This window comes from Lycium barbarum, chromosome 1, assembly GCF_019175385.1.
Source record: "Lycium barbarum isolate Lr01 chromosome 1, ASM1917538v2, whole genome shotgun sequence".
Classification (NCBI taxonomy): Eukaryota; Viridiplantae; Streptophyta; class Magnoliopsida; order Solanales; family Solanaceae; genus Lycium; species Lycium barbarum.
Window position 1 is genome coordinate 166,413,697 of NC_083337.1, and position 72,089 is coordinate 166,485,785.

Here is a 72,089-nt window from a genome sequence, read left to right on the forward strand (position 1 = left end):
TTGTGTGATCTTTTTAGAGGATAACACAGGAGTATCTGGATAGAGCTTGGGCCTTCAAACTCCAAAGCATCCTTCACTCAAAACTGATTACGGGAATCGTGAATTTTAACTGTTTCCAGTTGATTGTGGAACCGTAATTAATAAAGCAAGTAACAACATGCTAAATGGATTTTCAATTATTGTGAACTGATTCCGCTTCCAAGATATCCAGTTGAGCAACAAAATGTATTTGCTGTATTGTTTCAGGTTTGGACAATAGAAGAAAAAGATACTGATCAATGATCTTGTTCTATCAAGAATTTGACTAATCAAAGGGAAATAATGGGACAAATTTTCGTTTTATTCTAATAGAAAGCATCTCCTTCTATAAAAACTGAGGAACATATCACTTGTACTGTTGTATAAGTGATGTGACGGTACACTTGACATTCAAAATTGTCAAAGGAGATTGTGTTTTCTCAGTTTTTCCCTCAATCCTTGGCCCTTTTTACATTGGAGTATACACCTCAACCCCAGAAAACAATGAATGATGGAGGAGCAGCTTAACTGGAGTGACTTGGATCAGTGAAGATATAAATGATCCAGTGTTGCTTAGGATTGAGGAGGCGTAATAGTTATTGTCATTTATTCAGTTGTCCAGGGCATTTGTCGATGAGGTTGGTAACCGTGAAAGCTGGTTATGAATTTAAGCATTAATCGGCTTCGGCTTTTGCCTGGGCCTGTTTTTGCTGCTCAGAGTATCTGTTTATAAGTTCAAGAAACTTGGTTGCTCTTTGTCTGCCTCTTTCGGTGCCATTTTGTACTAAATTTAGCAGTTGTCCCATTACTCCTAAGCTCCTGAACCTCCACTAGATGATGCTTGTACCCAGAGCAGAGGTGTACCAAAACTGCAGTTGCATCTTCTTTGTTCCTGGCAGACCCATTTGTGATCACATTTACCAAAACAGGAACTGCCCCTGCAGCTCCAATGGCTGTCTTCCTTTCTGGATGACTAGACAATATCGCTAAAATGGCAACGCTCCATCGATCATACCACCTTGAGGTTCCGTAAGCAGCTCCATTAGAGTAAACACAACTCCATCCCTGAATGCCTTGCCCTTGTTCCCTTTATATATGCACAGATGGAAAAGTGAGGTAGCTGCGCCTTTCTTCCCTCTCTGGGTGCCATCACTTAATAATGTCACAAGTGGAGGAATTGCTCCATAAGTACCAAGTATAACCTTATTTTCATCTATAATTGAAAGGCTAAATAGCACAGCCGCTGCATTTTCACGTGCTTCCGGGCTCGTAAGCACATGGACAATACCGGCACTGCCCCTGATGTTACAATGCTCTGTTTGTTATCCTCACAAGTAGACAGGTTAAGTAGTGCTGTAACAGCATGCTCTTGGATCCTAGAATCGGATGAGGAAAGAAGGTCGACGAGAAGAGAAATAGCACCTGCTTCAGCTATTGCAACACGATAACCAGCATTGCGCTTAGCAAGTAAGCGGATTTCACCTGTGGCAGAGAGAAGATCTTCAGGGCTGCCAGGTGTGAGATTTCTCACGAGTTTTTGTGTCTCCAATCCCTCAGCAGGCGTGCACACGGATGTTGACTTATTGGGTAAACTACCTGGTCGTTTGGGTGGTTCAACCCCATTCACTTCACACCACTGTGCTATGAGGCTTCGCAACACATACAGTGGCGTATGTAGCATAGCAAGTGGCGGTTCAATTGAACCCCTAACTTTCGTTGTGGAGCATAAGGTTATGTGTAAAAAATTATTTAAATTGTAATAAATAGTAGATATGAAGTCATAACTTTAAGAATATAATGGGTTCAATACTAAAATCTTAAGATTGAACCCCTAGCATTTAAAGTCTGAATCCGTCTCTGAACACATAGTTTGGTGTGACTGCATTGCTTGTGAGGACTTCTTGTGTCTTGGGACAAGTGCTATGCCCTGCTTCCAGCCATTTCTCAATATAAGAACGCTCATAAGTCTGCAGTGGAGCAAACCATCTATATTGTTAGCAAACTACGAGATGGAAATGATAACTAATGTTCAAATTTAACCTGCCAACACGAAACTACATCTTGCATGAACATGAGACCTATAAGGCATGTGCATCCTCAATAATTCAGTGGATATATAAAGAATTAGCATAGATGCGACATAAATCATGTATCAATATTTTGGCAGAATTGCTAAACAATAATCTCATAAATCAGCAGGGACCATAGCAATAAAATGAATACGAATCGCCTGTCTGTCTATAATTTTTCTGCTTATGAATCAGTCTACTTTAAAAATAAAAACAATGAAATCCTTTCTACCTTTTTCCTCCTTCCTCTATTTGAAAGAGATATGAAAGATTTCAAAGCACTTCATGGAAAAAGAGTAAAAATGTGCTTGGATCTAAAAGCTGGTAAAAAATTTTATAAAAGGGAAAAATGTTCAATCTGCCTCCACGTAATATTGGGTGTAGGAACCACTAGTGTTGGAGTTATTACTTAATATACATAGAGACGGATCCAAGATTTAAGCTTTATGTGTTCAGCTTTATGATTCTTAGATTTGAATCCCTTCTATGTTTGAACTTAAGGAAGCTTCAGACTTTATTTGTTGTAATTATAATGAATTCGTATACATCAAGTTATGTTCAGCGCCGAAAGTACTAGGTTCAGATGAACCCATAGCTAAATAGCTGCATCTGCCGCTGAATACACGTTCTAGTCTCGCTAGTAGACAGGTTGTTTATTCCGTGATCATTTAGGCTATATTTACTCCATTTACTGAAGGAAGAAAAGAGAGGGAAACTAGACAATAGGGGATTTGCAGCACCTGAATGAAATGATTTAAGGCCTAGTTTTGACAGTCTAACTCATATCCATGCATGCACAAGGCAAGATAATAATGCAAGATAGGAGGAAAGGAGGGACTCTGTTAAAAACATCTTTACTGTCATGAGGGAGCAAGAGAAATGGATAATGAGGCGACCAATTTTTAACCAAAAAGCAAGATGAAGATCCAATAATGGTACCTGGCGGGATGAAACAATGGCAGGATCAATCATTAAATCCGATGATATTGGGCATCGAAAATCATCTGGTGTTACTGGGGCCTTATGAGTTGCCTCGATAGATGCTTGTTCACTACTAGTTGAGGACTGCTCCCTTGAAGAAGAATCAATTTCCGGAGTCTCAGTCAGCACAAAGTCCTTAATTTTCCTCAGTATCACTGACATCCCCTTTATCCTCTCGTCTGGATCTTCACCAGTAGCAGTGACCATTTCATGCAAAGCACGTGATTCTTGTGTGAGATCATATATACCAGTCAGTTGTAATTTCTCAACCAATTGCCTTAGGATAGCTGGATCTATAGCAGCATCATTACTGTTGCTGTAAAGGGACAATAGATCCTTATGGAGTTCAGGATCAGGTGTATCTACCCTTCCTTTGGCTCTTTGGAACTGAGAAAGAACAAGCTCTACCTGGAAGTTGAAGCCACGGATGGAAAAGAAGAATTTCACATCAAGAGATGTATCCATCCACAACAAATGAAGACTTAATAATTTGATGTCTTTTACCTGCTCTTTAACTTGATCAGATATGTCAAGCTCTTCATAATGAACTCCACCCAAAGCTTGTTCTATCTGGGATGTCACTTTGTGAAATTTATTCATTATCTGCTCCCTTTCTAACACCTGCAAAGAGAAATTCCTTTAATTGAACTTTACTCCTTAGCCCTGAATAGTTCTACGAGGACTAAAGTAAACCATTAACAATGTAAGGAATTATTTTGGGTTGAAATAGAAAGCTGCTCTATGAGAATTATTTTACCATGCAAATGCTTGAATTAGTAGACGTCAAACCAGCACTTCGGGGAGAAGAAATGAGGAGTTCGGACATCTTGATGACCTAAAAGCTGTGGATCAGGCAGCCTATTAAAGATTCATTTTGCGGGAGTAGAAACAATAGCTTCCAAATCCATTAAAGAGTCCCATCCCTAAAGAAAACAACTACTTCATAATTTATTTACAACATAATTCCACAATAGGAGATACTAACCGAAGTGAATTATAAACGGTTGAGAGACCCATAATGTTATATGACAGTGAGTGCTATGGACCTCTAACACCCAGCTTGTTCACAACATGAGCGCCAATAGAAATGCAGATGTTAAATAGATGTGTTTAGACAGATTAGACTTGATCACATTTGATAGGAAAGGTGGCACACTACCCGCTTAATGGATAAATTCAAGAAGGTTCCCTGACACAGTTAGGTCCCTTAAAAATGAATCAGGCCCGCATTCACATGAGGCGCATGTTAAAGACATAATCAACCATATTCCCTCTAATAGTTTAAGCTTTTAGATGAGATAGACACACACTTCAACACCTTTCAATCCTCAGAATCTATATTTCATCTCAAAATTTGGTCATCATATATCTAACTCAAAAGAGGACATAAACAATGTAATCCTTGCATTCTAACTCTCTTCGAATTCTTATGTTAGCTTCCCTACCAAGATACTGCAACTAGTTTCCTTTCAGCAGAGAATTTAGTGTAAAATTATCCTAATAAAGGAAGTCCAATCTAGTGTGACATCCAAAATAGGCAAGTAACAAATAGTTGGTTTGAAGCACACCAAACGTTTCATGTAATTGCATATAGCAAGTAGGAGAGGGAGATGAACCAGAAAAGTTCAATAAAGGTTCTGCCATATAGCAAGTACAATTTCTGCGATCATACTAAACGTGTCAATCTTGTTGGTATTGCTGTTATCCTCAATAAAAACATAAAGCTTAGCCAGTAGCCAATGATCTCAGGTCTTCTGTCTCTCGAAAAATAGTGTATTCTTATGTTTGAGATCGCCTCTGTGTGATTCATCCTAAGTGTCATAAATTAGATCCCTTTTTTTGTTAAGTACAAAAATATTGCTTCACTAATTCAAATGTCATGATTAAGTAGTAGTACATTTTTTACTCTTTTTTTTAATCTATAGAATAAATAAAAACTCAATTAAAAAGATCGGACTGACCCGACCCAAAAACCAAAACAGTGGCACACTTGATCAAATTGAAATGGGTCGGTTTTATAAAAATAAAAAATTTAAGGCAAAATTTCAAAAATAAAATAAAAAGGTGAAAACAGGTTTTGAGGTGTTTTCCAAATACAACTTCAAGTTGTGAAGTTGTATTTGGATTTTTCATGGCCAAACACTGATTTTTAGATGAAGTGAAAAAATTCCCGGCAAAAAGTGAACAATGCTCGTGGCCAAACGGCTCCTAAGATAAGATGGAAAAGCAAAAAATATAAGTAGGTGTTTGATCATAGAAACCAGATATTTCACTTTTTTTAGAGTTTTTGAAGTTGGAGTTGTGTTTGTTTATAGTTTTTACAAAATAATAATTTGGTTGTTTGAATGTATTAAGAGTGAAAAAAGTGAAAACAAGGTTTTAGGTGTTTTCCAAATTTCAAAGGATTTCCATGGAGAAATTTGACTTTCAAATAAAGTGAAACAAAGATTGCCGGAAAAAAAAAATCTCATGGCCAAACGAGTCCTTATATAAACTATATAACCGTAACACGCACCAAATAAATCTTGCTTCCCTCGCTACCAAATTTGAGCAATTCCTTAGTTGATTCAAGAGCTTCCTTCAAGGAAACTAAGGCTTTAATAGATTCTTCAGGAACTAGTCCTTTGGTATCTCTTATTAGAACACGAGGGATATCGACTCAAGAATCAGTCGTGCGTTTTATTATTGTGTGTATTAATTGATACAACAAGGGAAGAATATATAGACATATGAAATACATATAAACACATTAGAACTTGGACTCCTAGCTACAAGTAAGTCGGCTATGCGTCTATAGGTATTGGACTCGCACTAGGAGTAGGACACTGTCTAATACTCCCCTTACAAGATGACGGTGGCAAAGCAATGTTCAGCTTGGAGCTAAGAAACTCGAACTGGGCAGTAGCTAGAGGCTTGGTGAGAATGTCAGCAAGTTGGTCTTTTGTTGAGAGAAATTGTACAAAAAGATTCTTTCTTGCCACTTTGTCTCGAACGAAATGAAAGTCGATCTGCACATGCTTGGTCTGAGCATGAAACACAGGATTGAGGGATAAGTATGCAGCCCCTAAGTTGTCGCACCAAAGAACATGAGCATTGCGGATGATTACACCATGTTCAAACAATAGAGATTGAAGCCAAGTAAGTCTAGTTGCGCCATCGATTAGGGCCTTGTATGTTAGTTATTTGAAACTACAGAGAAAACAAAGAAGGTTCAACAGAAACTTTTTCATTCATATCATATTCCAAAAGGCATACATACATATATCTACATAATACATTTCAAAAGTTAGTAAGACACCTTACTTATCCAATCACCATTGTCCTTTCTTACAAGACATATTCCACAAAACAAGGAGCACCATTCCTTTACAAACTAAACAAAAATATCAAAATAGGAAATATTAAATTTAAGACTATCCAGAAAAGTCTCATTTTTCTAACACTCCTCCTTGAGATTTTTCATGGATACTCCCAGCTTAGCCCTTAGAACTTCAAAATTCTCCTTGGGAAGAGCCTTGGTCATGATGTCTGCAATCTGCTGATTTGAGCTGCAATGCACAAGCTTAACTTCGCCATCCTTCTCTGCTTGCCTAATAGCGTGAAAATTCACATTTATATGCTTGCTACGACCATGTTGCACTGGATTTTTGGCCATCGATATTGCTGACTTGTTGTCAACCTTAATGACAGTAGCTTCAATGTTATTTTGCTCCAGGTCACGTAAAATCTTTCTTAACCATAGAGCCTGATTAGTTGCACCAGCAGCAGCGATGTATTCTGCTTCTGCAGAAGATCGAGCTACCACTTCTTGCTTCTTTGAATTCCATGAGAACATGCGTGAACCAAGTGTAAAAGCATATCCAGAAGTGTTTTTCATACCATCAACACTTCCTGCCCAATCACTATCCGAATAACCCATCAATTGCCCTTGCTCTTCCTTTTTAAACTAAATACCATAATCAGCAGTTCCCTTGATATACCTCAACATTCGTTTAGCGACACCGAGATGAACTAAACTTGAAGCATGCATGAACCTCAATAAAAGACTTGCCGTGAACATAAGATCAGGTCTTGTTGCTGTCAAATACAGCAAACTACCAATTAGACTTCTATAAACTATTGGATTAGCCTTATCACCTCCTTCAAACTTCGAAATCTTTTCATTGTGAACTAGTGGGGTCGATACAAGCTTGCACCTGTCCATCTTGAACCTTTTAAGAATATCCTATGCATATTTTCTCTGAGAAATGAAGATTCTATCAGAAGCTTGGTGAATCTCCATTCCCAGAAAGTAAGTCATTTTACCCAAATCCGACATTTCAAACTTGGTCTCCATTTCTTGCTTGAACTGATTCACCATATCTCCATTACTTCCTGTTGACAGAAGATCATCAACATAGAGCGACACCACAAGCACATCTCCGCCTTTAGCTTTCTTAACATATAAAGTGGCTTCATTTTCACTTCTCTTGAAGCCACAATGAATGAGATCAGCATCAATCTTACTGTACCAGGCTATAATGCCTTATGTAGTCTGTAGAATTTATCCTCCATTCCTGCAACTTGAAAGCCTTCTGGTTGATCAACATAAATCTCCTCCTGCAACAGCCCATTTAAGAACGCGAATTTCACATCTAGATGATACAACTTCCAATTTGATTGTGCTGCCAAAGCAAATAGAAGCCTTATTATATCATGTCTCCCAACAGGTGCAAATGTTTCTCCATAATCCAGACCAGCAACTTGCGCATAACCTTTCACAACAAGCCTTGCTTTGTACTTATAAACTGAATTATTTGGATTAAGCTTGGTTCTATAAACCCATTTCAGCCCTATAACATTTCTGTCTTTGGGCTTATCAACCAGCTTCCAAGTGTTAGTCTTCTCGATCATATCAATCTCCTCCTTCATAGCTTCAATCCAAACTTCATGTCTTGATGCTTCTTGATAGCTAGTTGGTTCCGAGATTGCAACATTGCACCTTTCGTTTATATCTTGTCTTCAAAATTGGTAAATCAAGTGAGGATTCCCCGTTTGATTCTTCATCTTCTTCCAGATTTTCAAAGGCAACTGATTGTGTCGCAGGCAGCGGAAGCAAGTTCTGAGAAACTGCATTTTCTTGCTCAATTTGCTCTTTATCCCAGTTCCAATAAGCATGCTCATCCATTACTACATCTCGTCTAATGGAAATATTTCTTGTCTGCAAGTTGAAAACTCTATAACCCTTGGCATGAGACAAATATCCAATAAAAATCCCCAATTCACCTTTTGGTTCAAGTTTGCTTCAATTGACTGAAGGAACATGAGAATAGCATATTGAACTAAAGATTTTTAAATGCTTCGCATGTGGCTTTATTCCACTCCATGCCTCAATAGGAGTCTTTCCATTCACAGCTTTCGTCGGCAGCCTATTTAACAAATACACCGAAGTATGAACAGCTTTGGCCCAAAAGCTTTGCGGTAGTTTCTTTTCCAGCAACAAACATCTAGACATTTCAACTACAGTCCTGTTCTTCCTCTCTGAGACCCCATTTTGTTCGGGTGCGTAGCTTACTGTCAGCTTGTGATCATCCCTTCATCTTCGCAATACTTATTGAACTCATTTGAAGTGTATTCTCCACCATTGTCCGACCTCAAAGCCTTTAGCTTACAACCACTCTGTCTTTCAGCAAAAGCTTTGAATTTCTTGAAAACTGAAAATACTTGAGACTTGTTACTCAGAAAATACACTCAAGTCATCCTTTTTAAGTCATCGATAAAGAGCACAAAATATTTATTTTGGCCCAAAGATGGTGTCTGCATGGGTCCACACACATCAGTATAAACTAGCTCAAGTTTTTCAGATGCCCTCTAGGTAGCACTTTTAGGAAATGTTTTCCTGTGTACCTTACCTATTTGGCATGAACCACAAACTTCTTTTGACAGTGTGATCTCAGGTAAATCCTTAGTCAAGCCCTTTCATACATAGACTTTAAAGTAGCATAGTTAAAATGCCCATATCTTTTGTGCCACATCCATGACTCGTCCAAACTTGCAAAATTGGCACTATCAAGACTCCCTTCTAAAGGAAAGATTTTATTCACTGTTTCTACTTTAACAACCAAATATCTTCAGAGTCAAAAACCAAACAATGCTTGCCCTTAATAAATAAGGAATAACCTTTCGACATCATTTGAGCAACACTTAAAAGATTACATGTTAAACAAGTAACATACAGCACATCATGTATAAATTTTGTACCTTGTTTAGTCTCAAAGGCAACTGAACCCTTCCCATGTGCTTCTGCCGTTTCACCATTTCCCATTCTGACTTTAGTTCTAATTGACTTGTCAAGTGTGTGAAACAGAAGCTCATTGTGTGACATATGACTCGTACATCCATTGTCTATGAACCATGTGGATTTGTTGGTTATGTTTTCTTCATGAGAAGCCATAAACAAGCTTTCTTCTTCCTTTTCTGACACTTCAGTAAAATTTGCCTGCTGCACATGGTTTTTTTGTGGTTGATTCTGCTTGACCCTGTAATTCTTCTCAATATGACCTATTTTTTTACAAAATCTGCATTGAATAGATGGCTTTACTTTGAACCAGCAATCTTTTTCTTGATGATTGGTTCTTTTACAATGGTTGCAAGGTGGAGACTTCCCTTTCTTTGAAGATTCCTTCCATGTTTTCCCTTTTGCTACTTTACCTCCTTCCATCCTTTTATTGTCCTTCGCAGGCTGTTTGCCTTTATGCTTTACTTGAAATGCCACTTCTGCTACTTCTTCATCTCTTATACTTGATCTTTGTTCTTGGGCTTGCAACTTGCTGATCAGTTTTGTTACTGATAAAGTCTTCAATCACAAGATTCCTCTATTGCCGAAATGTTGAACTCGAGCCTTGCTAGTAAGCTTATCATCATCTTCTCCACCACCTTTGAATCTGGAAAGACTTCACCAAACAATCTGATTTTATTTACAATCTCCAAAAGTTTGGCAGAGTAGTCTTTCAAAGTATCTCTTTCCTTCATCATTAACATCTCAATTTCTCTTTTGAGAGTTAGGAGTTTGACAGTCTTCACTCTGTCACTTCCGTTGAACTCCTCTTTTAGCTTCTCCCATGCTTCTTTAGGTGTATCACAAGCCATTATTCTTGTGAAAATCACTTCTGAGAGTGTTGAATAAAGACATGTCAGAGCCTTTGGTTTCCTTGACTTCAGATCTTCATAAATCTTCATTTGTGCAACAGTTGGATTTGGTCCAAGTGGAGGAGGATCAGCTTCACTTTCAATTGTTTCCCATAAACTAAGAGCTTTGAGATAAGCCTTCATTTTTATCACCCATGTGTGATAATTCTTCCCTGTAAACATAGGAGGACCTTCACCCAAAAAGTTGTTGGAAGCCATGTTACTACTGCTTAGCTCCCCTCACCTTAGAAGAACTGAAGAAAAAACTTTTTCTTTTTACCTTCACAGATCCCTCAAGAAGAAGAGCTCTGATGCACTGTTAGTTATTTGAAACTACAGAGAAAACAAAGAAGATTCAGTAGAAACTTTTTCATTCATATCATATTCCAAAAGGCATACATACATATATCTACATAATATATTTCAAAAGTTAGTAGGACACCTTATCCAACCACTATTGTCCTTTCTTACAAGACATATTCGACAAAACAAGGAGCATCATTCCTTTACAAACTAAGCAAAAAAATCAAAATAGGAAATATTAAATTTAAGATTATCCAAAAAAGTCTCATTTTTCTAACATTGTACTCAGAATCGGTGGACGAGCGTGCTACAATGCGTTGTTTCTTAGAGGACCACGAAACCAATGCATTCCCAAGAAAAATAGCATAACCACCGGTCGACTTGCAATCATCCAGAGAACCAGCCCACTCAGAATCTGTAAACGCTTGGAGAGAGAGACCACTAGACATGGGAATGAAAAAATAACTATCAACAGTATGCTTGAGATAACGAAGTATGCGTTTAACTGTTGCCCAGTGATTCTGACTCGGAGAGTGCATGAATTGACATACTTTGTTAACGGCAAAAGCAAGATCCGGCCTAGTGAGTATGACATACTGTAATGCACCAACGACCGTGCGGTACATTGTGGGATCGTCAAATAAAGATTTATCACTTGTATGCAACTTGGTATTCAGTGCCATAGGTATGCGAACTGGTTTGCATTTTCGTCTTGGACAGCGGGTTGTGAATGTATTGCCGCTGTGAGAGGGACATACCAGCAGCCGTGCGACGCACTTCAATACCTAGAAAGAAACTTAATGGACCTAAATCTCGAATGGAAAATTCAGCTCCCAACTTTAATATGACATTGTTGAGAAGTTTCGGGTGGCTTCCAGTGAGTATAATATTGTCAACATAAATGAGTAAATATGCACGGACATCTGCATCATCATACACAAATAAAGAGGTGTCAGTTTTTGAAGGCGAGAACCCAATAACAACAAGAAACTGATGGAGTCGCATATTACATACTTGAGGGGCCTGTTTGAGACCATAAATAAATTTGTGCAGTCGACAAACATGGTTAGGATATGAAGGATGAGCAAAACTAGCCGGCTGAGACATAAACACACTCTCTTAAAGGTGGCCATGTAAAAAGGCATTTTGCACATCTAATTGGCGCAAGAGCCATCCCTTTGAAACTGCAATTGTAAGCACAACCTGAATGGCGGATGGTTTTACTACCGGACTAAATGTTTCAAAATAGTCATGACCTTCAAGTTGGTGAAATCCTTTAGCAACTAAACGTGCCTTGTAACGCTCAATGTTACCAGAAGAGTTTCGTTTAACTCGGAATAACCACTTGCTACCGAAAACATTCATGGAAGGCTTGAAAGGGACTACAAACCAAGTCCTGTTGTGTAAAAGTGCATTTATTTCAGAGGCCATTGCATCACTCCAAATTTTATGTTTATTGGCTTCGGTGAAACTGGTAAGTTCGATGGACTGTTCAATTTGGAGAGAAGCGGATGTAATAGTGGATAGATGTGATGAAGGAGGCATATGACGAAGAATCATGTGATGGGTACGTTGAGGAGGAGCTGGGAGACTAGCAAGCGATGTAGGCAACTAGCATGAGTAGCCCGGGAGGTCAGCCATAAGGGGTATGGCGACAGAAGATGAAGCTGCCTGGGATGAACTGGACTGGGATATTGGAGCTGGACAGTCCGCAGGAGGCGAGGTAGTGGGCAGAACTGAATTAGTGTAGGACAAAGATGGAGGGATTGTTTGTAAATTTAACTGAATAGGTGAGGGGTTAATAATTTTTTACATGAGGAGCAGATTGCTGAGATGGCAATGTTAGAGGCAAAGAAATTGGAGAAGAAGCCCATGGTTGCGTTGAGGGTAGTGTAAAGGAATGAGGACCTAAAATAGAAGGGCGCGCAAACGGAAAGTTGGATTCATCAAAGCGCACGTGACAAGCAATATATATACGACCTGACACCCTATCTAGGCATCGATACCTAAGAGGCATTGAACTGTACCCAAGAAAGACGCACGGAACGCTTCAAAAATTAAATTTATGTTTGTTATATGGTCGAATATGTGGGAAACAGAGGCAACCAAATGCGCGGAAGAAAGAATAGTCAGGAGACTTGTGTAGAGCGAGTTCAAAAGGTGAGTGGCTAGCGTTCGAGGGGGATGGTAGGCGATTGATAAGATAAACGGCTGATTCAAATGCGAAGTGCCATTAGCGAGACGGTGTGAAACTGTGAGCTAAGAGACTTAGCCAGTTTCAACTATGTGACAATGTTTTCGCCAACTTTGCCTAGTTGTTCATGAGTGTGTGGGCAAGAAATACGATGAGCAATTCCAAAAGACACAAGAATAGGTGAAAGCGAACGAAATTCGTCGCCCCAATCCGATTGAATGGATTTTATTGTTGTGTTAAATTGTTTTTCAATGAGAAGTTTAAATTGACAAAAGATGTGGACTACGTCAGATTTTAGTTTCATAGGAAAGCCCCAGGTGTAGTTTGTATAATCATAAACAAATACGAGAAAATACTTGTGACCATCAGATGACAAGGTGGGAGCAGGGTCCCAAACATCCACGGTGAAGAATTTGTGATAGATAGAGAGGAAGGGTCTGCACGTGAATAAATTCATGGTTTAGGAGACGACTATGTAATTCACTGAACGAGACTGGTTCAGGTCGAGCGGATAAGGTGGTAACAATATCTTTAAATTCACTTCGGAGGCCCTTGAATATGTAGATATTCTGATAGGAGAGAGACAACGGATGACCTGCAGCAGCTAGTTCGACACATATAAGTTTCGTTTTGTGAAGGTACTGAGTGATAGGTAGATCATATTGTCTCATATTTTGAAGTTGCATATGAAGATTGAGTATTCTCGTATTGGATGGCAAGGAAAGAGCTGCCTTCAGCGCATCCCAAACTTCTTTGGATGTTGAAAGACCGATTACAATCGGAATAATTTCTTCTGATAGAGACGATATAAGCAGGATAAGGATCACTTGGTCCTCTTGAATCCAGCGAGAATGGGCTGGATTATCAATAGCTGCTTCTTGTTCTTTGCCCGGCATATGAGATGGAGGGCACGGGCGACTGCCATCGACATAACCGAAGAGATCTTGACCACGAAGAAAGGGCAAATTTTGTGTTTGCCAGAAGAGATAGTTGGAGGAATTTAACTTAATTGAGATAAAATGGTGAGCATGGTTGAGAGGTGTTGGATAAAAAGCATTGGCAGTGTTAATGGTGGTCGACGACGTGGACGACGAGTCCGTTAGAGGCTCTAATCTCTTCAAACATTGGAATCAACACCTTGATCCTCCTTGCTAGATTACAGTACTCTTTCTTCACTGAAATTCTGAAGTTCGAAATGGACGATATTTGGTTCACTATCTCAATCAACTTTTGCGCTAATAGTTTATAGTTTAAATTTGTTCTCCGTCAAAGTTTAGGATTAAATTTTCCCTCTCCGTCAAAGTTTGAGATCAAATTTGCCCTCCCCGTTAGGATACTTGATAAATTTGCCCTTATATGGATGGAAGTCTGACTTAGACTCCACAACACAAAAAATTAGCTACGTCGGATCCACATAGGCTCCACGTAGACTCCCAATCCCAATTCGCTTAACCCAATTCTCTTTTGAAAATGCCCCTCCAACATTTGTTTTGTCATAGTGAAGGTTTCTTCATGAACTCTACAGAGCATTTCTGAACAGAGGAAAACATTTTTTCTCAAAATACATTCCTAAACGTATACCGAAAGTAAGATCAGAAAAGTTATGATCCTGCAAAAGTGATGACAAGACAACAAAATAAATTTGTGCAGTTCAGCTTTGAAAATTCATTTTCAGTTCTCTTCAACGAAAATCCATTTTCAGTTCTGTTGAATAGTTTTTGAGAGGTGCGGACAAGGAAGAGACAACAATGAGTTAAGTTAGCTCTGTCGAAGTTCACCTAAGATAGACTACATGTTCAAGAAAGCTTTGCCGGTCAGATAAATTCTATGTTTCTGGAGAGAACAATGAATCCTTGGTCGTATTAAACATTTGTTGTTGCTGCTGCAGAAATTTTCTTACATGCCTCCTATTTTATCACATACATTATGTGTGTACCTCGATGCGATTAAAACTCCGGCTTTTCACATTACTACATGGTGCCTTAGTGTTAGCAATAGTCTAGACGGGTTAAGAGAATTGGGATTGAGAGACGGGTTAAAAAGAGAATTGGGTTTGGGAGTCTACGTAGAGCCTATGTGGATCCGACGTGGCTAATTTTTTTGTGTTGTGGAGTTCAAGTTAGACTTCCATCCATATAAGGGCAAATTTATCAAGTATCCTACGGGGAGGGCAAATTTGATCCCAAACTTTAACGGAGAGGGCAAATTTAATTCCAAACTTTGACGGAGGGCAAATTTAAACTATAAACCATACTTGGAGGGTGAATTTGACCCTTTACAATCTTCAAACTCGTCGTCAGGGCCTGCTCTAAAGTGTAGGAAATAAGGCGCTTTGAAAAAAAAAAAAAAAAAAAAAAAAAAACCGCTATGCAGCACTACTGTAGAAAAAATAAACATTTTCGTATAAAAGGAAAAAAAAAAAATTAGATTGGGAGTCCAATGGTTAAAACGCTTCATTTTAACTATAAATTACGGAATAGTTTTTCATATATTTAAAATAAAATTTACATACAAGTGATGCTAGAGGCACTTTTGATCCTTTTCCGTATCTCATAATGTCTCAGTCGAATTCTATTTTATGGACAATCATCATAATTTTGAGCAACAAAACCCCATATATTTGCTTTCAGGTTTTTTGACGATGGAAGAGAAAAATACTGATTTCTTATTCTATCTAGAAGACTAATCAAAGAAAATAATGGGACAAGATTACATATATTCTAATAGAAAGCATCTCCGCCTATAAAAACTGAGGAAGATTTTCACTTGTAGATGTGTTGTAATGGTACACTTGACATTCAATATTGTAAAAGCAGTTTATGTTTTCCCAGTTCTTTCCGTCAATCCTTGGCCTTTTTTTACATGAGAGTATACACCTCAACCCCAGAAAATAAATGAATGATGGAGGTGTCAGGTGATCTTCCACCTTCCTCCCACATATCTAAACCACTCTTCTATAATCAATGCTATAAACACCAAGAAAGGTCAAATATAACAGAAAAAATATATAAAAACATACAGTCCAGGAGCAAGCTTAACTGGAGCGACGTGGATCAGCGAGTACTAATATAGCTGATCCCACTTGCTTAGGATTGAGGCATAGTAGTAGCTGTTATTTATTCAGCTGTCCAGCACATTTGTCGATGAAGGTGGTGACTGTGAAAGCTGGTTATGAGTTTGTTGAATCGGAGCCTCGGATTCTGTCTGGGCCTGTTTTTGCTGTTCAGCGTATCTGTTTATTCTTTCAAGCAACTGGGTTGCCTTTCGTCTGCTCCTTTCAGTGCCATTTTGTACTAAATCTAGCAATGGTTCCATTAAACCTAGCTCCTGAAACTCCACTAGATGATGTTGGTCCCCAGAGCAGAGATGTACCAGAACTGCAGCTGCATTTTCTTTGTTCCTGGGTGACCCATTTGTGATCACATTTACCAAAACAGGAACTGCCCCTGCAGCTCCGATGTTGGTCTTCCCTTCTGGATGACCAGACAATATCGCTAAAATGGCAAGCGCTTCATCGATCATACCACCTTGAGGTTCTGTAAGCAGCTCCATTAGAGTGAGCACGACTCCAGCCCTTATCGCCTTGCCCTTGTTCCCTTGATAAATGCACAAATTGAAAAGTGCAGTAGCTGCGTCTTTCTTCCCTCTCTGGGTGCCCTCACTTAATAATGTAACAAGTGGAGGAATTGCTCCATAAGTACCAATTATGACCTTATTTTCATCTATAACTGAAAGGCTAAATAGAGCGGCTGCTGCATTTTCACGTGCTTCCATGCTCCCCTTCTTAAGCACATGGACGATACCAGGCACTGCACCTGATGTTACAATGCTCCGTTTGTTATCCTCACAAATAGAGAGGTTAAGTAGTGCTGTAACAGCATGCTCTTGGATCCGAGAATCGGGTGTGGAAAGAAGGTCGATGAGCAGAGGAATGGCACCTGCTTCAGCTATTGCAATACGATTATCAGCATTGCGCTTAGCAAGTAGGCGGATTTCACCTGTGGCAGAGAGACGATCTTCAGGGCTGCCAGATGTGAGCTTTCTCAGGAGATTTTCTATCTTCGAGCGTTCAGCAGGCGTGCACACGGATGCTGATTTATTGGGTAAAATACCTGGTCGTTTGGGGGATTCAACCCCATTCACTTCACACCACTGTGCTATGAGGCTTCGCAACACATAGTTTGGTGTGATAACATTGCTTGTGAGGACTACTTGTGTCTTGGGACAAGTGCTATGCCCTGCTTCCAGCCACTTCTCAATAGAAGAACGCTCATAAGTCTGAAGTAGAGGAAACCATCTATATTGTAAGCAAACTACAATATGGAAATGATAACTACAGGTGAAATTTGAACTACCAACACGAAACCACATCTTCCATGAACATGAGACTTATAAGTCATGTGCATCCTCAATATTTCGGTGGATATATAGAGAATTAGAATAGATGCGACATAAATCATGTATCAAGAATTTGGCAGAATATATGTAGTTGCTAAAGAAATGATCTCATAAATCAGCAACGGCCATAGCAATAAACTGAATATGAATCGCCTATCTGTCTATACTTTTTCCGCATATCAATCAGTCTACTTTACCATATATAAAAAAAAGTGTTACTTTCTACCTTTTTCCTCCTTTCTCTATTTGAAAGTGATATTAAAGATTTCAAAGCACTTCACGGAAAAGAGTGAAAATGTGCTTGGATCTAAAAGCTTGTCAAATTTTATTATGAAGGGAAAAAATGTTCCATCTGCCTCTACTAGCAAGATTCAGGTAGACATTGGGTGTAGGAACCAGTAACCACTAGTATTGGAGTTATTACTTAATACACATAGAGGCGGATCCAGGATTTAAGCTCTATGGGTCAACAACCTTTATGATTCTTAGCATTGAACCCATTGTATTTTTTAACTTATGGATTCAGAGTTATTATTTGTTGTAATTTTTTAGGCATAAATTTATGGTTCACACCGAAAGTAATGGGTTCAGATGAACCTGCAGTTAAATAGCTGCATCTGCTGCTGAATACACGTTCTAGTCTCGCTAGTAGATAGGTTGTTTCTTCCATGATCATTTAGGCTATATTTACTCCATTTATTGAAGACAACAAAAAGACGAAACTAGACAATAGGGGACTTGCAGCACTTGAATGAAATGATTTAAGGCCCTGTTTTGACAATCTGACTCACATTCATGCATGCACAAGGGAAGATAATAATGCAAGATAGGAGGAATGGAGGACTCTGTTAAAAACGTCTTTGCTGTCATGAGGGAGAAAGAGAAATGGATAATGATGCAACCAATTTTTAACAAAAAAAGCAAGATAAAGATCCAATAATGGTACCTGCCCAGATGAAACAATGACAGGATCTTTCATCAATTCCAGGGATATAGGACACCGAAAATCATCTGGTATTACTGGTGCCTTATGAGTTGTCTCGGTAGATGCTTGTCCGCTACAAGTTGAAGAGTTCTCCCTCGAAGAAGAATCAATCTCCGGAGTCTCAGTCAGCACAAAGTCCTTAATTTTCCTCAGTATCACTGACATCTTCTCTATCCTCTCCTCTGGATCTTCACCAGTAGCAGTGACCATTTCATGCAAAGCACATGATTCTTGTGTGAGATCATATATTCCGGTCAGCTGTAACTTCTCAACCAATGGCCTTAGAAAAGCTGGATCTATAGCAGCATCATTACTCTTGCTGTAAAGGGATAATAGATCCTCATGGAGTTCAGCATCAGGTGTATCAACCCTTCCTTTGGCTCGTTGGAACTGAGAAAGGACAAGCTCTACCTGGAAGTTGAAGCCACAGATTGCAAAGAAGAATTGCAGATCAAGATCCATCCACAACAAATAAAGAATACTTAATAAGGTGATGTCTTTTACCTGCTCTTTAACTTCATCAGATATGTCAAGCTCTTCATAATGAATTCCGCCCAAAGCTTGTTCTAGCTGGGTTGTCACTTCGTGGAATTTTTTCATTATCTGCTCCCTTTCTAACACCTGAAAAAAGAAATTCCTACAATTAAACTTTACTCTGTAGGCCTGAAATAATCCCGACCACGACTAAATTTAATCATCCATAGGTGCAAGGAATTATCTACGGCTGAAATACAATTATGCTTTATGAGAATCATTTTACCATGCAGATGGTGATATCCTGAATAGGCAAGTCACGGATAGTTGGTTTGAAGCACACCAATAGTTTCATAAAACTGCATGGATTCTTCTCTCTTTTTTCCTAGTTTGCATTTAATCTCTCACTGTCAGCTCCCCACTTTTTGGACAGTAGGACAGGGAGATGAACCAGAAAAGCTCAATAAGGTTCAGCCATACAGTAAGTACAATTTCCGCCATACAGCAAGTACATCTTGTTGGTGTTGCAGTTATCCTCAAGAAACACATAAACTTAACCAGTAGCCAAAGATATGGAATCATTGCCCAGGCAACAAGAGCATTTCTAAGAGGTCTGGTGGGGAATAGGTAGTAGATTTCTCCACGAACTTAAGTATCGCGATCAGAAATAATAGCACAACCGTCTGATGGTGTGCAATAATCCAAGGACCAAGTCATAAAAGCACAAATCCTAGCCAAAAATCAAGTTTATTTACAAAATCAAGAATCCTCACGAGGATGGTATATTATTTCATTGACGCCTTTATGGATTACAATTTGGTATGTACAACATGGCAAGGCATTGTGAAGACTTCAAATTATCAGGCCGTAGAATCTTTTAAAATGGTAATCACTAATCATGCCAAGGAGAATAGAATTAAGTTGCAGATAGATGTTAAACAAGTAAATATATAGGCTAAGTACCTAGATAGCCCCTTGAACTTGGCACATTTTGTAAGTTAGACACTCAAACTTAGCTAGAGACCACGTAGACACTTAAACTTGGTAGAAACATGTCTCTTAATCACTCGTGTCTTTTAATCACTTGTACACTTTAAGACCATCCAAGTGAAGCTCACTCGCCATTGACGTGTCAAATGAACCAATTAATGATTGACAATTGTAATTTTGACTAACAAGTAATATATTCCGCCCATAATTAAACAAAAAGTTTAAATAAGTAATTACCCCCTCCTCACTGATCGGACCCCTCCACCCAACTTCTTCTTCGGTAATCAGACCCCGTCCTACAACCCCTAAAAGGCCATGGCCAGGGCATTGCTTAACAGCCAAAATAGAATAAAAGAAGCAATTTTGAACTAGACCCATGGACTAAAAGCTTGATATGCAAACCACAAATTCTAAAAAGTAAAGTTCACTCGCTTTGATATCTATGTGGACCATTTTGAAGATTTCTTTTATGTTTATGGAAAAACCTTGACCTTCAGTTTCGATGATTTTTCTGTGTGATAATTTGTGATAAGATTAATTATCCTTTTCGTTGTACCGTTGCCAAGCATAAAAAGGTACACTAACCAAGTATTAGTTACAAATGTCAACTTAGTTAGCATTGCTTCAAACTTTGAGTAGCTGGTGTTTGCTTCAAGTTTTTTTCTTTTTTCGGCGTGGCTTCTCTGTAATGAATACAGAGATAGGGGGATGAGAGGTGATGAATTGCTTTTTTTTAAAAGCTTTTCAGCATAGTGAGAAGACTTTTACTCACTCAATATTGAGTGTAAGAGACGCACGATGCCACAGTAAGATGTGTGCGTTTAAAAGACACATTTCTACCAAGTTGAAGTGTCTATATGGTCGCTAGCTAAGTTTGAGTGTCTAACTTCAGACTGTGCCAAGTTTAAAGGGCTATCTAGTTCTTTGGCCTATAATATAACATTGATCACTGATCGGACAGATCCAAGAGCAAGAAGAACTGTCCTTTCGGTATTTAGATATCTTGGTTCTCGATTATATAGAAAGATAGAGACTTTTTGAAAGTTCTGCAGATTAGAGCCCGTTTGGATTGGCTTATAAGTTGTCTATAAGCTGTTTTCAGCTTTTTTGAGTGTTTGGCTGGCCAGCTTAAAGCCATTTTGTGCTTAAAATAAGCCCAAAAAATTAATTGGGTTTGTTTGGCTTAACTTATCTAAAGCAGCTTATAAGCTGAAAACAGCTTATAAGCCAAAAAAAATAAGTTGGACTACACCAACTTATTATTTTTTTTGCTTATAAGCTGCTTTTTTTAAGCCCATCCAAACAGGCTCTAGAGTAGATATGCTGTTCATCTAGATATATGGCTTTACATCCCTCCTACATACTGTATTCTAATTTACTACTACCTGTGCAGTTTTAACCACTCAATCAACAATGTCTCAATTCCAAACTAATTGAGCTCAGCAATATGAATCCTCTATATCCATTCCACTCTACTTAATTACATTTCAGTACTAGTATATAAAATTAAAATACAAATCTAAAATAATCTTAATAGTCAGATAAACCAACTTGTTACTCCCTCTGTTTTCGGATTCCGAGAGTGAAACATCTTTAGTTTGACCGTGAATTCGGACATACAATCTTTAAGTTTTTTTTGAAAAATAATTTACATAGTTAGAAACTATACTATAAGTCAGAATAATTAACAATTTAAAATATTCAAAGGGCATACAAATATATTGTTGGTATTCGCATATTTCGCGTTCTTAGTATTCTATTACTCCTTGTTGTCTCTTCTGTGATTGTTCCTGTTTTACTTGAGTCTATCGGAAACAGCCTCTCTACCCTATAAAGGTAGAGGTAAGGTCTGCGTACACTCAAAATCCTGTTCTTAAAATCTGAACTGTATCACATAAATCAAATAATTCTCAAAAAAAGATAAGATCGAAAATACAAACAGTATTACGCACCAGATAAATCTTGCTTCCTTGGCTACCAAATTTGAGCAATTCCTTAGTTGATTCAAGAGCTTCTTTCAAGGAAACTAAGGCTTTAATTGAGTCATCAGGAACTGACTCTTTGGTATCTCGAATCTCTTCGAACATTGGAAATAACAACTTGAGTCTCCTTGCTAGATTGCAATACTCTTTCTTCACTGAAATCCTAAAGTCCGAAATCGATGATATTTCATTCACTGTCTCAATCAGCTTTTCTGCTAACACTCCTCTTTCTTCTTCCATTGCTTTCAATAATTCAAAGATCCACAATTTCTAAACAAATTTTTCAAACAAAAGTTTGAAGAATTTATAAATATGAGCTGAGCTGTTAAAGTTGACCGGCACAGCTGGTCTTCGTCTTCATCGACGACTTCATAATAGAAAAGAAAATGAAGTAAATTGAGAGTATAAGTTAAAGACTATAAATGAGAGTGTTTTTTTTTTTTTTCTTTCTGGAACGCGGCTTTAGGATTAGTGAAGAGGTTAGATTTAAATGGAGTTAGTTTGGCTTTGACGGCTTAAATAAGGTGTTAATGAAGTTTTGTCGGTTATTGTTACCGGCGGTGAATGGAATGGAAGTGGGGTAACTAACTGGATCTGTGAAGATGAATTAACCGTTTGCCTTGTCTCCATGAGAGGTTAAATAGAATATGGGCTGTAATTTCTTCTATTACATCTCGTAGGAGATATTTCGTCTCTTCCAAATTTTGTGCATAAAAGGATATCTTAGAGGAGTACTTAAATTGATCAACATTTTAAATTAAATTATTTATTTCCCTAAATAAAATTTATCGAATGAAAATTCACATTCTTTTACATAATACTTTCTCTTTCCCCATTTATGTAAAGGGATTTCAAATATGATAGTCAAAATTAATGGGTCGTTTGGTACGATAGATAAGGAAAAATAGTCATGTGATAAAAATTTAGCACCATCATATCCCTTGTTTGGTTACTAATCCTGCGATAAGTTATCCGGGATTAAAAATAGTAGTGGAATAAGTTATCCCTGGCAGAGGGTGGAATAACAATCCGAGAACTAGTTATAGCATGATAAAATAATGAAAATGACAAACATTACCGTGAGGTACCTCAAACCCTTTTTCTACTAAATAAGGTGGAGGGTATTTTTGTAAACAAATAACTTTTTATTAAAAATCATGAAATGCATGTTATTTTAATACAACAAACCAAGCAATCAATAAAAAAATAATATCAGGATAACTAATCCCAACATAAATAATCCCGATATAATTAATCTCAACATAACTAATCTCATCATAATTTGTCTTCAAAATTAAACGACCCCTAAGTATTTTGATTAGGTGGTCATGGGTGGAAATGCCTAGCAAGGAAAGGAGCCCCTTTGCTTGCTTTTTCGGACATATAAGACAAAGTGAATTGGGATATAGATTCTAAAAAAAATTAAATATTTAAAAATTACACCAAAATAATATAAGTCAATACAAATTATTCAAAACATCCAAAGAAATACTGAAAAATTTGTAACAAAGAAAAATTATTTTGCTCCTTAAATATAGGACCGAGAGAATAGTGACGTCAGACTATGATAAATCAATTGCCTAGTAAAACTTTATGTTGTGGGGAACTTAATACTCATTTAAACATTTTTATTAACGGTAGGGGAGGGAAAAGGAATATTCAACTGTAAAATGAGAAATGGCTTTCACATGGTTATTTCCTCATTTTTTTTGTTACTTTCCACGACTAATCTATGGTACTATTTTTGGATTTGCCCTCACTTACATGGATAAGATAACTGAAGTTCTGCAGTACTGACATGATTTCAAGCCATTGGTTGGCCCCCAAAAGTATACATTTCTTTCCCCCCAATAAAACACATTTGTCTCTTTTCCTTCTTAGGGTGAAGCCTACATTTGTCAAGTCACCAAAATAAAGCCTTACACAGCAACAAAGAAAGGGGACAAAAAAATATTTTATTGGGGTATGCAGAAAAGGATAAAAATGAAATTGTCTTGGTGCATTTGCTGAAAATTTGTAGCTTAATGATTAGACACATCACACGCGGATTTCAATCTCACGAAAAAATTTCAACAAAGAAAGAGGACAAAAAATTATTTGATTGGCAAATGCAGAAAATGATACTCGTACACGGAAATTTGTCTTGGAATATTTGCTGAAAATTAAATAAATAGAGCAATAAGATTTGTAGCTTAATGATTAGACAAATTGGATCATCAAAAAAATTGTAAGAAGAAAGGTTGAGGAATGCAGCTGCGAAAGGCCAACAACTCTTTGTCCTATTCTTCTTTTCTAAGAGTTAAAAACTTACTGTAATATGGAGTACTGTATATAGATAGAGCAACTTAGGGAGGAGGCATTTGGATGATATCTGGTTTGAAATTAAAAAAAAAAAGTGTAGTTGAAAATGGAGTTTAAAAAACATTTTTTGAATGTTGTCTAGTAAAAATTGAAAAGTTATATTGATTCACTTGAAATACTATTCAAATAGATTTTCAAAATATTTTACCAGTATTTCAAATTTGAATATTGGTAGCCAAACTAAAATTTACATGTATTGAAATATTAGTTGCCGTAAATTGCCCAAAGATACTCTCGACATTGTGTGATATTATCTGCTTTGAGTCAAGATTGAATTTTTATTTTTTTTAAAAAAAACCTCACATTATTAAGAGTATTTTTACACTTTATATGTAATTAGATACCAATGTTGAATTTTATTCGCACACCCAAAAATCTTCCCCTCAAACAAAACTCTACATGTCAAAACACGTTCTATATGACTTATCGCCTTATGAGCTTATCTGGAAATTAATCGTGTGCCATGTACCACATCAGTATTATGGTCACTAAAGTCCGCTACTTTTTTTTTGTCATGTATGCATCTCCAGATCTATGAGAAAGGTAGTAAACTAGGGCACTAAGTCAGGCCCCATGCCATCACTCAATTATCTCCATATTCGTTTCACCGAATAGTTGGTTCTGATATCAGTTATTGGACTAAAACAACTCAAAGGTAATCTTAACATGGTACTGTTTTGAGCTAAATCCGCACGATTTCTCTCAAAAGGTCTCAGATCATTACGATTATCACCTACACCTTATACGTAGCTTCATTACGACTATCACCTATACCTTATATGTAGCTTCATTTTTTCACCAATTTTTAATGTGGATTTTGTTTGCACATCTAATAATCTTCTTCTCGAATTAAGTACAACATGACCCATCATTACGATTCTTCGATTTATCTAGAGATTCGTTGTGTGCAATCCACGTAAATATTTGTGGCCACTAAAGCTTAAAGACTTCTTGTCAGTGTCTCATCGAACCATTGGCTATAATTTTAGTTGTTGGACTACAACAGTTCAATAATACTCTTAACATGGTGTGAATCCTATAACTTAGACCAAATTTGTACAGTTTTTCTTAAAATGTCTCACCATTAAAATTATGTTTATACCTTACATATACTTCCATTTTTTAAATTATCAATATGAATTTTGTTCGCAAAATCAATAATATTAATATAGAACTAAATGGGTCCGCTTTTAACCTGCATCATGGTTGGTGTGAAAATCCCACCTAAATGACTGCTGTGACAACAGGGTGAAACTGTGTTTTAATTTAAAGTTACCCTGTTTATTCTTTTGTTTATCCAAAGGTGGGGAAAAAAGACTACCAAATCATGTGAGCCTATCTAAGCTAAGCCATAAAATAACTTAATATTGGGTCAGGCTTAGCTTTTTAACTATTTATTAAATCATCAAATTTAGATAATACAGTTGTAGTATAGGAATTGTGGAAAATGATTAAAAAAAGGGTCATTAACGAGGACAGCTTTTGTTGATGTTTTTGCTAGGATTTTCGTCTACTAAACCAAGACATTAGCATCGAGAATCTTGAAAGCATGTGCCTCATAATTGTCCAAGATATCTCATGACTCATAAATCTAATCCAAACTTTAATTATTTGCATCATCACAAGTAGTAGATGAACTGTGTCTGAAAATGATTTACGAGACATTAGTCATTAGTCAAAGATAGAGAGAATAGTAGTATTCCAACCATAACCATGTTAGTGCATATATAATTCTATTTTCTTTTTCCCGAGAGTAAAGTTCAAATTAATAAGGCTACGTACAATAGATTCTTGTGGTTCGGCCTTCTTCAGATCCCGTGCATAATGAAAGCTTAGTGCACCAAGCTGAAAAGAGAAAGAGAGTTCAAATTTGTAAAGATGCTAGTTGGTTGTCCTTGCGTGTATGAATAATTAAGTGATACAAATTTATATGCAAGAGCAAGTATGAATAATTAAGTGATACAAATTTATATGCAAGACATATATTTTGAATTTCTAGTTGCTTTGATCCAAACATCAGGTAGGGCTTGAGCAAATAATTTTTTTCCGAAACTAGCTCCAAACATGCACAGAGTTTATCTCAATTTCATCCACCAAATCAATAAGGATATTTACAGAACATGACGATATTTTTCAGTTAACAAAATATATCAATAGACTTGTTACAAAATCTATACGAATTAGGTAAATTAAAAAGAAGCAAATAAAACACATTAAATAAGGTAAGGAAATTGTTTTACTTATTTTATCCACGTTTCTCTCTCCATTCACAATTTAGAGATATAGTTCCTTGATTTTCTCCAACTTTTGCTTCCTTATTTCATCCACTTTTCTCTCACCATTCAAAATTAAAAGATATTGTTACCTAATTTTCTCCAACTTTTACTCAAAAAGTCCATTATAATCGGTAATTTTTATGTAAAAAGTTCATACACCAAAAAACATATATGTATAATTTTCGTATGCAATATGAATAACTGTATAGATTCTTATAATTTTTATATATGAAATATGTATAAAAATTGTATGTGTATTTTGATTATTATAAAGTACATATAAATTCTATAAAATCTAATCAAAGTATGTATAAATTTTGAGAAAAATATGTATAATAAACTTGTAATTGATACAAACCAGATTCCATACAAAGTTCATACACCAGAAAATAAATATATATTAATTGTTGTATGCAATATGTATACATTCGTTATAATTTCTACGTATGAAATATGTATAAAAGTTGTATGTGTATTGTGATTATGATAAAGTACATATAAATTGTATAAAATCTGATCAAAGTATGTATAGATTGTGAGAAAGTATATATGTTTTCAACATTTTTTAAAACTACAGTTTATATAATTTATACAGATTTTCAAACACACACAATGATCATTTATATCTCAAAACGATGCACATCAATTTTTATATACAATTAATACACAAGTTAGTAATAAAAAATACTTAGTAATATTGGTTTGAAAATTTATACTAGGAAAGAAGATGGATTTTAGGTATGAAAATGGTGTCTATCATAGGGGGGGAAAGAGAGAGAAATATTTTTAAAAAGAAGAAGAAATTGAATGGTAACTATCCTAGAATTAAGTCTACATTTAAAATCAGATTTTCTTCCTTAAAAAAGGCCTAAAATCGTGGGTATCCCACTAAGCCTAAATCTGGTATACTTTGTAATTTTGTTGGTATGTTTTGTAAATAAGGAAAAGTATTCTTATGTTTTGTAATATAGAGTCTTAAATAGATATTGTTAGGTTATTTTCCCAAATCAATAAGTATATGACGTGTAATTTACATAAACTTTTTAAAAACCTATCCAAAACAGAACCAACTGTTTTTTCACAAATGAAAATTGTGGAGAAGCTAAGACGCAAGTAGATCAAGAAAGTATAAGCGATAACTGCACTTTAATCCCTCAATTATAAATAAATTCTTATTTGACCCTTATAATATTTGGCTTCGTACATTTAACCTTTAATTAATAAAAAAAATCACTTTATATAAGAAAAAGCGTGTTATTTGGAGTATTTTGTATAATTATATCACCCTCAAATATGGAGAAACAATACAAATTTAACATAATTCATCGATAATTAAATGGTTTAACACTTAATAATTCTTTAAAAAATGTGAATAATTATAGTTTGATGGATCAATAGTACACACATCAATTAATTGTAACATAATTCATCGATAATTAAATGGTTTAACACTTAATAATTCTTTAAAAAATGTGAATAATTATAGTTTGATGGATCAATAGTACACACATCAATTAATTGACGCTTTAACTAGAAATTAGCATAACCAAAAAATAGAATTTTTCGATATTAGAGGGATCAAAATTGCTAATATCTCAAACTATAATTAACAATATGTTCGAGGATCACATTTTTTATCAGTGTCTTAACCAGATGTCCAAGAAAAAGGGGGGAAAGGATCCCATCCAGTATTATTATGTCTGGTATTCCTCAATGGTACAGTGGATATAGGCCACGTGTACAAAATGAAGATTAGAGGCTGGGATAATTTTGTTTGGTACTTCTTTAAAGATTTATTTATTTATTTATTCCTACACTAAATAACATTTTTGAAACCTATGCTGGAGTATTATTTATAACCGTAAAGGCCTGGATCATTTTGGTTAATAATAATCCTTCAAGTTTTTCATTATTGTTTTTTCGACATTACATAATGTTTTTTCCATAAAAGTGGATTTAATTCTTGTGCTCTTGTGTGAACAATGGAACTAACTTTGTGAATCTGGAAATCCCGTAAATTTTTAGTTAAATATACTTGTTAAATTTTATTTTATTTTTATGACAAGGGAATTCATAAATTCCGTTCCTGTGCAATAGCACGCAAACCACACAGGAGAGATAACCCGCACTAGGCAAGTCTTTAATATTCATCCTGTACACGTGGCCTGCGTCCACTATACCATTAGTGGTCGTTTGGTTTGAGGTCAAAATAGTCCCGGGATTACAATCCCGGGACTAATTTATACCATCTGTTGGTATTATTTTATACCATCTGAAAGATGGTATAAAATAATCCCAGTATAAGTGGGTTAAGAAGGAATAAGTTGAGTTATTCCAGCACTAATTTTTATACCACGTTTGATACAAGGTATAAAATAATCCCGGGATAAATCTATACCTTATACCAAACGTGGTATAAAAATTAGTACCGGCATAACCCATGTTATACCTTAAACCAAACGACCCCTAAGGGAATACTGGACATAATAGTACTGGATGGGATCCTTTCACGAAAAAGGAAAAAGGGAAGAAACTGATCACTCGTCATAATATATAAGAAAAAGAGTGGGGTAAAATAATTAAGCACAAACGGAAATAATTAAGCACAAACGGATAATCACCCAATAGATGAAGTCTTCTAATTCACTTTCTTGAAGTAATTGGTGTGATGCACGCAGTCGGAGCAGACACGAGAGGCATTTAATATGACATTTGACAATCTAGCTAAATAAAGAATGTAAGAAGACATTGAATCCTCTTCAACATGGGACTGCAAGTTTGCAAGTGTGTCTTTATGGGGAATCATTGAATGGACATGTTCAGTTTGCAATTACATACCTTACTGTTTCATAACAGTGTTGCCTAATGCTGGTCCTGCTGCGGTCGAACTTGAACCTTCTTCGTACTTATTTGTCAAATGTTTGGGTCAATTCATGTACATTTTGATTATTTCATCAACCGAAAATTTTATTTTGTGCCTCGTACAATTTTTTTTTTTTTTAAATTAAAGTCCACTAGGCTTTTGGCCTAGGGCTAATTTTATAAATTTTATCAAAAATTCAGAAGTCTGTACAACTGTAGCCAAAAAGGCTAATGAAAAATACAAAATTTAAAGTAATGATCAAATTAAGACTTATAATTGTCTTAATTTGATATTACAAATTGTTAAAAAACTACTAATAGAATGAAATTTGAAATAATTGCTCCATAAAGACCTTCTGTTTCTATATCTCACATGCTCTATATTTGGCCCTCTATATGCACCAAGGCAGTACATTTTCTAACTAATGACCAGTTCTCAGTAGGATGAGCATCCCGAGGTGCTAATACCACCAACTAAGAAACCGCCACTAAATAGAAACTGTATGCCCATGTGTACTCAAGAGGTCTGTTGTGTTCCATGTGCTCAATCATTAAGAGCAGTAATTTCACTTCATGTCATTTGTCAAAAGTGCCTCCAACCAGTTGCAATTTATGCTGGTAAAACTTCTCAACATCCTGATTACACTGTGTTTCGCTGCTTGTTGGTATTCCTTCGGTGTGGTTGTTCTGTGGTACCTGTTGAATTAAAAATCCTCCATTATGTTAGTTTGTGTACCTGCAACCATTAGCAAACAGTTAGTGTAAACCAAATCCTTCACATTCTCCTCCCAAAGGATTTGAGTGTGAGGACCTCCTTTTCTCCCACCTTCCCCCTATATTCAGTCTCCTTAACATGATCTAATTCTTAGATAGGGCAGCTGTAATTTGTCACTGTTCACAATTCTTTTACAGTGGCTCTCCATGTCATGAAAGGAATTGAATTGTATGTCCCCTGTGTCCAAAGCTAAATTAGCCAAGTGATCTGCTAATTTGTTTCCTTCCCTATAAATATGCTCTATCACCACCACTTTTTCCTCACTTATTCTCCAAATTTCTTCCACCATAGTAATGATTTTCCAAGGAATTTCCCATGTCCTTTGAATAGAGTTCTTCAGCAAAAGTGAATCTGTCTCTATCCTTATTTGATCCCATTGATTGCCTTTTAAATACCTGAGAGCCTGTAAAATGGCTAGGGCCTCTGCCTTGGTGTTGGTGCTTTGAAGATCCTCTATTTCTCTGGCCTGTGCTTGTATCACATCTCCCCTTTCATCCCTTACACAAAAGGCCTATGAAATCCTACCCGGGTTTCCTCTTGAGGCTCCATCAGTATTGACTTTTATCCATCCAATATCTGGAGTTCTCCAAGTCACTGGTGTTACTCTTATCTTTGGAGAATATCTCTGTAATGCCTCAACAATCACACTCCAATTATATGGTGCATACCTAAAAATTTTCCTTCTCACCTTCATGAATTGAATCAAAGTATGCATCACCTGGTAAATGAGTTTTGTGATTGACACCTTCCCTTCATGTCTCATAGTGTTTCTCCTCTTCCAGAGTTCCCAAATAATAATAGCAGGGACATCTTGGTTGATGCATTTGACATGTAGTCTACCAGGCATATCCCACCATCTGTTTATTATTTGGGTAACTTGCAAATTCTCAGTATTTATTCCAACTGGTCCACAAAAATACTTCCAGATGGCTTGAGTTGTTGGTGAGTGTAAAAAGACATGGGAGGTATCTTCCACTTCTGGATGTTGACAACAATAGCATCTGGAAGGGAATTGGTGTCCCCATTTCTTCAACTTATCATCCAGTGGTAGCTTGAACTTCCAAAATCTCCACATAAAAAAAGATATCTTTATTGGTAGTCCTTTAATCCACATCTGCTTATATAAGTTACTAGGGTCTTTTCTTTGTCTGAGCAATTGAAATGCAGACCCAACTGTGAATTTCCCCCTCGAATCTAATTTCCAGAAAGCCTTATCTGCTTGGCCATTTTCATTTGGTGGATTAATGTTCTGCACAATATGGTCTGCTAGATCCTCAGGAAGGATTCTTCTAAGCAACTGTTCATCCCATTGCCCCACTTCTGCAGTTTCTTTTACAAGGATGATTGTGGGATCACACTCAAAATCTGGTGGAGTAATATGGTATAGGGCTCCCAGTCATGTCCAATTATCAAACCAAAAATAAGAATTACCTTGTTGAAGCTTCCACCATATCTCATGTTCCATCTCATCTCGGTATTTAATCATCTTCTTCCACACATAAGTACCTGATCCGCTAGGGGCTATCACAGCATGAAACTTCTTTAAGTACTTATTACTCATGAAAGTTCTCCATAAGGATTGTTTGGTTCTCATGTTCCACCACAGTTTAGCAAAGAGGGCTTTAGATATATCTTGTAGGCTTCTGAACCCCATGCCACCTTCTTCTTGTGGGTGACATAAGGTTGTCCAAGTTCCCCAGTGCTTACTTGAATTTCCCACAGAGTTGCTCCAAAAGAACTTAGCAAACAATCTATGAATCTGAGCAAGTATAGCACTAGGAGGGTCACAAGCGGATAGTAGGTGTATAGGCATGCTCTGTAAAACATGTTTAATCAGTGTTGTCCTTCCTCCAATAGATAACAGGTTACCAGTCCATGAGCTCAGTCTATTCTGAATCTTTTCTATTATCTCCTTGTAGTGAATGTTCCTTCTTCTCCCATAGTAAATTGGTACACCCAAATATGTGAATGGAAAATCTTTTTTAGGAATCTGAGTGACAGAAAATACCAGCTCCTTAATGTTATGAGATGTCAAATGATGCATATAAACAGCACTTTTCTGCTTGTTGATCTTCTGACCACTCACCTTCTCATAATTACTTAAAGTCTTCATCACTAATCTCACAGACTGTTCATTAGCAGAGGTGAAAATGATAGTATCATATGCATATGCCAAATGATTGACATATGGACTCCATTTTGGCATCCCATATTCCTTGTACTCAGTCTCAGTATGCAGTGCATTGAGAGCCCTAGACAAACATTCTGCAGCCAAAATGAATAAAGTAGGGGACAGTGGATCTCCTTGCTTTACTCCTCTAGATGATTTGAAAAATCCATGAGGTTGCCCATTAATCAGAATGGAATACCAATTATTTGAGATAACTCTAAACACCAAATCAATAGTAAATTCACCGAACCCCATTCTCCTCAGGACTTTAGTTAGAAATACCCATGATACCCTGTCATAAGCCTTTTCCATGTCAAGCTTAATGACAACATTTGCAGGCTTTTCTCTAATCCTAATATCATGTACAATTTCCTGAGCCAACAGAATGTTTTCTACAATACTCCTGCCATTAACAAATTCTGATTGCTGAGGTGAAATGATCTTAGGCAGCAAATATATCAGTCTTTCATGAATGATTCTTGATAACGTCCAAATACACTCCTCAAAGATAAAGTACACGGTCGTATGCAATATATTTACCCAACTATGAGTCGGGGTCGATCCCACAGGGAACAATATGCTAGGCGATTAAGAAAGTAAGGAACTTTCACCAACTACGCTAAAGCCAAACGATGGATAATATTTTGGTTTTTGAGAAAGATTATAACTAATGCAGAAATGTAAACTAACCTAGAAAGCGAATAAAATGATCAATGGCCACAAGTTGGATACAAAGGAAATTACACTCAAGTAACGATCCAATGTATTTCACGATTTTACAACTAAGAGCGGGTTTGTGTCAATAGATAATGATATCTAAAATCTCATTGAAAGTCTTCCAACCAAATCAATGAATTTCACTCTAAGCTTTTCCAAGCCTTAGAGTGTGATATTAGGCACAATCAATTTAACCTCAAGTAACTATCCTCTTCCGAGCTCAAGTTATTAGATGAGTTTAATGACCCAAATTCTTGTTAATTAATCTTTCCCAACCTAGATTTCCTTTTCCAAGCTCAATCTAAGTAAATGGGTGAGTCCTAGGGTTAGCTAATCCCTTTGGAAACATTCAAGAACGAGATTAATTAAATTAACAAAGACCCACTTCAATAGCAATAAGAATCATTCAATACATAAGCAAAACAAGAGTTTCAATCCAAACTTTAATCAAGAATATTTTCATAAACAAGATTCAAGTCTAGAAATGAAATACTACACACTAAAATATTCAATACAAAACAAGGAATTGAAGAAAGGTTTAAGAATTATCTCATTAAAGTGCTCCAATCTTCTCCTCCAATGGTGTAGGTGAAAACCCTAGCCTCCAAAACTTGCAAAATGGCAAAAGATGGAAAATGTTTTGCCCTAGCCTCTCTTTTGTAGCTCCCCCCAATTTTTCCAAGTCCAAAAAATGTCAAAATCTGCCCCCATATTTCTGTTTTTGCAATTCTGCCCGTTTTTACAAAACTGTCCACTTTTGACAGTTTTGCAAATCTGTCCCGTTTTTGCAAAACTGTCTAGTTTTTGCAAAACTGTCCAGTTTTGACAGTTTTGCAAAAATGTCCAGTTTGACCTCTTTTTGACTTTCTTTTCACTTGGCATCTTCCGATCACTCATTTCAGCTACTTGGCTTGTTTTGCTCTATTTTGTTCCATTTTGATCCATTTTGCTCTTTTATGCTCTCCGGGTATCTTTTCCTACAAAACAACATAAAAACATAAAAAGTAACAACAAAAGTGCTTAAAGAGTCACAAAAACTTAAGGAATTAGCATCGAATATCGCGTAATTTCACGACTCATCAACTACCCCCAACTTAAAGTCTTTGCTTGTCCTCAAGCAAATCAAAACAAAAATCTCAATGAGGAACCACTTTAAGCACAAAAACATGACTTTGGTTGGTACCAACAATTAGGTTACAAGCATGTGAAGCTTCAACCAAAACACTCCCTCATTCAAAATACAATTTCAAGAATGCAATAGAGATATAAAACTATCAAGCAACAACACTCAAGTCTCAATAAGTGACTCAAAACCACTAGTTTACTAGATATGCTCACTTGACTCAACTTGGAATTTTTGAACATCACCACTCTATCATAATTCATATGCCCTCACAAGAAAGAAAGTCCCAAAATCACTATATTCACAACAACGACACAAGGGACAAATACACAAAGTCACTCACACTCAACAAAGAAATTCTAGTGCTAACAAATATCACACCATAAGCTTGCCCTTATTTTCAATCATCGCTAACTCAAGAACCTTCAGTTGGAGATCACATAGGGACTTTTTAAGCTTGTAATGTAGGCTTAGGGAAGGGTAGGATAAGTATTTGGGATACAAGTGACTACGCTCTCCTTGAACACCACACAAAACCTTTCGTCCACTTTCCTCTTCATTTCAAAACAACACTCCTTCCTTTGCATACTAGTTTCCCCAATTATTCCAACTTCCTTTATAAACTTCCAAAATATAATGTGCTAGCACATGCCATGATAACGTCCAAATACACTCCTCAAAGAGAAAGTGTACACGGTCGTATGCAATATATTTACCCAACTATGAGTCGGGGTCGATCCCACAGGGAACAATGTGCTAGGCGATTAAGAAAGTAAGGAACTTTCACCAACTACGCTAAAGCCAAACGATGGATAATATTTTGGTTTTTGAGAAAGATTATAACTAATGCAGAAATGTAAACTAACCTAGAAAGCGAATAAAATGATCAATGGCCACAAGTTGGATACAAAGGAAATTACACTCAAGTAACGATCCAATGTATTTCACGATTTTACAACTAAGAGCGGGTTTGTGTCAATAGATAATGATATCTAAAATCTCATTGAAAGTCTTCCAACCAAATCAATGAATTTCACTCTAAGCTTTTCCAAGCCTTAGAGTGTGATATTAGGCACAATCAATTTAACCTCAAGTAACTATCCTCTTCCGAGCTCAAGTTATTAGATGAGTTTAATGACCCAAATTCTTGTTAATTAATCTTTCCCAACCTAGATTTCCTTTTCCAAGCTCAATCTAAGTAAATGGGTGAGTCCTAGGGTTAGCTAATCCCTTTGGAAACATTCAAGAACGAGATTAATTAAATTAACAAAGACCCACTTCAATAGCAATAAGAATCATTCAATACATAAGCAAAACAAGAGTTTCAATCCAAACTTTAATCAAGAATATTTTCATAAACAAGATTCAAGTCTAGAAATGAAATACTACACACTAAAATATTCAATACAAAACAAGGAATTGAAGAAAGGTTTAAGAATTATCTCATTAAAGTGCTCCAATCTTCTCCTCCAATGGTGTAGGTGAAAACCCTAGCCTCCAAAACTTGCAAAATGGCAAAAGATGGAAAATGTTTTGCCCTAGCCTCTCTTTTGTAGCTCCCCCCAATTTTTCCAAGTCCAAAAAATGTCAAAATCTGCCCCCATATTTCTGTTTTTGCAATTCTGCCCGTTTTTACAAAACTGTCCACTTTTGACAGTTTTGCAAATCTGTCCCGTTTTTGCAAAACTGTCTAGTTTTTGCAAAACTGTCCAGTTTTGACAGTTTTGCAAAAATGTCCAGTTTGACCTCTTTTTGACTTTCTTTTCACTTGGCATCTTCCGATCACTCATTTCAGCTACTTGGCTTGTTTTGCTCTATTTTGTTCCATTTTGATCCATTTTGCTCTTTTATGCTCTCCGGGTATCTTTTCCTACAAAACAACATAAAAACATAAAAAGTAACAACAAAAGTGCTTAAAGAGTCACAAAAACTTAAGGAATTAGCATCGAATATCGCGTAATTTCACGACTCATCAACTACCCCCAACTTAAAGTCTTTGCTTGTCCTCAAGCAAATCAAAACAAAAATCTCAATGAGGAACCACTTTAAGCACAAAAACATGACTTTGGTTGGTACCAACAATTAGGTTACAAGCATGTGAAGCTTCAACCAAAACACTCCCTCATTCAAAATACAATTTCAAGAATGCAATAGAGATATAAAACTATCAAGCAACAACACTCAAGTCTCAATAAGTGACTCAAAACCACTAGTTTACTAGATATGCTCACTTGACTCAACTTGGAATTTTTGAACATCACCACTCTATCATAATTCATATGCCCTCACAAGAAAGAAAGTCCCAAAATCACTATATTCACAACAACGACACAAGGGACAAATACACAAAGTCACTCACACTCAACAAAGAAATTCTAGTGCTAACAAATATCACACCATAAGCTTGCCCTTATTTTCAATCATCGCTAACTCAAGAACCTTCAGTTGGAGATCACATAGGGACTTTTTAAGCTTGTAATGTAGGCTTAGGGAAGGGTAGGATAAGTATTTGGGATACAAGTGACTACGCTCTCCTTGAACACCACACAAAACCTTTCGTCCACTTTCCTCTTCATTTCAAAACAACACTCCTTCCTTTGCATACTAGTTTCCCCAATTATTCCAACTTCCTTTATAAACTTCCAAAATATAATGTGCTAGCACATGCCATGATAACGTCCAAATACACTCCTCAAAGAGAAAGTGTACACGGTCGTATGCAATATATTTACCCAACTATGAGTCGGGGTCGATCCCACAGGGAACAATGTGCTAGGCGATTAAGAAAGTAAGGAACTTTCACCAACTACGCTAAAGCCAAACGATGGATAATATTTTGGTTTTTGAGAAAGATTATAACTAATGCAGAAATGTAAACTAACCTAGAAAGCGAATAAAATGATCAATGGCCACAAGTTGGATACAAAGGAAATTACACTCAAGTAACGATCCAATGTATTTCACGATTTTACAACTAAGAGCGGGTTTGTGTCAATAGATAATGATATCTAAAATCTCATTGAAAGTCTTCCAACCAAATCAATGAATTTCACTCTAAGCTTTTCCAAGCCTTAGAGTGTGATATTAGGCACAATCAATTTAACCTCAAGTAACTATCCTCTTCCGAGCTCAAGTTATTAGATGAGTTTAATGACCCAAATTCTTGTTAATTAATCTTTCCCAACCTAGATTTCCTTTTCCAAGCTCAATCTAAGTAAATGGGTGAGTCCTAGGGTTAGCTAATCCCTTTGGAAACATTCAAGAACGAGATTAATTAAATTAACAAAGACCCACTTCAATAGCAATAAGAATCATTCAATACATAAGCAAAACAAGAGTTTCAATCCAAACTTTAATCAAGAATATTTTCATAAACAAGATTCAAGTCTAGAAATGAAATACTACACACTAAAATATTCAATACAAAACAAGGAATTGAAGAAAGGTTTAAGAATTATCTCATTAAAGTGCTCCAATCTTCTCCTCCAATGGTGTAGGTGAAAACCCTAGCCTCCAAAACTTGCAAAATGGCAAAAGATGGAAAATGTTTTGCCCTAGCCTCTCTTTTGTAGCTCCCCCCAATTTTTCCAAGTCCAAAAAATGTCAAAATCTGCCCCCATATTTCTGTTTTTGCAATTCTGCCCGTTTTTACAAAACTGTCCACTTTTGACAGTTTTGCAAATCTGTCCCGTTTTTGCAAAACTGTCTAGTTTTTGCAAAACTGTCCAGTTTTGACAGTTTTGCAAAAATGTCCAGTTTGACCTCTTTTTGACTTTCTTTTCACTTGGCATCTTCCGATCACTCATTTCAGCTACTTGGCTTGTTTTGCTCTATTTTGTTCCATTTTGATCCATTTTGCTCTTTTATGCTCTCCGGGTATCTTTTCCTACAAAACAACATAAAAACATAAAAAGTAACAACAAAAGTGCTTAAAGAGTCACAAAAACTTAAGGAATTAGCATCGAATATCGCGTAATTTCACGACTCATCAATTCTTGAGATAACTTTGCTAGTGATGTTACTCAAGCTGATTGGCCTCATATCAGAAAATGTATTAATTTCTTTCTTCTTTGGTATCAAAACCAAATTGGTACAAGTTACATACCTTGGGAGTTCATGCCCACAGAAGAATGATCTCACCATGGTCAGGAAGTCATTTGCAAAAATTTCCCAACAAGCTTGGAAAAATCTTCCTGTGAAACCATCAGGACCCCCTGCACTGTCACCATTTAAACCAAAAACTGCTCTTTTCACCTCTGCTTCATCTGGCATTTCATAGAGTTGTTGATTTTGTTCTTCTGTAACCATTTTAGGAATCTTATCAAGCATAGAGAAATCTGTAGGGATATTTTCCTCTTTGAATTGGTCTGAGAAAAATCTGATTGCTTCCTGCGCAATCTCCTCTTCAGTGTCCAGCCATGTACCTGTATGATCTTGAATTCTCTGTAATTGTAGCTTTCTTCTCTTTCCATTGACATGAGCATGAAAGAATTTTGTGTTCCTATCTCCATCCTGAAACCACTGCATCCCTGCTTTTTGTCTCCAAAATTTTTCTTCAATAGCATAAAACCTGATCAGATCAGCTTGTACCCTTTGTAGCCTTTCCCTGTTAAGCCCTGTAGGATTCTGTTCAAATTCCTGCTCATGCACCTGCACCACTTCCTCCAGCGTTGCAATTTTCTTGAAGATATCACCATAAGTGTCCCTACTCCACTTAGAGAGAGCTCTTCCCACTTTTTTTTAACTTATTATGAAAGTTAAAGAAGGGGTCTGAGCCATAAGATTCCACCCAATTTTCTTTGATTACATCTAGAAAAGATTCATGCTCCACCCAAAAATTAAGAAACCTGAAAGATTTCCTAATTGGTCTACTATCTGCTCTCATATTTACCAGCAAATGGGAGTGGTCAGAACCTTGTTTAATGAGATGCTCTACCTCCAAATTAGGAAAACAATTCTGCAGAGCCTGATTTCCCAAACATCTGTCCAGTCTTTTAAATATACAAGCCTCATCAGATCTCCCATTCCACCATGTGAACATACTTCCAGTAAAACCAAGATCCATCAGTTGGCAAATGTCTATACATTGTCTAAAATCCTCTGTTTCTGCAAACTGTACAGGAAGACCCCCAAATTTCTCAATGTCATCTGTAATGACATTAAAATCCCCACCCACAAGCCATGGGATGGTGATGTGTGAAGACATGTCATATAGATCCTCCCATAGAGCTATTCTCCCACTTCTATCAGTACTCGCATAAACAACTGTAAGCGCCAACTCTTGCCCATCACCCAAATGAGTGAATCTACAGGATAACAATTGTTCTGTATCTCTCATTATTTCTACTTGAATTTCTGCATCCACAAAAATCCAAATCTTCCCATTCACATTATGCCATGATGTCCCCATATTTAACCACAATTTGTACATGTCAATATGTCTAACATGCTGGAAAGGCTCTAGTAAGGCAACATAATTAAAATGTTTCTGTCTATGCAACAATACAACCCTCTCAAAGGCCTGTTGAGTGTTTACAGACCTTATATTCCATATTAATGAGCTATTCATTGAGAAACTCCTTTAGAACATGCCATCCTTGTTTGTACTCCTCCCACTGTCATGGGAGGAACATTTTTATCTCTTGCCTTGTGACCCTTTTTAGTTTTTGTCAAGTGTTTAGGGGAAATATCTCCTTTATTGTTGTCCTCCATTAAATCAGAACTAATAGTTTCACCTGTTTCCTCCTCTCCAATATCTATTTTATTATGATTCACTTCTTCTTGTGTTGTGTTTTCATGATCTTTGGCTACCAGTTGATACTTATGATTTCCTGAAATTGCCTGCTTTTCTATGTCTATATCTTTGTTGTTTTGATCTCTCTGATCCCTTTCTTGTGTTGCCCTTTCATTATTTTGTGTCCTGACTTCATTATTTTGTTCCTTATTTGCAGATGATGTTGTATCTCCTTCACCCATATTGTTTGTATCAGGAGGCTCTTCCGGTAAGTTCTTCATTTGATCCACTTGTTGTCTAGCTGATTCCACTTGCTGATATGAGCTTGAATTAACACTGTCATGTACTTCTATGGGTTGAAGTACGTCTTGGCCTGCATTAATTTGTTTGTTATCATCTTCTTTTTTGTTGTCATTTTCCACGATATCTGTAATTGTTCTTTCTGAATCTTGTATGGCTATCTCCTCTGACTGATTATCCCCTGCCCCTTTCTCCTTCTTATTATCTTGCTCTTGTCTGCTATCTATCTTTCCCTGCTCCTTTATAGCTTTGTTATTTTCTGTTTGTTTCCCAAAGGCAGCATCCACCCATGGCCTAGTTGTCTCTTTAACAGGATTGCTACTATGTGTGCTTCCTTCTTGTGTTTCATTTTGATTTTCTTGTTCCTCCTCCAAGTCCACCAAAGTGTTAAATTTGTTGCATGTAGCAGTGACTGTTGTCTCTTTCTGTTTGCTAAGATTTGCACTTCTCTTCTCAGCATTGAAGTTTCTGTTGTCTTTGATGGGATTCCAATTTCCCGAATTTCCTAACACTCTTCCACCTGCCAACACTCTAGCAGAATAATTGTACAAATTATTGTATCCTCTATAATTGTATTTTCCATAATTATTTTTCCCTTCATATCCTTGTTGGTTTCCATCCTCTTGCTTTTGTTTTCCATTGTCATTAGCCTGCTTTTTATTATGTTGTTCCTCTGCTTGTAATCTCTTGGCCTTTTTTGCTTCAGTTTCTTTATCCTCTTGGAGATCTTTATTGCTTTCCTTACTATTGTGCACTTCATCAGAGGTTTTATGAGGTTTTGTCTTGCCATTCTCCTTTGGCATTTCCTCCCTTTCATTGTCATACTGAACAAGCTCTGGATTTGTAATTCTACAATCATACTCATCATGTCCCTGTAATTTACATTCCTTGCAATACTTAGGAAGGTAATCATAATGAATCTGAACATTAACAGTTCTTATTGCTCCTGTTTTTTCATTTTCAATATCCATCCTCATTGTTTTGGGTAAATCCGCTAACAAATCTACTAAAACCTTGACCCTAGCACAACTAGGTCTAGTCTTGTTGATCGTAGCCATATCCAATTGTATAGGAATACCCACTGCAGATGCAATTGAAAAAAGAGTTTCCTTCACAAAGTATGTAGGCAATAACTTTGGGAAGGAAATCCATGCCATTGTCTTTGATGTTTCTTCATCAACCTTGAAATTCGAATCATAGATCAATGTTCTCATTTGGTACGAGTATCCCTCTCTATCTTGAATGTAGAATACAGGCTTTGATGTGAAATTCACAAAGTCTTCAAAAAGACATAATCTGATAAGCACATGGCGGTTTCTTAGAAAACCTGTTCTACACTCACCTTTTATTCCACATTGTGTAGGGATTATGAAACGAAGTTGTTCAATATCTGGCTGGCCATATGAAAACTTTCCTACCACAGCATACTGAAGATTTTCAATGATATTCATCTGATCAACTTCTACTTCAGTGTATTTAATGTATGGCACCCCATGTAGAAAAGTTACTGGTTTCATTGGAATTTGGGGCAGTGATTGGATCTGACTATGTAATGCATTATTCAAGGTTTTTGGTTTGAACAGATCTGAATATTGTAATGGATTAGGATTGGTTTTTGGAACAGTCGTAGTTAGTGAGGGTTGGCCAGCCTCCATTGTGGACTGGCCACCGGCCATCACTTATTCCACAATTGAGTTTAATTTGTTAATTCGGGAGATCTATATGGGACGGAAAAGTGATGCAAAGTAACAATCTTTAAGGGTAAAATTGATTCAGATCCTGAGCAAATCTAAAAATAAAAATTGATTGCACAAGAGAAGTAGCTAAAGAATTGCACAACTAAACAGAGAAAGAGTCAGATCTGACAAATTTGAAAATAATCTAGAAGAAAGAAGGTAGGTGTACCTTCAGATCTTCAGTCTGTTTTTTCGGGCACTTTGAATTTTTAGTAATTGTGATTTTTTTTTCTTTTTTTTTTTCTTTTAGATCTTAACTTAAAATCAACTCCAAAAATCTAAACTTTAGCAAGATTCTTGAAAATTCAATCACAGATCAGCAGATATATAGAATTAAATGGAGCAACTAATAAGTGTCGTTTGCTGTATTCACTAAAGGGTATGATTTAAAGAACAGAGAGGGAAAGTTGAAGATGTGAAAACAACTCCAATCCAGTAGATCGGTGCGAATCTGAAATGGGTCTGAAAATTGCAGCTTCACAGATCAATGTACACAATGCTAAATAAAACTATTTATAGGGAATTTTGAGCATAAATTGGAAACGAATTTGAATCAGCGTGCAAGGAATAATTGAGACGTTGGGGAAGAAGACTTACGAGTCCGCACCACAGTGGTGAGAGTGAGGCTCGATGGAGGAGATAGTGCTCTGTTGGACCTCCCTTTCCCGATAGCCAGTGAAATAGCAGAGAATAGCAATGGAGGAAAGGTCGCAACCGTTACTAGTCATATGCAGTAATAGTTGGAAAGTGTTTCTTCATTAAATTGATAGTTTCTTATCAAATCTTCAACGTTATCATTATTTCTAAACAGTGTCTTTTGGAGTGGACTCTGTCTGCCTCGTACAATTGATATTAGTTGTGTGAAGTTTTTTTTTTATTATTATTTTGCAAGTTAGTGGACCCAAAAGTGTAATATTTGATCCACCAACAGAGGCGGATCTAGGATTTGAAGGTGGCGGGTGCCACAATTTTTTTCAATGTACATCTTGTTAGGAACGTGTATTTGGGTCAGGTCCATCTCTTTTTAGTTTATTTGCAAATATGAAAATTACATCTCAAAAATCAAGAAACGAACATAATTAACATCTCAAACAAGGAATCACACTCATTAACATCCATTAACAACAGAAGTAAAATCAACATTTTCACCAAGGGACTTGCATATCTTATGTATATTAAAAAATGAATTTCTACCAGTAAAATAATATCTTCAATAAGGGAATTACACCAATCAAAATAAGAAAAATAATAGAAAAACTCTTCAATAGGTAAATACACCCCAAAGTAAATGTAGAATTGGATAAACTACAAGTTCTCAAAAATGAATCATAAATTTCATGTTTTTTCTAAGCAGTGCTTACGAAATTTCCATCACAATTTAAGTAGTAAAGTGATTTAAATTGAATTTAACAATTATAGAATAGCATAAATTTTTATAATACACTCCCTCCGTCCATTTTTATTTGTCCATTATACTAAAAATATATGTCCCTTTTACTTGTAAGTTATATATTTTGCAAACCAAGACATAATTTACCATTTTATACCTATTTTACCCTAATTATTAAGTACTCCAATTCATTTCTCATTTTATTTATTGCTTATTAAGAGTGTCCCAAGTCAAATATAGACAAGTAAACATGGACGGAGGGAGTAATAAACAGAAGAAATTATAAAAAAAAAATGAATTTTGATCTCAATCCAAAATTCCCATTGAGACCTATGTTTTTTAATTTAAATACTCACAGATTTGATAAGAGAAATGCTTAATTTAAGGGATTTTGAAATTTCTATTTGTGTGTTCTCGCTAGAGATCACAGATAAAATAATAGAAAAGAGGAAATGCAATATAAATAATAAAAAGATAAATGAAAAATTGGGAGGGCCGAAAAGGGAATTATTGGTACAAAGGAAGTAAAAAGCGCAAAGAAAAATGGGAGTTGGAAAATATTCAAGATAGATTCAAACTTGTGTCTACCAGCCGTGACACCTTTGTCTAATATATGACTGGGGTGGCAGGATCAAATATTTAACCTAATTTAAGCAAATTACAACATAAATATATAAAAAAATTATTAATCGAGGGGGTGACATGCCACTCTCACCCTAAAGGGTGGATCCGCCCCTGTCCACCAACCTGTGAAACAAAATCCTTTTCAACTATGTGGCACAAAAAAAATACATTTTCTCTTTTATAAATAAAAAATATTGAGAAATCGCCTAACGCTTTTCTTGTCTTTCATAGAGTAGTTTTCTTCAATAACCACTTGGCCATATCTTGGATGCAACTTTTTGGATATGTATTTCAAATTAAATATGAATTCGAAGACTTGGTCTAAAGACGACTCCATGCAATTTCCTAGTAAATTAAATCATGAATGGAGTTGGAGTTGTTTTGCAGGACCACTGACGTCAAAATCACGGGTCAAGCCATGGACATCCCAGTGAGTCAGTGACCTTACAAGAATTCAGACGCTCCGCCTAGTATCAATATTTAAAATTTATGAATTTTGAACTCGTCACCAAATTATTGATCATTTTAGTTAATTGATTTACAATTAAATATTCATGTATATTTAATAGATATTCTAGTACAAAGACAATTTAATTATCAATTAATTATATTCTAAATAATTGAAGATACTGCGGGGTTAACAGTAAGGGCATTTTTCACTTGTTATTTGAGCTTCTTGGTAGCCTTATACACACTAATTTTAATAATTTTTTCTAAAATTACTTTTTTTGGCTAGTATGAAACAACGAGATTCCCATCTCTTAGATTTTAATTTAGCGAGGACCCAATTGGGTTGCCAATGCGTCTATTGTTGGTGGATTGTCAATTCTTGGCATCAACGACTTTAGTTTTATAAATTAGATCCCATATTTGTTGTTAAAGGTCACTAAATCTACGATCTCTCGGTATACTAGATGATGAAAGCACGGGCCCAACACAAAAAATAGTATCACACTTTTCTTTTTAGTCTGTCTTAAAAAGAATGATATATTTTTATGTTTAGAAACCATTTAACTTGAAACTTCCTCTTTTACCTTTAATGAAATGATTTAAATCCACACAAATATCTATGACTTGTTTTAGACCACAAGTTTCACGATCTTTCCTTTCTTTTTTAAACTTCGTGCCTGATCAAACTATGTCACATAAATTAGGACAGAGAGAAAGTACCTTTTAGTAATATAATTATGAAATTTTTATTATAGAAAGTATTATAATTCAATTAATTGAAAATATCCATAAATTATTTTACTTAGTCCGCTTCTCCCATATATGACTTTCCGGGTTTGGTTCTCTAATTGAAAGATTTGAAATACACCTTCTCCTACCGAGTTTCATGCCATCATCTCTTTCTATTCAACAACACTGAAAAACGCTTTCATGTGTTAGCATCCGTTGTAGTCTTAAATTTTTAAGTATAAACCAACTTCATCATTTTAAGAAAATATGTGTATACATTTCTTGACTGTTTATATTTCATCTTCTTGATGTTATTCCTCATTATTTGTGCGAGACGTATGTGTCTAAACTTATACCCAAAGGTATAAATTTTTAAATCTTTTGGTTTTATGACTTCTTTAGTGGTTTTTGTGTTCAATTTAAATCGTTATTTCTTGAACTTATTATCATTACTTAAATGTCCTCTTTTTTTTTTTTTTTTTTTTTTTTTGCAATTGTCTCCTAATTGTTCACGACTTCACGTGGACCTCACCTTAATTTTTTTTCTACTATTGTAGAAGAGTGGGCCCTAATTTTTTTTTTAACTATATTAGAAGAGTGGGTGGACGACGATCCAACCCACACTTCTAATATGGTAGAAATAACACTGTAACATTCAGTGATCGAACATCTGAAGAAGTTTCCTATAAGCTCCCTTTCCATATGATATTTTTGCAAAACTTTACATGTGGGCTTATTTTTGTCAGTACACGCACTGTAATGGCTCAATTATGGGCCAGAAACTGTTAATCCCCAGTACAATGACTCAACGAAGCAGCAATGCAACTTTCAGTAGTTACTACAATTCAAAATGTAAAAGAGGAGCTACCTCTTTCTTAGGAATTAGGATGGAATTTTTGTACTTAGTTTTAGCCATAATTAATATGTCAATTATTACACTAATCAAATACTTGAAATATTAATCAAACGTAGAAAAAGAGTATTTCAAGTGAAGTACACAAATCTTCAACTTTTCTCCTTCAAATGAAATTTATATTCAAACCGACTTGGTCTAAACACTAGGAGAATCTTAGTAGCTCAGTTGGTTAGCTACTTGAATTTTCACTTTGTTACTGAAAGTTCGATTCCACCTTATAATCCCATCTCCTATTTTCCTTTCCTCTGTCCCCAATTATTATTATTTTTAAAATCAACCTCAATTCAAATATTCTTTTTTCCCCCATTCAATTTCAACCAAATACTGCTCCCTCAAGCCAAATAATTTGGAATCCGCGATTTAAGTAGCACAAAAAAAAAGTTGAACAAAACTAGTACAAAAAAAAAAAAACATTAATAAGTTTCACGCACGAAAAGGACCAAACTGCAAAAATGCACTTTGGGCCTTTCACACACGAAATTTGTGCGTGAAGAAGGCGACTATAATAACCAATTCATTTTCACTAGAAACTAAAACTATAATAACCCTTCCACTGATCTATGTTCAGGCACAAATTTTCTTGGATCGTCCAATAGTTGTAAGTATGAGTACAAATGATAGATTATGCACAAAAAAGAGTAATACTTAATTAACTATGTGTTTGAAATTGTAAGGGTTCAATTTGTTTGCACTTGAAGATCTTAATTTTAATTATTCAAATTTCAGTCGCTATAAATTCAATTCGTTTGTTCTTAGTTCTGAATCTTAATCATTCAAATCTTAATTAACCAGTACGTGCATATGTCTTTTTAATTTTATGTTACAACCACTTAATAAGTTTGAATAGATCTAAACGATTAAGAGCTCTAACAAAGTCTTAATACCATTAAGATGTATATTATGGATTGATGAAATGCCATTTTTCTAGTAAATTTTTAATATACATCTTAATGGTATTAAGACTTTGTTAGAGCTCTTAATCGTTTAGATCTATTCAAACTTATTAAGTGGTTGTAACATAAAATTAAAAAAAAAAAAAAGACATATGCACGTACTGGTTAATTAAGATTTGAATGATTAAGATTCAGAACTAAGAACAAACGAATTGAATTTATAGCGACTGAAATCTGAATAATTAGAATTAAGATATTCAAGTGCAAATAAATTGAACCCTTACAATTTCAAACACATAGTTAATTAAGTATTACTCTTTTTTGTGCATAATCTATCATTTGTACTCATACTTTACAACTATTGGACGATCCAAGAAAATTTGTGCCTGAACATAGATCAGTGGAAGGGTTATTATAGTTTTAGTTTCTAGTGAAAATGAATTGGTTATTATAGTCGCCTGCTTCACGCACGAATTTCGTGCGTGAAATTCGTGCGTGAAAGGTCCAAAGTGCATTTTTGCAGTTTGATCATTTTCGTGCGTGAAATCTATTAATGTGTTTTTTTTTTTAATACTAGTTTGATTCAATTTTTTTTTGTGCTACTTAAATCGCGAATTCAAACAATTTGACAGCCTAGATCATAGAGGGCGAGCTGGTTTCGTGAGAAATTGTGTGTAGCGCGTGGCCCACCAAAGGGAAACCGCGGCACATGGTCGACGTGTGAATCATCCGGTCATTCAACAAAAATGGTCCCTTCCCAGATTTTTGTCACAATATTCTTCGTGGCTGATATTCCTCAAGTCATTATCAAGTCTTAATTAATTATATCCTTAACTTTTATAGTTTAATTAATGAAATAATACTCTTCTAATTTCTATTTTGAAAGAATAAATATATTGATCAACTTTCCAACTTTACCAATGTGCAACACTAACAATGGCAGAGCCAATTCTAACAAGCGAAATAGTAAAAGTACTCCTTGAAATATTATAGTTCATGGGAATGAATTTACTTTTTCTTAATCAATATATATATACCCTGTTTTATGAAATTGGAGCTCTCTTTTGGGCCTACGGTTAGGCAAAGACGAAAATGATTTAACTTACATAAATAGCTATCTTTTATTGACTTCTAACTAGATATAACTATAAAATGCAAAAATTTTAAGCATAGCTATTTTTCTTTAAAAACGCGTGTATTTCTGTTTTTTTTTTAAATATAGAGAAATATAGTGAACAGTAAACACGCTCCAGTGAAATCAGGAGCTATTTATGGGACAGAATTTTTTAAATACAGTGAAATACACGGAAATGCAAAATCGGGTTGAGTAAAAATAGGCTTTATTTTTTTAACAGATTCTTCTTTTTCTTTTTAAATGGTAAGTTAAATTAAATCAACCATATTTCACGCATTCCATAACAGTTCACGAATCTCTCTCAACTTTTATCACAATCAAAACTTTTTGAATTCAAAAACCACTAAAGATCTGAAAACTTCCAAATATAGAAAAATATACGCTGGAATACAATGAAATATGGTTGATTGTTTAAGAAATATAAAGTTGTAGCATGCGTATATACAATGGAATACAATGAAATATATCAGAAACTATTTCATAATTAAAAATACGTTGAAATACAAAAATCGTGAAAACAAAGTGGAGTAAAATAGGCTCTACACCAAAAAAAAAAAGATAAATACATTTAAATACAGAGAAATAATACACTGAAATATATTGAAAAATTAGATATACTGTTTGTTGATGCATAGATATACACTGAAATATACTGAAACATTTTATCAAACACTTGGTAGGCATGAAGCTCCACAACTCTCATCAATGGTGTTTCTACAAAAACAACCTATTCTCTTGGTCCTAGATGATGCTACAATATCATATTGTTATAATCAATACTATTCTTCATCGCTCATAAGATAAATAACACCACATGATTAGCAAACATAAGAAGGATTTTCCTCTTATTTCGGCCTATCCATGGAGATTTAGCAAACGAATTGGTATGGCTGAGCTTCGACCATTGGCTGGAGATCCTCCACTGCTTTTCTTGTTGCCACTGGTGTATTTTTGTTTGGAGTATCAATATCTGCCATTAAAATGGAGAGTTAGAGCTTGTTGAAGATACTCTAACAATGGCTGAAAATATATAAAAGAAAATTGAATGAAAAGTGAAGGTAAAGACGATGAAATTTATGAACAATTTAAGAGAAATACAACAAATAACATAACGAAAATTAGTTACCCGTAGAGATTGGGTAACTGATAAGGAAGAAGAAGAAATCGTACTAATTATGGGGAACAATAATAGGAGTAAAATATGATTGTGAATTGAAGATGTGAGAGAAAAATATTTGAAAAAAAAAAAAAAAATTGTGGGTAAGTGGGAGAGAGATACCTTATTTTTATGGAAATACATTGCAGTTACAAAAATAAGTTATAGATGGTAATTTAATAAATAATAAAGTTACCAAAAATATTTAAAAAAAAAATAGCTATTACTAATAAATAAATCTTAAAGATAGTTATGGGCTGTAAATTTTCCTTGCGGTTACTATACCTGCTCCAGGCCTATTATATCTACTTTTAAGTCGAAATGGGAAGAATTGACCTACTGAAGTAGACCACGTGAACTTGAGCTTCAACAAACTTGGGAAAAAAACATAATTGCTATTTACAAAATATTTACAGAATCATAGCAGCATTAATTAACTATCATTCCATGGCAACTAATATTGACAATATTATAACTGATTCCTAAATCAAAGGAATTCCAGCCGGAATAACACGTATAACTACCCCAAGCTTTGCTATCCTATTTTTTAGCTCAAAATTTTTATCTTCTAAATCTGTTTCTCAAACATAATACATCTAAAAATGAGATAATTACATTCTAAAAAAGTTAATGTACAATTCACATCCCCGTAGAGGTAGTTAGCTGAAGAAATTCAACAAATCTAAAACAGAAGAAGATAAAAGATCATATTGAATATACATATAACATTTATACCAATAATAATAAATTTTATAACATAAATATACCATGAATATGTATGTGTAAAACTTATATATAATGAGTATAAATTTTATACAAGAAATATACTACAAATATATAATACATTTATTTATACAAAAAATATACTACAAATATAACATGGATCTTTATTTATTCTAGAAATATACCATGAATCTGCAAGTGTTATTTTCGAATGCAATAGAAGACAAAAATAATATTCGTATAAATTTGTTACACCTTTTATAATAAATTAGATATACCTCGAATAATTTTATTATACATTGTATAATAAATTGTACATACATCGTATAATTTTGTGGGTAAACTAAATAATATTTGTATAAATATTTATTTTTGTTTCATAGTGATTAAGAGAGTTATCAGTTAAAGAGGAGACAGGAAAGATGATAAACAGTAGGAGAATCTAACTGAATCCCTAGTTTAGTGGGATATTAACTTTTACATCTTCTAATTACCCATATGTTTTATTTTATAATATTTTAAAAAAGGTTTTAAACACTGCTATTTTTGAGGAACTTCTACATTTTTGTGGGATATTAACTTTTACATCTCAACATTTTTTTGCGCGGATTGCCCTTCTTTTGGAGTGGTCTTTAATTTTTGTCTCTCAAATTGGTGGTCTTTAATATTTATCCTTTGCTTAACACCCAGAGGTCCTGGGTTCGAACCTAGTCTCAATTAAAAAAAATAAAAATCACAAGTCATAAGTTGGGATTCGCAACGCATAAGCTGAACCCAAGTTATGCCTTAAGGCAGAAGTTTGCAAAACTCCAACATTTTTTTTTTTTTTGTCTTAAGGCAGAGTTTGAAACCCAACTCATGACTTAAGACATAAGTTGGGGTCCAACTTATGCCCTGCAAATTTCAACTTATGTCTTGTGATTTTTTTTTAAATTTTTTACTGAGCAGGGTTTGAACCTGGAACCAAGAGGCTTGTAGTGAAAGACAAAAATTAAAGACTACTGATTTGAGGAACAAAAATTAATGAGCACCCCAGCAAAGGACAATCCTGCAAATTGCCCATTTCTCAACTAACTTCCACAAACCACTAATCGAGATAGGTCCAGCCCAAACTGAACGAAATAGGCCTTGTCCAATAAAAAGTAGTATGATAGAAGAGTTTATGTTCTGCATTCTTGATTTCAGATCTCAATGAATAGTCAAAGAGACAGCGTCGTTTTCAGTGGTATATACCCCTCTGATGTGTTATATACCTTTTCTCGCTTAAGTGAGTTAAGAAAGAATATTGATTTGATTAATTACCTAGCAAGCTAGAATCTAGATTAAATTCTCATTTTTCACGCAAACATAATGCAGGAGGCAGGAAGAAATGAATTTGTTAAATGTCTTAATGTAAGACGTAACTTCATGACAATTACAATTAATTGTGACGGTATTAGACACACGTTAAGGTTTTTTGTTTTCTTTTTCTTTATCTATGTGGAGGGTGGCGTGTAAAAAATTCGATTTAGCTGCATACAACTCAGTCATATAGTATATCCTGATTTTCTTTATTAGGTATCTATCAACTGTCGTATATTTTGATTAGATTGACAAATTACCTTCTTCCCCCCCCCCCCCCCCCCCCCTTTTTTTTTTTGAATTAAAGAACTATTTTATATCTATATATCAAAGACGCGTTTGTAATATTGAAATAAGGGTACCCTATGTCTGAAGGAGTTCATAGCATCATTACAACCTAACTTGGCAACATAATCTCCTAAAATTCTCCTTGTACTAGAATAGAAAATTTACCAAAACTAATGGATAACAATATTGAAAGATCTAGCAATATATATACAAAGTTTTACTTTCCCTCTAATAGAAGCCAGTTCCCAAATTTTCCTCACATGTCACGTCTACTTTCCACTGGGCACACATTTTCTTCTCGAGTATTGTACATAGAGAAAAGGATAAAAATGGTCCCTTAACTATGATAGTAGGTTCAAAATAGTCCCTTAACTATGCACTTAACGATTTTAGTCCTTTAAGTTTGTGACAAGTTAACAAAAATGGTCCCTTAACTATGAGAGTAGGTTCAAAATAGTCCTTTAACTATGCACTTAACGGTTTTGGTCCTTTAAGTTTGCCATAAGTTGACAAAATGGTCCCTTAACTATGAGGGTTGGTTAAAAATAGTCCCTTAAGTATGCACTTGTTCCTTAAGTTCACCAAAAGTTAACAGTTTTAGTCTCCGACAAACTATTCATCGAACTCTGTTTGTTAGATTTGACTAGAACTGTAAAAAAAAAAGGAAAAAATTAGCGAGAACTCACATCTAGAGGTACACATTATTAAAGAAATGGTCAAATACCTCGGGACAAAATTGACGGACGTCAGTCGGTTATAGGAAAAAACCTACAGACTTGATAATGTCAGAAAATGGTGTCTCGAAACACAAAGACCGACGGACTATATCGATTAAAACTGAGGGAATCCATCGACTAAATAAAATACACTAGACTTTAGAAATAAATTAGAAATAGCAGAAACTAAAAAAGTTGTCACTTCCAAAAACAAGTGAAAAAAAACGATGGACGGAAACCGATGGATAAAATCGAGGGACACTATTTTTTATTTTTATTGTTTTTTACGAAAACCAACGGAAGTCCATCGGTTATTTTTGAGGAAAAACGCGCGGAAACTATTTAAAAAAAAGAATCACTACACTGGAAGTATTTAGTTTTCTCTAGTTTTCAGTAAAAACGAATCTAGTGTATTTTACTTAGCGAATGGACTCCCTCGATTTTAATCGACAGAATCCGTCGGTCTTTGTGCTCCGAGACACTAATTTTTGACATTATCAAGTCTGTAGGTTTTCCTCAGTTTTTTCCTATAACCGACTAACGTCCGTCGGTTTTGTCCCGAGTTATTTGACCGATCTAGAGTTCTCACTAATTTTTCCCTTTTTTTCATAGTTCTCGTCAAATCTAACAAATAGAGTTCGATGAATATTTTGTCGAGACTAAAACTGTCAACTTATGGCAAACTTAAAAGACCAAAACCATTAAGTGCATAGTTAAGGGACTATTTTGAACCTACTCTCATAGTTAAGGGACCATTTTTGTTAACTTGTAACAAACTTAAAGGACTAAAACCGTTAAGTGCATAATTAAGGGACTATTTTGAACCTACTATTATAGTTAAGGGACCATTTTTGTCCTTTTCTCATTGTACATACATAGGGATAGAACAACAAAATTAGAAGAAAAATCTCATAATTAAAAGAAAAAAAACGAGAGGAAGCTCGGTAATTTAATTATTCATGAGTGATTAGACACAGGTATTGTTAAAAAGAGGAAATAAAATTTATTATAAGGGCCTCATGTTATTTATGCTACTTTTAAACTTCAAATAACTGAACTTAAGCCGGTGACCTAATCAAAAGCGTGTTGGTCAATAGAGAAGCAAGGTTATGACTCATCTTTTATAATTATCTTAATTTGATATAGTTTAAATATTGGGTGCTAATAAATATAATCTTTCTTAGTTGTGCCTTCTTAAGCATGAGCTTTGAAATTGAATTAACCAATTTCTCTCTTCATGTGTATATATACATGAGTCATGACTCGTTAATATATTCCCACGCTTTTCTTTTGACCAAATAAAATAAATCAGCGGTGCTCCATACCTTATTTAAATAAACATAATCTGAGACTTCAATATACAATTTACACCGACACGTCGGGTGTTTTTTCAGTACTAATTTTTGTGTCTGAAAACACAAACGCTGCTCTTACACAAAGACAAAAAATTAAAAAGGAAGCAAAAGCAAAAAAGAGAGACCAATTTGTTAGATTGCTAGTATAATGAATACAATTCATTGATCATACATAAAATTAATTCCAAATATTCCCCATTGCCATGAAATGAGAAAGCTTTTTGTGTGAAAAAAATAATAAATGTAAAGCAATCTGTTTTATACGGTAGAAAGAAATTAAAGGTAATGATTGGCACTAGCAAGTACTGGACAAGAAGGAATTTACTTAACGTAATCACCATTTATTCTTTATCGTTTTCTGTTTTTTGGTTCCGTATATTATTCTTGTTTGCGTAAAAAACGAAATGGCATCAAAGCATTTGCTAATGGTACTACTAGTACAGCTGCCATAAGAAATTTACTTACGTATTCAGCAATACCTTAAAGAAGCTTGACTGGTAGATCGTTGGTGTACTTTTAAAATTACTCTATCCGTCCCAATTTATGTGACACTATTCGCTTTTTGAGAGTCAGTTTGACTAAATTTTAAAGTTAAATTGGATTAGAGTAACTCAATATTTTAACAATAAAATTTATATATTTGAAAACTACATGAAATATACTATAAGTTGCGACTTTTCTTATATCAATTTGATGAAAAAATACACCTTAAAATATTGATCAAAATTCATGTAGTTTGAATCTCGAGAAGTAAAAAATGTCATATAAATTGAAATAGAGGAAGTATGTCTAATTGATTTTAATTATTAGATTTAGTAATAATTGTCATTTTGTTGGTGTTAAGTCAAATAGGGATTGTACAATAAAATTACAAACAATAATCATAACACTGTAACAGTAATAGTTTGACTTGACTTGTCACAATACATCACACAATGCCATTGATATTGCTATTCTTTGAGAATCTAACCTGCCCGAAAAGCATCTGACTACTTCATATTTCACCCTCACAGCTGCCCGTTCGTCCCCGCCGTCAATTTTGCGGGCAGCTACAAACTTCCCAACTCTCATTTTTCTCTTCTTCTTGAACTCCATAAATATGCAAAATCTCATACTCTCACAATTCCCACTTCTCCCACCACCACCAACAACCACCGCCGTACACGGTGGTGAAAAGGGTCCTCCATATAAAGTTGAGAGATTTTTATTATAATTATTATGGGTCAGGGACTTAGTTGTGGAACAAGTGATGAACATGGATTATTATTCACTGCTGTTAAGTGTGGTGATTTGGAAACTGTGAAGGTTTTGCTTGAGAGAAATTCGAGTGTTGTTCATCATTCTACAGTTTATGATCATCAATCGGCGTTACATATTGCTGCTGCCAATGGCCAGATTGAGGTGGGGTTTGGAAATGTTAAAAGAAAAAAGAAAAAAAAAATCTTTTTGGGTGCTCATTATGTTGAATGTTTTATGTTCTTGATTATGTGATTGATGGGTTTGGATGCTTTTTCAGGTTGTTTCTATGCTTATAGACCAGTCAGTTAATCCTGATTTATTGAATCGGTATAAGCAGGTATTATTATGCCATTTTTCTTCTTTATTTGTTTGGTTGATTTGGAAGGGGAAATAATTCTGAAACTTTCGTTTCATTGTCGCAAATTCCTCTTAAATTGATCCTCTTAAGCATTTTTTTTTTTTTTTAATTTTCCTGATTTTAGTGTTTATTGCTTTAGACTCCATTGATGCTGGCAGCAATGCACGGGAAGATCACTTGTGTGCAAAAGCTTATTGAAGCGGGGGCCAATGTATGCAGTACTAAACACTTACTAAAATATATATTCTGTTAACTCATACTAGTAATTGTTATTTTCTGCAAAATTTGTGGGTCTAATTGTGAAAAATATAATCAGATTTTGATGTTTGATTCGCTGAATGGGAGAACATGTTTGCACTATGCTGCCTATTATGGGCACTTTGATTGTCTCAAAACAATTCTTTCTGCTGCTCGGACATCTCACGTTGCGTCGTCCTGGTAAACCTCTTTGAAAATTCACTTGTTTTTTTTCCTATGATGTTGTGAATTTTATGGTTGTTCTAAGTCAGTATGTTGGAATTAAACTATTAGGGGATATGCCCGGTTTGTGAACGTTAAAGATGGTAAGGGAGCAACACCTTTGCACTTAGCAGCCCGTCAAAGACGGCCTGAATGTGTTCATATTTTACTAGACAATGGTGCTTTGGTCTGTGCTTCAACTGGTCGATACGGGTAATTTTATATCCTGTCCAAGACTTAACTTTCCTTTTCATTCTTTGTGCTTTCTAAGCTTTGATTTTATACTTATAGCAGCTATCCTTTTTGATTTGTTTTCAAACACAAAAACAGTTTCCCAGGCAGTACACCACTTCATTTGGCTGCGAGAGCAGGTTCTCTTGATTGCATCCGCGAATTGTTAGCCTGGGGAGGAGATCGATTACAAAGAGATGATTCAGGGTATCATTTTTTGCCCCTCTTTTAACCTTTACAATTTTAGTAGAACAAAGTATAGTCATGAACTTCTTAATGATCTATAAAGTTTCCCCTGTTTTTATTTTAGTGATTTAAGGAAGGGGATTCCCTTTGAAGCTGATTTATTCCAAGTTTATCTTCTTAACCTCGTATTCTCGTCTATCTAACATATGATATGTGGTGGTTGTGGTGCAGGAGAATACCACACACAGTTGCTTTAAGACACAAATATGGTGCGTGTGCGGCTTTGCTGAATCCTTCGTCTGCAGAGCCTCTTGTCTGGCCATCGGCGATGAAGTTCATCAGTGAGCTGAATGAAGAGGCCAGACATTTTCTAGAATGTGCCTTGATGGAGGCTAACAAGGAGAGGGAAAAGAACATCCTAAAAGAAACAGCTTATTCGCTATCTTCTCCTACCAATTCTGATAACGAAATGGATGACAACACCTCTGAGGTAATTACCGTTCAGATATCTATGAAGTTCTCTAGTCTGTTAAATTAATTTCAAAAACCCAAAGACATTTCTTATTTCTCTCTGTATTAAAATCTTTGAGAAGCAGCTAAGAGTAGGTTAGCAAAGAGCCATCTTAATCAAGCACTAGTAAAAATCAGTAATTAGCGGCGGACAAATTCTAAAGCTAAACAGTAAATCCGTGGCTAATCCTATTTAGCGACGGATCAGCGATGAATTATCAAAACAAATTGTTCGCTGCGAGCTATTCAGCTACGGATTAGCGAAGATGTTCGTAGCTAATTTCGGTTTTTTTTGATAGTGAAGATCTTCCAAAAGATGTAGTCTCATATCATCTACAATTATCTAATGCAGGTCAGTGATACAGAAGTTTGTTGTATATGTTTCGATCAATTATGCACGATTCAGGTCCAGGACTGCGGGCACCAAATGTGTGCACATTGCATACTGGCCTTGTGCTGTCATAACAAGCCTAATCCTACAACGACCAGTCCAATCGCGCCTGTGTGCCCATTCTGTCGTAGTAGCATTGTACAATTAGATGTTATCAAGCTTGAAAAAGATGATGGCACGAACCACGATGTTTCCTCATCAAAGCTTAGGAAGTCTAGGAGATCAAGAAACTTCAGCGAGGGTAGTAGTAGTTTTAAGGGCTTATCTGCAGTAAGCTCTTTTGGCAAAATGGTTGATCGTGGCTCGGGTAGGATTGCTGCCCAAAACGAATATATTGATAAGCCAATAACCCTTGACTGATAGCAGAATTTGGCATCAAGATTTTCAAGGACATCCTAAATGGTGTATGTATGTAGATCTTTCTTCCTATCTGCTTGATAGGAATGATTAATACGAAGTTAAAATGATTTGCGCATTTGGATCGGTCAGTAGTATATTGTTTGTGTGAGTGCAAGAAAAAAAGAAACTCACAATATTGCTTTAAAATTGAGTTTACTCGTCCTTGATCAAGGATGGTGTTTAGGGCCTACTTGTAACTTGGAATAGAAAAAATTCTTTACAGTTGCCTCATTTTTTTTTTCTTCCTGTTTTGTCCTAGCTGAAGAAAATTGAACCTTCTCCCCTTGTCTCCACCCTTGCTTAAAATTGCAATATGTAACCCTTACGAGAGAGTCCAACTCAAAGCGAGTAATTAGGAAATTAGAACCCTTACCCAATTTTTACTTAAATAAAAGCAGTCACTGGGTGTTTGAAATGAACTATCCATTGTATAGGTGTGAAAGTGCGATAATGTGATAATTAAGTCGTGAGGGAAGGAAAATGCTAGGTAAAAAGGTTTGGTTATGACTTATGAAAGTACACCTAATTCAACTGCGAACTCAAATTTTAACTTGATGAGCTCAATATTTAAAATTTTATTCCCTCCGTTCCAATTTATGTGATATAGTTTGACTGACCACGAAATTTAAGGAACAAAGGAAGACTTTTGAATCTTGTGGTCTAAAATAAGTCAAAGATGTTTGTGTGGTTATAGATCATCTTATTAAGTGTAAAGAGACAAAGTTTAAAGTTAAATTGTTGTCAAATAAGGAAATGTATTATTTTTTTTTTAACAGACTAAAAAGTAAAATATATCACATAAATCGGGACAAAGGGAATAGTTCCTTTTGCCAAAATATTAGGTTTCAGTTGAACTCATGAAGCACACGTTGACGGTTCATCAGCAGGGTGGAGTTGGTGTTACGTGTATCCCTAGTAGTTACGCTTTTTTGTGGTTATGTTTTTGGACTTTGGAGGAATTGACTGATTCTTGAAGGTGAAAACAAAATAGCGACTCAGTTTAGGACACTGGAGTGGACTTTTTGCTACGTTCACATGCAATTTTCCAATATAATATGTTGAATTGTGGCCGTACTTGTTTTTCCTCTTTTGGACGGTCAAAGGGGTAAGTGCCAATATAAAAGGTCCATTTCTCTTTTCTATTCTATTCTGTGTTGACTTGTTCTAGAACAGCTAGCACAATAGAGCAAATTGTCTAATAGTGATGGAATTGGGGCACTCGTGGTCCATCGAAATTGTCCGTCTTCCTCTTGCTTGCCACCTTCATTTTCGTTCTTTCTTTTTTTTTCTATAGTTTTTTGAGATTGAATGAGCTGTTTGTGAATGGTGACTCTAGTGATGAATGATGATATAGATTATAACCATTAAATTGCAATTTTATTCTTTTGAATAGTGAGGGTGCTAATTTTGCTACTATAGAAAAATACTCATCTATGTATTTTGGACCTCATTAATCCTTTTCCAAGTTTTGGACATCATTAATCGGTATAGTACAAATTCAACCTGTATTATTTGGAGTTCAAAGTCTAAATTGTGTCTAGTAGTTATTGGTATGTTTTTGAATTGCACATCCAGTGCACCATGGCGCTTCTCCATTTTGGGCTACATGCATTATGACCCTGCCTTATCTGTTGCAAAAACTGGAAGGCCTAGCCACCTTTTTTGGATCGGTGTTCAATAGCCCCTCTTAAATGTGAAAATAAAAATATTAAATATGTACAAAACTCCAAGCTAAAACACGAAGGAATTCCAGTGCAATATGCTGAATTGATCATTTTACAATTGAAACTATGATAGACAGTGCTAGAGTTCCATACATGTAAAGGTTCAAAACTGTAATGCTGAAGTTTCACATAAAAGGTAGTTCGCAATAATGTTGATTATTTTTTACAGTGACTAATTTTATTACCGGTGTAAAAAGTGGTTATTCCTCCATTTCCCCATTAATTGATCAACCAGAAAATATACGTGGAAGCCCCGTTACCACTAAATACACATGTTCCTAATAGTTTATGCTTCGGTTAACGGATTTATTAATGCCTAATTGCATGTTTAGGCCAAACTTCAAAGCTTTTATTTATTTATTTGAGATTGTGATCTTGAGACGAAATAACAAGAATTAACGGAGACTTGTCATTTAGGTATTTATTACCTCTTGTAAAACTCATTTTATGATTAGGCCAGCTTAGAGATTACTATTACTGTATTATTATTTGTACCTTTTTGTTCATATGCTTATGTAATAGGTCAATCACAAGATCCAATTCACCTTTAATAATACGATCGGCCGGCAACACCTTGTGGACTAGTAGCAGCACTTCCAAAGAAATCATTTAAAATCATTTCCGTATTAAACAAAATGTATATCTTTTAGGATCTGTATGATCATTAAGTATGTATATGGATAAAACCGAGGATACGTGCACGCTCGGTTTCCCGTTATTATGGTCATGTTCGGTCACGGTATGACCGTCTCATCGGAAACGAGGCTTCAAGGTCGGGCCGGGATGAGGCGATGAAGGAAGGGCGATTGACTGCCATCAGCGGAAGATCGAGATATTCGTCCTCAACCGGATATTTCAGCGTCGATCTCGGCAATACAGCTGTCACCAGATTTACTTGTTTTATTTAGAATTGTACTAGGGTTGAAACTCCTCTACTATATAAAGAGGAAGTTATCATTCATGAAGGGGGTTGACAATAACTAGGAGATAAATAGTTTACATTAACAATCATAAGAATCCTATTAAATCCATTCCATATGTTCTTAAGTTCATTTTTATTATATCTCGTGTAAGTTCGTAACAAAGGGTATCGACCTCGGTATCCATACCCGAGGCCAGACACACTTAACAAGTTGGTCAGATCTGCTCCTCTATTCACTTATTGATATATCTCGCCATCTAATTTTGAATTGAATTCAGTCACATATCTTTGACATCACGCATAAATTTAATTGTTCTCCATTTTAAGGTTAAACAAAGTTTTGGATTTGAGTTCTTAAAATGAGATCGTTTTTTTTTTTTTTTTTTTTTTGAAGTCTTCCGACGTGAAATCAAATTGATCAGCTACCAAAGCGGATACGAGAAAAAAGGCTAAGGCACCATGCGACAAAAGGTGAAAAGTTCTGATTGAGTGGATCGAAGATAGGCCATTAAACAATAATAGATCGAGACTATAGTGCTATTAAACAAAGATGCAAAAAAGCAACACCAAGTTGGAGTTCGGGAAGCCACTATTATTTACTGTTGGACAAATTTCCAGAAGAATATACTCCCCCTTCATGGTTTTCGTCACTATCTCTTTCATTAGTATTAATTGGTTAAATTAATTAAGCAGCATGTATGTTTGCGTCTTGGTGAAGTCAATTGCTCTGTGTTTCTCCATCTTCATCCGACATGACAACTCAATTTCCAACAAAAAAAGAATCTGGCTAACTGGTTGCTGAGATTGGCCATTAATGAATAAATGGAAAATTAAGTTATTGTTATTTACATGTTGGTGTAAATTTATGTTTACATTGTTAGATCGTCCAAATAATATCTACAAGTAAATATTTCTAGAATATGATATTCCTGACATTGTCAATAAGACATATTACTTCATACAACAGGTAAATGTGACTTATAATGTAAAAACTACTTACATACCGTTGTATATAACTTAAGCTCAATGTAAATTATAATGTGCAAAAGATATAACAAAGGGCTACATTATTATCATTAGGTGAACCAAATGAGATAGACTTTAGCGACAAACATAGCTAGATTGTTGTCAAACATTTCAAGAACATGGACTCAAGTTAGAGTACTTAACAGCTTACATACATAGCATACTTTAAAGATCTACATCACAAAATGGTACTTGTTGTGCTGATTTTCTTGATGAGATCTGTGAGTAGAGCTGGAGGAAAAAGTAATTCTAGTTCATCATGATGAATATCAAAAAACATTTTTCTCTTTCTCTTTGTAACAGCTAAAACTGATGACTTGGGCTTCCTCGGAGCTGCCGGACATATCACTGGAATTCTATGTTCCTTTGATGTTGGAGTTCTCATTAATCCATCTTCAACTCTACTTACTTCTTTCTGGTCTTCTTGTTGCTGTGTTTCTTGTCGTATGTCATCTTCAGGATTATGCTTTTTTTGAGAATCTACAACCATGACTGAACATGAGTTAAATTTTGAGCACATCAAAGTGAAATGAGAGGAATAAATATAAATAGAACACTTGGAGAAAAGGAAACAAAAGAAAAAGGAGAAACAAAAAGACAAGAAGAACCAGCAACCTAGAAAGATATGCCGGCGCGATTACTAAGAGCAAAAGAAGAATAGAAGCATAAATTGGGAGAGAAAGAAAGAGAGAGTATTATATCCATTATACATAATTAATGGTAGGATTAATTTAAGTGGTATATATTTTTATTGATTGTGTAGTTCAACCTGCAATATAACATATTAATTAAGTACTCCATCTATCAATTTTTACTTGCCTATGTTTGACTTGACACACCCCTTAATTAAGAAATAATTAGTAAGAATGATAAGTTTACTATATTTGAATATAATAAATACAATGTTTTGGGAAATGATTATAGGTAATAATAAAGGTAAATTTAGAAGTTAAATGATAATTTATCTCTTGGTTTTCTAAAATGGACATCTATATTTAACACAATGGACAAGTAAAAATGGATTGAGGGAGTATAATATATTTTTATAAGGTTATCAATTAATGCTTATCATAGAGATTTTCATATAATGATTAAAGTGCGTAACTATTTTATCTAATTAAAAGCTTAAGTTATTAGAGAAACCACACACGTTTCTATATTTATGTTTTAACGATAATCACCTTATAATTTACGAGATGATTGTGTAAAATTTCTATACTTTTAGCCCATAAAACTTAAACTCATGATGATAAGCTCAACTTACCTGAGCGATATTTTAGTTGTTTATTAAACTTTAACTAATATAGTGATAGCGTAATGAATTTTTACCCTATTAGTGTATTTTAATGTGTTATAACATGTAATTATCTTATTTTTAAAATTATTAATTTTATTTTGTTAATAATTATGTTTTAGGTGATCTAAATTAGACAAATATATACTTTTTGATTTTATATAGAAGTTAAAAACTTTATATACTCTAGCTTATTTCGACTTGGTTTGAAATTAAGCTTTTCCAATGTTTTAGGTGTGTGTGAGAGAGAGAGGGACAAGGTGTGGTTTCTTTCATAACTAATAGTTCTTGATCCTTCCGCGAAAGATCCAATGAAAAAACATATACTGACCTACACATGTGGGTGGACTTTCAAAATTTGAAATTAAATTCTATTTCTATTCAATGAGTCGCACAGTTTGTAACTTAAAAAATGTCGTGGTAGAACCTCCTTTATGATTTCCACCAACTATGATGAATCTATGCACGTGCTTGTCTTAGGGTGAAGCCATCTCATGAACATGTCAACTTAGCTAGCTCCAATCACTGTCCTTTTAGATCTACTTTGTTGCTTTTGTAAATTAATATTTACACGTATTGGTAGTAGTATTATATTCAAACTTGCGGATGAGAGGGTTGCTCATATGATAAACACCCTTCATCTCTAACCTGAAGGTTGTGCGTTCGAGTCATCAAAAAAGCAAAAAGGGGAGAGCTCCTAGGAGGGAGGAAAAAAAGAAGAAGCAAACTTGCCAATACAATGGATAATAAGAGGTGAGATATCTAAGAATTCTGATTATGGTTCGTTTCGATTCACTCTATGAGTGGCTTGGTTAATGGAACCATCAGAGCCGTAGTGAAAGCGAGTTTTCATAGAGCAATTGTCATTGCTTATAGCCCGAATCTGGGTGGTCTATTCATGACCAAATGAAGCTTATGTGTAACTAAGTGGAAGTCCTAACCAACTGATGTTGAAGAATTAGTGAATGAGTTGTGGTTAGGAGTGAAATGTCACTCGAGCACTGTTTCGATGCGGGCCGCGAGAGCGGTTCCAAATCGAGACAAACTTTGAATACTAGATATGACCTCAAAATAACAGAATCAAGATTGGCTAGTGAGACGGTGGGGAATAAACTTCATAATCGAGAGGGACTGATAACATTTACAGTCTTGACGGTTTAAAAGGGACTAGAGAAATAGGTGATGAATTCAACGTCACATGTAGGGATGTTCATGGTTCGGTTTGGGTCGGTTATTGATTAAAATCATAACCAAACCAATTTAGTCGGTTTTTAAATGTCTAAAACCATAACCAAACCAAATAAAATAATAACCACGATTTGGTTATTGTCGGTTTGGTTCGATTTTTCGGTTTATGACTAGCAGCCATGAGACTTATCAGCAAAACATTAAAAAGTTGAAAAAGACATGTCTTTTTTTTTTGTTCAAACGATAACTTTTATTTATAGTTTAAGGTGGAACATACATCATAGAAACATTTTCACTATTAGTGATAGTGTAGTACTCAAGTTACCCAAAGTTGCTAAACTATTAGGCTTAAATATATAAATACCCCCCAACGTATACTCGGATTAATTATGACGCACCCAACCTTTGCGGGCGACCTATTACCCCCCTGACCTTATTTTTTCTGTATTTTTGTACTCCTTTTTGGCTGATGTGGCACAATCAAAATTTGATGCCCAGTTGCACATTGGAGAGTGTGCAGCACTCTCCGCCACATTGGCGCCACGTCAGTGCGACGTCGTCTTCTTCTTCTTCTTCATTTCAAGAAATCAATCAACACATTTTCCTCCATTAACACACACATTCAATTTCATCATCAATCATAAAAAACTTATTTTCAAAAAATCAACCAACCCACATTTTTCCTCCATTAACACACACATTCAACCAATTTTTTTCCTCCATTAACAAACCCACATTCAAGAAAATTGATAAATGGACGCCTAGTTGGATGGTCTGAATTAAGAGAGAATTGATAAATGGACGCCTATGTTACAGTCTAATAACTTTCTGAGAAGCAAGGCTAGATTACCCAACCCAATTGAACCGGACTATTACTATAATCCATATGTATTCAAACTTAAACAATACAACTATTTTTTTTTTTTTTTTTGTAATTTGATTTGGCAAATATATCTTGAATTAGGATTTGCCCAAATACTGTATGGACATAATCAATTAATTTTTCTGTCCCCAATTACAAGCATACGAACTTAACTTTACAAGATTGGCAAGTTTGCTCTAGTTGAACAAATTCCATTTGCAAATTTCTTCTTTATTTCCATCCACACAAGCTGCGTCAAAAGGAAAGGGAAAATGAAGAATGAGAATTTTAATTAAGAAAAATGACAAACTAAAACGTATTGGCAGCTACATCCACATCAAAGCAAGTTCACCGGCCTGCGAATTAACTCTAGCTAAAGTAGAATAGGATTTTCCTACCGGGGATGGATGGAGGAATAATTTTAGGAAGCATATGGGTTGGTTGATTTCTTGAAAAGATATTAATGATTGATGATGAAATTGAATGTGAGTGTGTTAATGGAGGAAGAAAATGGGTTTGTGGGTGTATTAATGGAGGAAGAAACTGGGTTGAATGTGTGTGTGTGTTAATGGGGGAAAAATATGGGTTGGTTATTTTTTGAAAATAAGCTTTTTATGATTGATGATAAAATTGAATGTGTGTGTGTTAATGGAGGAAAATGGGTTGATTGATTTCTTGAAATGAAGAAGAAGAAAAAGATTTACACTTAGCTTCTGTTAGTAGGTTTACACTTAATACTTAAAAGAGTTAAAAGACTTAAAGACATGGTCTTGGATATATTCTTAAAAACATGAGCCTTAAACAATCATGTGAAATAAGTATACCAAAAATCAAATTAATGATTAAAAGGTATAAAATATTTATAATTATTTATGAAAAACTAATATTATACATATAAATAATTATAAAATTTATGTATATAATTTATCGGTTTGGTTCGGTTATTTATTTGGTTATTTTTTAATAGAACCATAACCAAACCAAATATTATCGGTTTTTAAAATTTAAAACCAAACCAAATCAAATGCCAATTTTTTTATTCGGTTTGATTAAATTTTCGATTTAGTTTTGATTTTAATCAAAACCGTGAACGGCCCTAGTCACGTGATTGAAATCTCTTTTAGTTGACAACCCAAATCTTCAACCAATAAAGAGAGAAAGGATTGGTTTCCTAAAATTTAAAGCTGCCGAGATCACATGCATGAAATGAAAAAGATGAATGAAATGCCAAATGAAAATAGATAGAAAATTAATCATACGATACATATTGCGATACGAATATTTCGCTATGGGATTCCCAAATCTTCTTCCAGACGATATCTTATTTTAAAAGTACAAAGCATGCTAACTAGCTATGTCTAGGAGTAATATAATGTCTATACTTGACTTCGGTTATTTCCTTTTTAGAATAGTACAAACTATAAAAGTACAGCTTATTAAGTAATCTTTGTTCAATCTTTCATGCCCCTCAATTAATTAATGGATAAGCGGGTGTTATTTACTTCTGATGTTATTGTAATGTTTCCTTTTTCTACAATATTGAATGTATGTAGGTCAATTGGTCATATAGTAACTCGTCGACAAGTTCGATGTGATTTCTTAATTAGGAATAGGTAAAATAATTTCTGCTTTTGGGCATGTTGTTTGCGCTGAAAAGTTCTAGTGGACTTAAATAATTTTTAGCTAGTACTAACAGATTGAAGTTGTTTTGGTTCTCGTTTTGAAATAATTACCTTCTTTATAAAAACTACCTATGCGTCTTTTGGCAGTATAGAAAGATCACCCGGAAAATTAAGAAGTGAAAAGCAATATCTATAAAGCTTCTATACTTTATCGAAACACATTATGAGTTTGTCGACACACTTGTGTTGGTATCACTAATGAAGAATGATGATATCCCCGCAAAAGTGTTAAATCTATTTTACCATTAAACATTAGTCTGCTTAATGATGAATTGATTTTCAGTCCTGTATTTTCCTTCATTCCACAAACTCTGTCCCCAAAATCACCCTAAATCAGATTCAGCAAGTTTCAATCTCATACTCACAGCTGCAGGAAATTTCCGAAACCAAATTTTATAGCCCGTTGGTCCAATTTATTTGATAGTTTTCGCTTTTCGAAAGTCAGTTTAACTAACTTTTAAAGCTAAATTGTATTAGATTAACTCAATTTTAAGACTAAAATTTATATATTTCAAAAACTACATAAAAAATATTATAAGTTACAACTTTTCTCATATCAATTTAATGAAAAAATACATTTTAATTTGCTGATCAAAATTCATACAATTTGAATATCGGAAAGGTAAAGTATCACCTAAATTAGGACAGTGGGGTACAAAACTTCAGATTCAATTATAAGAAGGCCTCACTCCGGACAATAATATATCTTTCATGTTGCCACAAATTATAAAGTAAACAAATGTAGTTTAATACAAATATTAATAAACACAGTATATATCAACCACGGCAGATCTAACCATGGGTCGCTGGTATGTACTCTTGGTCAAACTTAACGAACCCTGTGTATAAAAAAGAAAAATAACTGTAGATAGAATGACACATACATTTTACAATTCACATTCACAACTCAACCCCTAGTATCTAAATTCTAAACCCCCCTCTATCAAAAGTAAACAAATGTTAGGTAAGCAAATAAAGCCATAGCTATGGAGGACATGTACAAGGGGTTGGATGATGAGCTGTTGTTGGTGCGAGAACCAGCACGAGCACCAGTACGAGTTAATGGGATCCATGTGGTGGTTGCAGTTCCACCACCACTAGACCCACTACTGCCCTTGGTTCCACTACTCACACCTCCCCTAGCTGCAGTAGGTGTTAGGAGGACACACATGATGATCGAAAGCACAAGCACAACCTTCGTAGAGTTCTTCATCTTTTTTTTTTTTTGTTTCCTCAGCTATTGCTAGTTATACGAGCTGATTGGATTTAACTTGTACGCGTTAACAATCTAAATATACGGGAAGCTGACACAAATGAACAGTGAAGATTCTCTTAATTTGGATATGAAGAAACAATTCAAGCTTGTCTCTATTTATATTGGAATTAAGCACCGGTCATTAAATAGAGAGGCAATTTGGTTATGGAGTACTAGGAATTTTCTTTGACACGGTCTGGAAAAACTCGCCTAATGTCCAACTTGACAACTAACAAGTACGTTGAAAAGTCAACAGGAAATTGGAAAACAAATTCGAGGAAACAGAAAAACAATTTACATAGTTTGCTTAGTTTTTAAAATTAGATTTTTATCAGTTTTGATATCCCCCTGTTTTTTCTGTTATTACGGGTATGTTACGAGATCAACGTGAGAAGATTTGAACGGATAATCTAAAAGAACAAGTATCGCAGAAAATATTTTAAAATTAAGTGGTCAGAAGTTCTAAATGATCGGGGTTTAAAAAAGGGGAAATCACACAGATACAACTTTTTCAAATGGTAATTAAAAAGATTACAACTACTTTTAAAAAATTATATATATACAACTTATTTAAAACTTTAACTTCTTAATTACAAAAATATAATTTTTTACATTCCTAAAATATTAATAATACTTAATTTTAAGAGTTACTACCATTAATGCAGATCCACTTTTTACTTTCTCTTTCTTTCAAAATCAATAGAATGTAATTTTCCAAATAAACATAACAAAATCAACTTCAAATCTCATATTTCATCTATCGTTTTAAAAAGACTTTTTTTTCTTTCGTTTCCTCCTTTTTATTCTTTTTTTTTTTTTTTTTAATTTCACTTGATGATGATTCAATTATTTTTTTGTGACTAAAAGAAATTATTTGAATATATTAATATTAAGAAAAGTACATGAAAAGATATGGTATATGGAAATATTGTATAAGAAATGCACATGAAATATACCTTAAAAATTATATGGTATATTCAAATTGGTACATTTAACTGAAAAGATGATAACAAAATATTTATGAATATAATAGTAGAAATTAGTATATTAAAGTTTGAATATTATATATAGTATATAATATAATAATATTATTTATTCATATAGTATATAATATTACGATATACCCAATATATGAATATATTACTCTATGTGCCAACCAATTGTACTCTACAATAATATTTAAAATATACAATATACAATATAGAGAGAGAATAATATAATTGCTTATGGATTACCACTAAAATTGGATCTTAATTAATAATCGACGCCCCATCCCATAAAATTTGGTTTCCTTTCTGTCATCTCATATTAATTATTCAATTTTTTTCTCTCTCTTCCATGAAATAGGAAAATTAACTCAATTAAATTTATGTTTGTATATATTTAATATAATAAACAATATATGCATAATATATATATATATATATATATAGTACTTTTTGTTTACTATACATAAGAAATTATTTTATATATAGTATCTACTAGTTAATACACATAAAAAAACAATATTATACATAGTATATAATAGTGAAATATACGTAATATATAAGCACAAGAATATATATACTTGTTCAAGGTATTGTATAATATATATCATATAAATAGTAGTATACTATTTAATGGATTAAAATGCTAGCTGAGTATATTGGGATGTTTAGAAAAGTAATTAATGTGTTTTGATATGTATTTAATTTGGTTATCACTTATAGAGGAAACTCCTTATTATTAGCCTTTTATTCATAGCGACTTTTTTTTTAATTTATGGTATAAAATCATATATATGCCCTAAATATAGAGTATATATATTGTAGATTATGTAATTTAGTTAATAATTGTAGATTACGAAATATTTTACTTATTTACTTGTATTTACATAACTTATGAAATTGGGTTATTTTGTGAGATTTGGGAATTTCCGTTAAGACAAGATATATTTGAAAACTTTAATGACAGGAAGGGTATTTTTTACCCAAATTCGTAACGGAGGACATTTTTAGCTCTTTTCCCAAAGTAGAGGGGCATTTTTGACCCTTTTCCCTTTAAAGAAATAACAAGACAACTTCTTGTTCTTTGCAGCAACAGCTGGTTTGAACAATGAAATGTGTTAATGTCCATGGCTCTTTGGTTCCTTTTAACCAGGTATGGTTTCATTTTAGGCAAACATGCTGGTGTGTTTTAAGATGTACCATACGGTATAATTTATGCCCATGTGGTTTTTTATTTATGCTGACCAGATAAGAATTTCGTAGGTGATTATGTACTCAGTAAAGCTTTAAGAAGGAAACTTGACAGTTCTAGAACCTTTAATTTCTGGACTTTTAACTTCAACAAATTTCAGTTGTAACTCAAACAAAACCTCAGTCAATCAGTACTTCTCAACCTCATACTTCAGCAGCAACTCAACCTCTACTAAAACTTGAATTTTGGTTCAAGCTTTCCGCAGCCCCTTCTCATCAATGAACTCCTGACATGTATGAGAAGTGTGGTTCGCTCGAGAAATTCCTACCTCTCTATCTATCTCTGAGATGTTCGGATTTTCTGCTCAAGGTTTCTTCTGAAACAAGCTAAAATAGTGCACGATCCTTTACAGAAAGTGTGCTAAACTGTATTGTGTTGAACTGACCAGAATTTGAAGAATTGTAAACTGCGGTTGCTGGACAATCCGTCATTCTAAATTGCAGTGTAAATAAACCAGTTGCAGAAATAAGCTGTGCAGGAACTGTCACCTGACAATTCTGGATTTTTTTCATAAATTGGACAATGCACAGTTGTAGATAGTATCTACACACAAAAGCTAAAGTTCATCTGTCTCCAATATCCTGATTCCTCATTATCCATCTCAACTCTCAGTTCAAATTCAGCTTCGAACTTATAGCAGCATATAGTTAATCACATAGGAAATTTTCAAAACCAGCTTTTATACAAGACTCCAGATTCAATATGCCAAGGCCTCACTCCAGGCAATAGACATCTTTCTTTTTGCAACAAATTTACAAAGTAAACAAATGTACTTCTTACAAATATATATTAACAGTAGCAAACCTAACCACCTGATCCAACTCTATGTATATAGTGAAAAACAATTGTAGATAGAATTACATATACATTCAAGAATACATCACACTCACAACTCAACCCGTAATATCTAAATTCTGAACCCCTAGCCCAATGTGTATCAAAAGAAAACAAATGTAAGGTAAGCAAACAGAGCCATAGCTATAGAGGACATGCATAAGGGGGTGGATGATGATGAGCTGTTGTTGGCGCGATTAGCAGCACGAGCACCAGGAGCAGCACGAGTCCATTTGGCGGTTGTAGACCCACTACTAGCCTTGCTTCCACCGCTCACGCCCCCCCTAGCAACGGTAGGTGTTAGGAGGATGCACATGATGATAGAAAGCACAAACACAATCTTCATAACGTTCTTCATCTTTTTTTCTCAGGTATTGAGTTGTATTGGCTAATTTGATTTAACTTATACTCACTGAAAACCTTTCTTCCTCTTGTGTCTTTCTCTTTTTGGTGTAAGATAAAAGTTTGGATATGCAGAAAAAATACAAGCTTGTGTATTTATATTGGAATTAGGCACTGGTCGTTTTATCATTAAATACAGAGTCAATTTGGTTACAGAGTGGACTAGGAAATTTATTTGACATGGTCTGAAAAAATCAACTGGCTAGTGTCCAACTTGACAAGTATGTAGAATAGTCAACAGGAAGTTGGAAAACAAAATGGAGGAAACAAAAAACTAATTACATAGGCTGCTTCCTGGTTTGAATAGATTCCAAAAAGAAATCTTCACATGTTAAAAAGAACTAGATTAATATTTAATACTATCGTTTTTTGAATACGCAGACGCAGCAAACCGATCTTTGAATTAGATTAATATTTAATTTTCGATGTTTTCATCAGTGCAGGGATCCCCCAATTTTTCAGTTATAACATGTGTGTAATTACAAGATCAATGTGAAAAGATTTGACAGGATGATCTAAAAAGAACTTGCTAGTATCACAGAAACTATTTAGTAAAAATTAACTGCTGAGAAGTAATTTTAAATAGTCTGAAAACTCATAGAATTATTAGAAAAGAAAGCGTTATCGAGACCTACAACTTCCAACATTCTGATTTTTTAATTCTGAAATTCGAATAAATGTTTCCTCTTTATTGTTGCTAATAACATTTATGCTGGCGTTCTACATTGAATGTCACTTGTTGCTAATTCATTACTGTAATTTACAAGTTGGAGGCACCCACCATTACTATAGTTGCCACGGATATTGACAGAATATCGGGTCATTTAAGTTTTATGTGATCTCGTCGGTAACTAATATGAAAATAAATTTTCCTTTAAAGGCCTCTGCTGTTGATCGACATCTCCACATCAATCCGGGATGTCAATACATTCATATAAATGACTAGTGAATTTTCCAAGCTTTGCGCAGTCATAAAAGACGTTAGTGTATTTATCCACGGAGGGGGTTGATATCTTTTAAGGGATATTATGGGCATCTTCAAGGTTTTCTAGATAACAAGAGAAAACAATTGATTGATGTTTTGAGCTAGCTCGATCTACGATATGTTGAAATGAGATGTTCTGTCCTAGCGAATGTTCATTCTAGAGTAAGACTTGTTAAAACTGAAAGTGTAGATATTTATCCTTTTTCAACAGTAAGAAAATAATGTTTTGTTCCCCCTTTCAAAACTGTGTTAGAATTTTGATATAGAATAACGTTTCAAACTGAATTTAGTCGTTTGTTTCAGTAATTGGCGTTGCAGTCTTGGACCTACATCACTTGAGCCTTTCTGTCAAGTGGTTCTTTTGAAAGTTGAACAATTTGGAAAGTGAATTAGAGATTCATGGATTTATTAGATCTAGCAATTGTACCAAGTTTCAAATATGGCTAGAAGTATAGTGCTTCTCCTAGTACAATAATGTTAACATCAATAAATTGCTTCACTTTGCATCAAGCTTTGTCGTAATAATGTAACAAGTTTCAGATAGTCGCATAAGCAAGGAAAAACAGAGTTTTG

The 72,089-nt window shown here is 34.9% G+C and overlaps 2 protein-coding genes and 1 pseudogene across 4 annotated transcripts; 1 reads left to right on the top strand and 2 right to left on the bottom strand.

Annotated features, from left to right (window-relative positions):
• Positions 1 to 692: 692 nt before the first annotated feature.
• LOC132617696 (U-box domain-containing protein 13-like) lies at positions 693 to 14,229 on the bottom strand (annotated as a pseudogene).
• Positions 14,230 to 15,448: 1,219 nt separating this feature from the next.
• On the bottom strand, positions 15,449 to 22,183 carry LOC132605600 (U-box domain-containing protein 13-like). 2 transcript variants are annotated; one of them, XM_060318752.1, is made up of 4 exons: positions 21,532 to 22,183; positions 18,620 to 18,736; positions 18,077 to 18,526; positions 15,449 to 16,983 (listed from the first exon to the last, which is right to left on the bottom strand). In XM_060318752.1, the coding sequence occupies exons 1-4, from the start codon at positions 21,799 to 21,801 to the stop codon at positions 15,853 to 15,855; spliced, it is 1,968 nt and encodes a 655-aa protein (XP_060174735.1). In that variant the 5' UTR covers positions 21,802 to 22,183; the 3' UTR covers positions 15,449 to 15,852. The 2 variants fall into 2 exon arrangements, with proteins under 2 accessions (XP_060174735.1, XP_060174726.1); XM_060318743.1 differs by having other exon boundaries at positions 15,449 to 17,010; positions 21,532 to 22,178.
• A 32,097-nt stretch (positions 22,184 to 54,280) lies between these two features.
• LOC132605612 (putative E3 ubiquitin-protein ligase XBAT31) lies at positions 54,281 to 57,333 on the top strand. 2 transcript variants are annotated; one of them, XM_060318765.1, is made up of 8 exons: positions 54,281 to 54,732; positions 54,848 to 54,907; positions 55,068 to 55,139; positions 55,245 to 55,366; positions 55,460 to 55,600; positions 55,718 to 55,825; positions 56,036 to 56,294; positions 56,667 to 57,333. In XM_060318765.1, exons 1-8 carry the CDS (start codon positions 54,550 to 54,552, stop codon positions 57,063 to 57,065), a joined length of 1,344 nt encoding a protein of 447 aa, XP_060174748.1. In that variant the 5' UTR covers positions 54,281 to 54,549; the 3' UTR covers positions 57,066 to 57,333. The 2 variants fall into 2 exon arrangements, with proteins under 2 accessions (XP_060174748.1, XP_060174757.1); XM_060318774.1 differs by lacking the exon at positions 54,281 to 54,732 and having other exon boundaries at positions 55,053 to 55,139.
• The last annotated feature ends 14,756 nt before the right edge of the window (positions 57,334 to 72,089 follow it).

Excerpts from the sequence above, each read along its gene's own strand:
- LOC132605600 (XM_060318743.1), bottom strand. The coding sequence starts at position 21,801 with ATGGAAGAAGAAAGAGGAGTGTTAGCAGAAAAGCTGATTGAGACAGTG. Across the intron at positions 18,527-18,619 it reads CTGATGAAGTTAAAGAGCAG|GTAGAGCTTGTCCTTTCTCA; the intron begins GTAAAAGACATC and ends TTCAACTTCCAG. Across the intron at positions 17,011-18,076 it reads TCATTGTTTCATCTGGGCAG|ACTTATGAGCGTTCTTCTAT; the intron begins GTACCATTATTG and ends CCTCTACTTCAG.
- LOC132605612 (XM_060318765.1), top strand. The coding sequence starts at position 54,550 with ATGGGTCAGGGACTTAGTTGTGGAACAAGTGATGAACATGGATTATTA. Across the intron at positions 54,733-54,847 it reads CTGCCAATGGCCAGATTGAG|GTTGTTTCTATGCTTATAGA; the intron begins GTGGGGTTTGGA and ends ATGCTTTTTCAG. Across the intron at positions 54,908-55,067 it reads TATTGAATCGGTATAAGCAG|ACTCCATTGATGCTGGCAGC; the intron begins GTATTATTATGC and ends TTATTGCTTTAG.